Source organism: Suncus etruscus, chromosome 1 (genome assembly GCF_024139225.1).
Source record: "Suncus etruscus isolate mSunEtr1 chromosome 1, mSunEtr1.pri.cur, whole genome shotgun sequence".
Classification (NCBI taxonomy): Eukaryota; Metazoa; Chordata; class Mammalia; order Eulipotyphla; family Soricidae; genus Suncus; species Suncus etruscus.
The window spans coordinates 191,367,902-191,435,606 of NC_064848.1; the positions used below are offsets into that span (position 1 = coordinate 191,367,902).

At 53.1% G+C, this 67,705-nt stretch overlaps 3 protein-coding genes and 3 non-coding genes across 14 annotated transcripts; 2 read left to right on the plus strand and 4 right to left on the minus strand.

The window, feature by feature from the left end:
• The first annotated feature begins 436 nt into the window (after nt 1-436).
• On the plus strand, nt 437-4,886 carry TMUB2 (transmembrane and ubiquitin like domain containing 2). 2 transcript variants are annotated; one of them, XM_049780790.1, is made up of 3 exons: nt 437-495; nt 3,459-4,025; nt 4,211-4,886. In XM_049780790.1, exons 2-3 carry the CDS (start codon nt 3,484-3,486, stop codon nt 4,575-4,577), a joined length of 909 nt encoding a protein of 302 aa, XP_049636747.1. In that variant the 5' UTR covers nt 437-495; nt 3,459-3,483; the 3' UTR covers nt 4,578-4,886. The 2 variants fall into 2 exon arrangements, with proteins under 2 accessions (XP_049636747.1, XP_049636740.1); XM_049780783.1 differs by lacking the exon at nt 437-495 and adding an exon at nt 894-1,155.
• Nucleotides 4,887-6,644: 1,758 nt separating this feature from the next.
• Nucleotides 6,645-12,699, minus strand: ATXN7L3 (ataxin 7 like 3). Of its 5 annotated transcripts, none has more exons than XM_049780549.1 (13): nt 12,566-12,699; nt 11,023-11,133; nt 10,605-10,737; nt 10,315-10,486; nt 10,085-10,182; nt 9,906-9,928; nt 9,559-9,625; nt 9,318-9,403; nt 8,813-8,881; nt 8,514-8,557; nt 8,312-8,383; nt 7,991-8,148; nt 6,645-7,901 (listed from the first exon to the last, which is right to left on the minus strand). In XM_049780549.1, exons 2-13 carry the CDS (start codon nt 11,071-11,073, stop codon nt 7,753-7,755), a joined length of 1,122 nt encoding a protein of 373 aa, XP_049636506.1. In that variant the 5' UTR covers nt 11,074-11,133; nt 12,566-12,699; the 3' UTR covers nt 6,645-7,752. The 5 variants fall into 5 exon arrangements, with proteins under 5 accessions (XP_049636506.1, XP_049636511.1, XP_049636519.1 ...); XM_049780554.1 differs by having other exon boundaries at nt 11,023-11,130; nt 12,566-12,583; XM_049780562.1 differs by lacking the exon at nt 12,566-12,699 and having other exon boundaries at nt 9,318-9,346; nt 11,023-11,513.
• Nucleotides 12,700-22,427: 9,728 nt separating this feature from the next.
• On the minus strand, nt 22,428-35,538 carry UBTF (upstream binding transcription factor). 4 transcript variants are annotated; one of them, XM_049779087.1, is made up of 21 exons: nt 35,414-35,538; nt 32,735-32,877; nt 31,382-31,557; nt 30,788-30,871; nt 30,543-30,698; nt 28,442-28,506; nt 28,058-28,178; nt 27,584-27,694; nt 27,075-27,208; nt 26,841-26,982; nt 26,662-26,703; nt 26,434-26,547; nt 26,187-26,342; nt 25,665-25,820; nt 25,464-25,574; nt 24,811-24,899; nt 24,537-24,726; nt 23,405-23,452; nt 23,255-23,326; nt 23,015-23,158; nt 22,428-22,877 (listed from the first exon to the last, which is right to left on the minus strand). In XM_049779087.1, the coding sequence occupies exons 2-21, from the start codon at nt 32,790-32,792 to the stop codon at nt 22,752-22,754; spliced, it is 2,295 nt and encodes a 764-aa protein (XP_049635044.1). In that variant the 5' UTR covers nt 32,793-32,877; nt 35,414-35,538; the 3' UTR covers nt 22,428-22,751. The 4 variants fall into 4 exon arrangements, with proteins under 4 accessions (XP_049635044.1, XP_049635043.1, XP_049635045.1 ...); XM_049779086.1 differs by lacking the exon at nt 35,414-35,538 and adding an exon at nt 34,053-34,307; XM_049779088.1 differs by lacking the exons at nt 27,584-27,694; nt 35,414-35,538 and adding an exon at nt 34,053-34,307.
• An 18,482-nt stretch (nt 35,539-54,020) lies between these two features.
• LOC126030126 (U7 small nuclear RNA) lies at nt 54,021-54,082 on the plus strand. Its single transcript, XR_007503077.1, has one exon. It is a non-coding gene; the product is annotated as a U7 small nuclear RNA (small nuclear RNA).
• A 3,001-nt stretch (nt 54,083-57,083) lies between these two features.
• Nucleotides 57,084-57,215, minus strand: LOC126031213 (small nucleolar RNA SNORA51). Its single transcript, XR_007503257.1, has one exon. It is a non-coding gene; the product is annotated as a small nucleolar RNA SNORA51 (small nucleolar RNA).
• Nucleotides 57,216-57,408: 193 nt separating this feature from the next.
• LOC126030188 (U7 small nuclear RNA) lies at nt 57,409-57,470 on the minus strand. Its single transcript, XR_007503085.1, has one exon. It is a non-coding gene; the product is annotated as a U7 small nuclear RNA (small nuclear RNA).
• Between the last annotated feature and the right edge of the window lie 10,235 nt (nt 57,471-67,705).

Here is a 67,705-nt window from a genome sequence, read left to right on the forward strand (position 1 = left end):
AAAAAAAAAAAAAAAAAAAACCAACAATCAGTTCCCAGCTGGGAGCAGGGCCGGAAGTACAAGGCTGGGAAAAGGGAAGCGCGCGGCACCCGCAAGGCCCAGCCCTCTGGGGTTTCCACCGAACCAAGCCACGCCCCGACCAAGCCACACCCACCTCCTCTGGACCCCGCCTCCGCTCGGAAGAAGCAAAGACCACGCCCCTTAGTCGGGAAGTTTGCGCCAGCCACGCCCACCGACGGGTGGGCGTGGTCTCAAACCGAAAAGATGAACCATCCCGCCAATAATAACCCCGCCCCTCGTTTCTTTTATTTAAAGCAGAGGCTTTGGCGTCAGCCCGCTTTACGTACGCAGCTTTGCGTACGTCATCAGTGCGGGGCGCGGGGAGGCGGGACTTCCGGCCGCTTGTTCTAACAGCTTCCGGGAGAAGCCGGAAGAGATCCGGACCCGGATAGAAATCGGGGAATCGCCAGCCCCTCCCCTGGCCCCTGTAGCAAGGTGAGTTCCAGAAGCCTTCCAGGCGGAATTAATAAAAAACACTTCTTGGGTTTTTTTTCAGGTAAGGTTCTTTTTCCTGCCGTCTCGAGGCCCAGGGCTAGAGGCGGGCTGGTTCCCGGGGCCTTTGAATTTCCCATGATGCACCGCGCCCAAGCCCCGCCCCTCCCGCCAAGCCCCGCCCCGCGGCTCCCGGGAGGGGGTGTGGATGGTTTGTGACCCCCGCGCCCCGCTCAACTAGCCCCTCGCGGAGGCCGCCCGCGCCCCGGCAGCCTCGCCCAGTGGGGCCCCGGAACCCGTTCCTGCCTTCGTGGCGTCGGGGGCCCTTCCTCACTGCGCAGTGAGACGGACGAGGCCCTCCGCGGCCCACTCTGGGTCCTTGCTGGCCGGTCCCCCAAAACCCGCCCAAGTTCCCCCCCCCACCCCTAGTCTGTTCCCCAATCCTGCTCGCATCTGTTCTCGACTTTCCTTCTGTCCGGCCCGCCTGGGTTCGATGACATTCCCCTTTTTCCCGCCGTGGGGGGTTAGTTGTGAGTGAGAAGAGTCCCGAGTTAAATATCATTGCTGCTATTTGTTTCTTGGATCATCGCAACGTGCCAGGCAGGCGCGCTTAAGCATTTGTATCTCCATGATTTTCAGTCGGCTGCAGAGAAATCTTCTCAGGTAGGTACCGGTTTGATCCCCCAGTGTGTGGATGAGGAAGCTGAAACAAAACAAAACAGAGCAAAACAAAGCAAAAACGGTGCCCAAGGTTAACAGCTGGGGAAAGGCAAACTGGGACTGAACTCACTGGTGGGTTCTCTTCTCTCCCCACTCCAGGCCCATCAATTAAGGATGTCAGGACAGAAGTGCATGTACCCGTGGCAAAGGGCAGGCACCACAATCTATTGGTCGGGACAGAGTGGAAGGGCATGAGGGTTTGTTTTTTCAGGAGGGGGTGGTGATGGGGAGGGATGGGTGGTAGAGAAGTGTCATCAGTACCATGCGCATGAGGATGATGATCTGTCTTCAGGAATTGGAGTTGGGAACTCCAGAGGACAGCAGAGATCCTTCCTGCTAATCCCAGACTGCTGAGGGAGGAGCTACACGGCACTGGGAACCATGGAGGAGTGACAGGGAGCTTCTTTGGAATTGTCTGGGATTAGGCTGCTCCTTCTCACACACTCCTTGGGCACTCTGGAGGGGGTGGTTCTTTCCCCCCACTCCCTGGATTTCAGGAGACCTACATGCCTGCAGTATTTTCTGAGGGTTATACCACTGTTCCTTTGGGGAGGCCTGGCTCTCTATTTTTCTGTTTGTTTTTGAGCCACACCTGGTGATGCGCAGGGGTTACTCCTGGCTACGCGCTCAGAAATCGCCCCTGGCTTGGGGGACCATATGGGACGCTGGGAGATTGAACCAAGGTTCTTCCTAGGTCAGCGCGTGCAAGGCAAACGCCCTACTGCCTGAGTCACCGCTCTGGCCCGCTGGTTCTCTTTTTGATGCTGAGTTTCTTTTTGTTGTTTGTTTTTGCTTATGGGTCACACCTGGCAATGCTCGGGGTAACTCCTGGCTCTGCACTCAGGAATTATTTCTGATGGTGCTCAGGGGACTGACTATGTTGGGAACTGGAGATTGAACCCAGGTTAGATTAGGTCAGTGCTTCTCAATTATTTTTTGTCATGCCCCCCTAGGAAGAAGAAAACATTTTTCGCGCCACCACACCCCCCCGTGTGACTGTAAATAGTATCTTTATTAAAAAACTTTAACCTGGGGTCGGCGTGGTGGCACTAGAGGTAAGGTGTCTGCCTTGCCAGCGCTAGCCTAGGACAGACCGCAGTTTGATCCCCCCGGTGTCCCATATGGTCCCCCAAGCCAGGAGCAACTAACTCTTGAGCGTTACCGGGTGTGGCCCAAAAACCTAAAAACACACCCACACACACACAAAAACTTTAACCTGATGGGGGCTCGAGAGATAACATGGAGGTAAGGCATTTGCCTTTCATGCAGAAGGTCATCGGTTCGAACCAGGCATCCCATATGATTTCTGAGCATAGGCATAGAGCCAGGAGTAATCCTTGAGTGCTGCCAGAGTTGACCCAAAAACAAAAAACAAAAAACAAAAAAAAAACTTTAACCTGCAAAACAAAAATATATGAAATAATTTGAGCTGATTTTTTTTTTTTTTTTTTTTTTGGTGTCGAAACCCGGGATCGAACCTGAGCTGATTTTTTTGTTTGTTTGTTTTGGTTTTGGTTTTTGGTTTTTGGGTCACACCTGGCAGTGCTCAGGGGTTACTCCTGGCTGTCTGCTCAGAAATAGCTCCTGGCAGGCACAGGGGACCATATGGGACACCGGGATTCGAACCAATCACCTTTGGTCCTGGATCGGCTGCTTGCTGTGCTATCTCTCCGGGCCCTGAGCTGACTTTTTAATCAGAGATGATATCTGGATTAATGGCTACAATGAGCACGTTTTGCTTTTCGAAGCAGGCTTTGAAGCAGGACACAGTAACGCTCAGCTGCAGAGACATACAGAGACATAAACATGGGGCTTAGCTTGTTATGACAATGTTTGCCGAGGTCAAATGTGCCCCCCTTTATGGAGCCTCATGCCCCCTTGGGGGGCACACCCCAGTATTTGAGAAGCACTGGCTTAGGTTAACCAGGTTAGGTGCATGCAAGGCAGTCCCCTATGCTGGATTTCTTTTCTTTGGCTCTCATTATCTGGCCCCACATGTGGCCATGTGAGAGCTGGTAGCAGCAGCCACAGGGTCCAAAGGGTGTCCCATTGAGTCAGCGCACTGAGGGTATGGAACTCTAAGAGGAAGCAAGTGGCCCAGGAGGCAAAAGCCACGTCCTCAGCAGTAGATGGGGGTTCAGGTATTGGGAAGGTGCATTTCCCTTTTCACAGGACCACACTCAGCTCCTGTTTTTTCTCAGTGGTGGTAGGCCTTGCTCACACTCTTCCCTCCTTTGTCCCTGCAGTGTGGACTCCGTCAGCAGCCAGGCCATGGAACTGTCTGATGTCACCCTCATCGAGGGTGTGGGGAACGAGGTGACAGTGGTGGCCGGCGTGGTGGTCTTGATCCTAGCCTTGGTCCTGGCCTGGCTCTCTACCTATGTAGCCGACAGTGGCAACAGCCAGCTCCTGGGCACTATTGTGTCAGCAGGCGACAGCTCCGTCCTCCATCTGGGGCACGTGGACCATCTGGTGGCAGGCCAGAGCACCCCTGAGCCAGCCGAACTCTCCCTCCCTTCGGACGGGCATGAGGAGAAAGCTGAAGAAGGGGGTGAAGGTGGGGGAGGCTCCCCAGGGGAGCCTGGTGCCGGGGGTGGGGTGGAGCCCAGTCTGGAGCATCTTCTTGACATCCAAGCTCTGCCCAAAAGACAAGTGGGCCCCGGGAGCAGCGGCCCAGAGCCCTCCTTGAGAGCAGAGGAGAGCGCCTGTGTCCCAGCTAATGCTGGCCTCATCAGCGTGCGGCTCAAATTCCTCAACGACACGGAGGAGCTGGCGGTGGCCAGGCCAGAGGATACTGTGGGTGCACTGAAGAGGTGAGTGGGCTGGAAAGGCGGGTGTTGGGACAGAATAGCCAAGTAGGGGGAGGGCCAATGTTCCCCGAGGGGTGGGAGTGGACCACAGTGGACCACTTTAGGAAGCCAGCCTTACCCTGCAGCCCTGGCCCTGCTAGGTGGCTCACCTCTGCCATCTCATTCCTACTGTCTCCTCACCCTTGCAGTAAGTACTTCCCTGGACAAGAGGGTCAGATGAAACTCATCTACCAGGGCCGTCTGCTGCAGGACCCGGCCCGCACCCTGCGCTCCCTGAACATTACCGACAACTGTGTCATCCACTGCCACCGCTCACCCCCAGGTGCCAGCGTGCCGGGCCCCTCAGCTGCCCTGGCCCCCTCCTCGACCACTGAGCCACCTAGCTTGGGCATCAGCGTGGGCAGCCTCATGGTGCCGGTGTTTGTGGTGTTGTTGGGTGTGGTCTGGTACTTCCGGATCAATTACCGCCAGTTCTTCACTGCACCAGCCACGGTCTCCCTGGTGGGGGTCACTGTCTTCTTCAGCTTCCTAGTGTTCGGAATGTACGGACGATAAGGATGGGAGAAAATGAAAGGCATGGTTTTCCTTCTGCACAGCCACCCCTTTCCTGGCCAGAGCTGGGCCCAAGGGCTGGGAGGGAGGGTTGGAAAGGTAACAGGGTCCTCCCTGCAGGATCAGGAGGCAGGTGGAAGGCCTGTCATGTCCATGAGGGGACAGCCTCCCCCCACCCCCCTGCAAGCACAACCCGGAAGTGGGGATATCTTCTTCCTTCACTTGTAGGGTCCAAAGGGACAGGGATGGGCTAGTAGCCCTGCAGTGTGGGGAGCTGGGTTTTGAGGACCCCTCCTGGCTGTGGCCCTTGCTCTCACTGTTGTCCTGCATGTCCATTTGTTAGCACCTGGGGGTGGGGGGGCAACTCAGCATGATCCATCTGCTCTGATTGGGAGCCTGGAGCAGCGTGCGAGTCTACCAGAAGTCTCCTGAGATATCCCTGAGTCCCATAAACAGGTTCTGCTAGGTCAGGTTCCCCCTTCTGATCCCACCACCACCCTGGACTGGTGGTCTCCCCTTTTTTTTGAAGCACTTTGCTTGTTATTTTTTTGTTCTTTTTTAATAGTCCTTTCTAGAGCTCAGCCCGGGAACTGGGGCACAGTGCCAAGCCCCCAGCACTAGGAGAAGCCTGGCCACAGCTGCTGCTACCCTAGGTCTAGGGCTGTAAGCAAGAGTGCTTGGCCCTCAGCCAAGTGCCCTATCCAGCCTGGCTCCAAGGGCGAGTTTGTATGGAGCTTTGGGCCCTAGGCCCTTGCCTCTGGAACTCCTGGAGGGTCAGTATCCATGGCTCAATAAAATTGGATTTTGTGGCAATGCTGCCTCTTTCTGTGACTTCAGAATGGCTTTGTTCTGTACCTAGCAGAGGCAATGACAGTGGGTAGACCAGGCTACCAACGGGAGATGCAGTTTATTTACACCAGCAGCCATGGGGTTGGGAAGATACACAGCGCTTACAAAGTTAGCTACCTGTACAGGATGTATTACATATGCAAAAATAAAAATCTCAAGACCACAGGACAGCGTGAGCCCCACCCCCTCCCCCAATGACCCCAGCATGCGGTAATGCCAGGCGGGTGGCCCCTGGGCATGCGGGGGGGGAGTGATGCATGGAAGGAAAAGCCACCGGCCATGGAAATTAGTACAGAACCCCCCCCACACACACTCAGACACATGATAGGATACAGGGTGGAGGACACCTAGCCAGGGTGGGGAGGATGGGAACTGAGACCCACAGCCTGCTGTTAGAGGGATGGGAGGGGGGACTCCTAGCCCCAGCTTGACTACACGGTGGTGGTGGGGGCACATTCTCCCCAGAAAGGAAGGGGTTTGCTCCCGCAGGGTTCCTGCCCATTGCTTACTAGAGCCCTAGGCTTACTCAGCCTGGGTAGGGGGCTCTGCCCTGAACTATGGGGAAGTTGATGTGGACAAACCAGTTTTCAAACTGCTTCCCACTACTCCGTTCTCCAATTGGAGAGGGAGAGTAAGACGGGAGGGGAAAAGGTCTACAAGACCCAAGCTGCTTCTCTTCACCTGCACCCCAATCCCGGACTCCTGCAGGGGAGCAGCTGAGCTCCTGGTTTCTCCTGGGAAGAGCCCGGGCCCCACGTTTTTTTCTGAACTCCTGCCAAGTTTGTTTGGCTTTTAAAAAATAATCACAATTCTTGGGCTAAAAAACCAATTTGAAACCAGGTGTCAAATGCAATTAGTAACCACCCATTCCTGCCCCTCTGCTGTTCCCTAAACCCTCTAGGGTCCCTAACCCAAATGAGTCCAGCCAGTCCTGGGTATGTGCTACCCAAACCTGGGATGCTTCCTCCTGGGCCGAGGGCAGGGGACTCACCAGAACATGGTTTAGGGGTGGCCCCATCCCCATGAGTCACCCATGGAAATGGAGGTGGGGTGGTACATCTCTTCCGACGTAGACTAGGCAGGTGAGCACACTGGCACGACAGTCCCAGAGGGCAATGCCAGGGCAGGGCACCACTGCCTTCTCCACTGACAACCCGGAGCAGAGAAAACCCCTTCTCCCCGTCACCCCCCTACTCACTTTCAGCAAAGGGAGAAGAGGTAAAAAAAGACCAGGATTTTCCTCAGAGCCCCAAACCACAAGTACAGAATAAATAACTTAAAAGCGCTAAGGGAGGGGGAAGAGGGCAGGCTTGGGTGGCAGGAGCATCTGAGAGGAACCGAAGCTGGTCGAGGTGGAGGGGGTGGTGGCAAGCAGCAGTTGGGAACTCGGGCTGCCCCAGCAGGGCAGTGGGGCAGGACAGGCAGGAGGAACATTGGGGTGACCCCAGGAGGGTGAGGCTGGACCCCTTCCTGGGGGCAGGGAATGAGGTAAGAAAACATTTCAAATAAAGCAGCACCGTTCCCTCTCCCCTTGGGGCACCTGCTCCTCACCAGCCCGGGTTAGGGAGGAGAGGCGGGGAGTCACTTTGACAAACAGCTCCCTCTGCCTCCCCTCGCCCTTTCCTTGAAGCTGTGGAGGCCAGGGGCTCTTTCCTGGCACCCAGCAACACAAGGACAGCTCCGGCTGCCGAGGAGGACCTTGGGACTGAGGGGAAGGGGCTGCCCCTGGGAGGGGCAGGGATGGCGGTGGCGGCTCTGGACTCGGCCTCAGCAGACAGTTCACTCTGCCTGCCTGCCCGGGGGCTGTGGGCACACACATGCTACAGGACCTGCAGAAACTCGTGCCCACCCCTGCCCTTCAGCTCCAAGCACCGGACCCATTCACATTGCCGAGGACAGCTGGGCACGGCCCCCCTCAGGCTCAGCTCCCACCCACAGCTTCCCGGGAGCCCCCATGCTCCTCGGCAGGTTTTAGTCCAGTTCCTGGGGTGGGGGGCAGGCAGTGCCCTGGCACTGTGCCCAAGTTAGGCCCCGGGCCTTGTTGGACATCCAGTAACTCACAGAATAAATAGGAAAACCGCTTCCCCACCAAACTTATGTCCAAGGCATAATCTGTCCAGGTGTGAGTCCTGCATGCCGAGGGATCATGCACCGCAGCAGAGGACCCTGCCACCCCCCAGGGGTGCATAACTGGATCCTCTGTCAGCTTGGCTCATCAAGCTTCCCGAGCCCAAACCCCCAGCAGCTGTCCATCTGCCAGGCTCTGTGCCACCTGGGCGGGGGGGGCGGGAGGGCTCTGCCCAGCCGAAGGCTATCCCTTGCACCCGAGTCAGTTGATGTCATCGTAGATGCTGGGCGTCGGGGGTGCCGGGGGCTTTGGCTTTTTCTTCTTGTTGGAGCCCAGGCTGGAGGCAGTCCCCACCAGGCTCAGATGGGATTTCTTCTTCTTGGTTTTCCGTGACTCGGAGCTGTTGGTACCTGAGTGAAGGGGCATGTGGGATGAGGGTCAGGGGGTGGCAAGAAAGCAGCACAAGGGACTTCCAGCCAGGCCCAGGAGTGTCACCTACCTAGACCCCAACCCTGATTCTCACTCGTCTTGGAGGAGCCCGAATCGGAGGGGGAGAGGTCGGATGAACCGTCCCACTGGAGCCGGCTGAGCAGGGCCTGGCTGTCAGTCATGTCAAAGCTGTCATTATCCAGGGAACTCTCGACCTCTGGAAGGACACTGGGGAGGGCAGGACCCAAGAAAGGCTGCATGAAGGCTTTGCACGCAGGAGCCCCAGTTGGTTCCACCTTAGGGGCCTCATGGTCCCCTGTGTATCACCAGAACAAAACAAAGGGCTCTGGGGAATCCTTGCACAGCCCCACACTTCCTAGAAGGTACTTACGCTGAGGGTCCGAGGAAATAAATCCTCACAGCTCGCCTCTGCTCATCCGTGTGCTGCGGGCAGCGCAGGGACCTGCAGGGAGAGAATGTATGAGCTCTAAGGTGGCCTCTCCCATGGCTGGAACAGGGAAGAGATGGATGAAGACAGGGGTACACACCCACCCTGAGAGCCCCCTAGCCCCCATTCTCAGTTCTAAGCTCACCTCGTGCACATCTTCTTGGTGTGTTCAGAAATCACCCCACATTGCTGAAAGAGAAAATAAGCTGAAAGGAGGTATGAAGGGGAATCTACTCCAGACATTTTCTTTTGCAAAAATGCTGGATTGCCCAAGCAGAAAGGGCCCCAAGGCATCCAGAGCAGGTAGCCTCAGACCACTACGGTCAGGAAATCTAGTGCTAGAGCAAGAATGACATGACCCAGCAAAAACTACGGCCTCCTCCAGGGCACTGACCACCGTTGGGGGCCCTGGTTCACTCCCAAAGACAGGCCTGGCTTCCTCACCGTGGTGAGCAGGCTCCGAAGCTCCTCTGGCCCCAGGGTCTCATAACTGATCCCAGTGGAGTTGTTATACTGAGGAACAGGGAGAACAGGGTAGAGGTTAAAAGGACTGAGCTTAAGAAGTGGCTACCTCCCCCATCCCACCCCATGTGCACAGAGAAGAGGGATAGGAGTGAGGAAGAGTGAGCATCGAGGGGAGAAGGGAGAGGGAGAGTGAGAGGAGAAGAAGAGAGAGGAGGGAAGAGAGAGGGAGAGGAAGCGAGTCTGGGGTAAGTAAGGGAGAGAAAGAGTAGAGGGACGTAGAGGGGAGAGAATGAGGCAGGAGAGAGAGGGAAGATGCAGGAGAGGGAGAGGGAAGATGCAGGGGAAGGAAAGGGGAATGGAGTGAGGGGGAAAGGGCCAGCTGATGGGACTCCATACACCCAGTGACCTCCTCCCAACCGGCTGAAGTTCTCCCACACCCTGGGACAATGAGAGAGGACTGAAGAGTGGAGCAGCCCAGACTCACCTTAAAAGGGTCCGAATTGCTAAGTTCCCCTGAAGAAGAAAAAAGAAGGGGAAGGGTGTTTGATGCAGAGGTACAGACAGAGAACCCTGAAAATAACCAGAGAGGAAGTGGGGGGTGACAGAAGGATCACAGGCCCTCCCTGATGCCCCTCTCCCCCCAAGCTCCCAGTCTCCACCCTCCCAGGCAGCAACGACCCCAGAAGACAGCCAGAATCACTTCCAGTTGCTCTGGCCCCACTTACCATTTTTGTGTTTTAAAGACTTGGATCTCCGAGGGGAATTAGGGTTCTGGAATGGGAGATACCATAGCTTTGGAGAAAGGGTAACGATAAGGGGGAGCCGAGAACCCAGGGAAGGAAAAAAGATTTGACAAAGAAACATCCTCAAATATGTCCTCCCTACCTCCCCTGCAGTAAGAGGCCTACCTGTCCACAGGCCTCTGCTTCCTCCCTCCACCACACACACTTCACCCCCAGACTGAAGGAGGCACCCAAACAACCCAGACTTGATTCAAGATCAAGGACTCCCTGCCCCAGGGGAAGGACCAGTCCTTTGCCCAAATTTCCCTCAGGTTTGTCCCGGCTCTCACCTTGTCTGACTTCCTCTTCTTAGCTGTGTTGGACAAAAAGGGTAAAAGGGCAAGGTCACTCGAGAGTTCGAGGCTGGTCTCCCTGCCCATCCACCTTCACCACTCTGGTAGGGCACACATCCACTTCCTGCTTGTCCACTTGCCCTCCTGCCCCCAGACTCCCCAGATCCCCCAAACACCTTTCTTCTCTGAGCCATAGGACCAGTCGTTGTCATTGATGTCATCGTTATCCTCTTGGTCACTCTCAGACTTGTTCATATTGTTGCTATTGGCAATCCTGCCAAAGGTGGGAAAGAGAAGGAGGGGTCAACTTCAGGAGGACAGTGCCCTGTTTCCTAGAGGGGCCAGTGGAGAACCCCCCTGGGAGAGGTGGCAGAGCAAGCAGCTCTGGGTGGGGAGATGCCCTCACCGGCGGTTGGCGATTCGGCTGCTGTTCCGACCCATTCCCAGGCACTTCTCCAGATGGGGAGCGAAGCGGGAGGCAGCGATGCTCCGGCTGCAATTGGGGCAAACACACTCCTTGCTCTTCCACTGGTTAAAAACCTGTCCAAAGATGTCCAACCCCGGCTGGTCCACGATCTCTGGGGGCAGGAGCAGCATGGCGGTCAGGGCAGGTGGGACTCACACCTCCTGCTCCCACCCCTGGATCCACGGCATCTTCTCTGTGCCTGAGGTTGGTCTGTCCCCACTGCAGCTCACCAAAATCCTTCATGCTATCAGGGTCCGTGTCGTCCAGGAAGAAGTAGCCACACTTGACAGCCCGATGCACCTCGAAGCAGAATCCCAGACAAGAATCCTCCACCAGGTCAGCATAGATCTCCTGAGCGATGGCCTGGCCCCGGGGGAGAATAGCCACGGTCACGGGGCTGCTGGTCTGAGCGGATCCCAGTAGCCACAGGGCCGGCTGACTCGCCCCAGCCCCACAGAAGCTCTCTTGGCCATTTCCCCCATTTTGGCTTGGTGTTCTTTCTTCCTTCGGGTCTTTGGGTTCCCCCAGCTGGCTCTTCCCTTTAAGGAGCCAGGCGGACCACCCATATCCCTCTTCGGAGTGGACGCCAGGTTCAGTGACGGAGAGTCGACGAGAAAGAGCCAGAGGCACACGTGGGGGAGCCCTCACCTCTAGTTTGCTGTTATCCAGGCCAGACAAAGACATTTCCTCCATTTTCATTTGTAAACTCTTGTGGAGACGGCGCTCTGACTGCTCATAGCACAGCGGGCGGCAACACTGCTGCACATGAGGGGTGGGGGTGCTGGTGTGAGTCCAAGGGACCTCAGAAGCCTGCCACCTCCCCTCCACACCTCACTGCCCAGCGCAAGTCCTACTGGTGGGGCAGGCCTCCCAAGTCTGGAGGGTCCTTGGGGCCCACACCCTGAAGAGGAGGGCCTGGTCCTTCCCGGCTCTGCCACCGGGGCCCGGCTGTCCATGGGCGTCTGGGGCTCCAGGAGACAGCAACTGTCCCCGGCTCCCCCAAACTCAAACCCCTCTTCCATACCCATGGTGCAATGCAGCAGGGGGAGGAGAAGGAACTCTAAGGCCTCAAAGCAAAGCCACAGGGTGTGGCAAAGAGCTGCACAGACTCCTCAATAGCACCCCGGCTTGGCTTTCCCCAGGCTCTGCTCCAGAGTCACCTCTGCTTTCAGCCAGGATGTCCACTTGGGGGGGTACTGCTACCACGAGTCGGAATGGCCCTGGCACCCTACAACCTTCACCCACGCGGCCTTCCCTGCCTGGGAACGAGCTAGTAGCCTAAACTCCAGGAGGGGAGCAGCCCCGCCAAAGGACCGCCGAGGGGGCATCCGCCAGCCACCCTGAGGCAGGGGGGGGCCGGGCAAGGACGGCATGCCAGGAGCGGGCGCTCCCCTTACCTGTTCCTCCTCCAGACACCCCCGCCCTCCCTGGGGGCCAGCCCGGAAGTGTCTGCGAGAGCCCCAAAGTCCAGGAATCCCCAGCAGCAGAGGCTCGGGGAGCCGCCGGCCGGCAGGGGAGGGGTGCGAGTGGACGGGGCCGCCGCCACGGGGCCCGAGCGGGGTGGGGACGGGGTCGGGGACGGCCAGACGCGGCGGGGGCCCGGGGGCGGGCGGGAGGCCGGGCCTCGGTGGTGGTGGTGGCAGCGGCGGCGGCGGCTCTTCCCCGGTCCCTGCGGCACGGCTGCTGCTGCTGCATCATACCGCCGGGGGGTGGGGAGGAGAGTCGAGCCGGAGCCGGAGCCGGCCTGGACCCGGACCCGGACCCGGGACAGCCCGCCCGAGGGGCCCCAAGAGTGGGCAGCGGCGGCGGCGGCGGGACGGGACGAAGCAGCGTCCCGGGCCAGGCGACGGCCACGGCGGGGCAGCCCGTGTGCCTATTGTCCCGGGGGCTGGGGCCTGGCTCCCTAACAAAGGCCCGAACAGGCGCCCCCTCCCCGGCCGGCTGCCCCGCCCAGGGGGGACCCAGGCAGGGGGAGGCAGGGGCCCGGCCGTGCAGGGCGATGCGATGCGATGCGATGCGATGCAACGCCGGGCCGGGCCGGGCAGGGAAGGGAAGGGAAGGGAAGGGAAGCGAGCCGGGCGTTTCCGCGTCGGGGCGCGGCGAGGGGCGCCCGGGGAGGGGAGGGGGCGCCGACCCAGAGCGGGGGTGAGGCCCGGCCCGCCCCGCCCCCAGCCCGCGGCGCCGCACTCACCCCGCCCGGGGGGCCGCGCCGGGGCCCGGCGGCCTCTCAGGGCCGCGTCCTCCGGCGGCGGCGGCGGCGGCGGCTGCTGCTGCTGCTGCTGCTGCTGCTCCGGAGCCCCATGTCCGCGCCGGGCCGGCCGTCCGCCGCGGGTCCCCCCCCCGGGGCCCAGAGCCCGCGGGGCCCGCCGGGGGGTCGGCCGCCCCCCACGCCCGCCTCGCCGCCTCACCGGGCGGCCATGGCCCCTGCCCCGCCGCCTCCGCCTCCGCCCTGCGCGTCCCGTCGCCGCCTCCTCCTCTTCCTCCTCCTCCTCCTCCTCTCACCTCACCCCGCCCGCGCGCACTCCGCGCCGGCCGCGCGCCCGCCCTCCCGCCCCCCGCCCGCCCGGGCGCGGGCCCGGCCCCGTCCCCGTCCGTGCGCGCGCGCGCGCGGGCGAGTGGGAGCGAGAGCCGCGGCCGCACCGACACAGAGGATGGAGGGATGCGGAGCGAGCGGGCGCGCGCGTGCGCGCGCACGCGCCCTCTCACTCTTTCTCCCCCCCTCCCCTGCGCACGCGCCCGCGCCTCCGCGACACCCCGCCCCCGCCTCCCGCTGTTCCTCTTCCTTCTTTCGCTTTCGCGCGCGCTGCCCGGCCCGGCTCGGCTCGTTCGCGCCTGTTCGCTAGCGAGGCCCGAGCGCGTGCCTCTGCCCCGCGGCCGCCGCTCGGCAGCATTGGCTCCGAGGGGGGCGGGGCCCGGCGAGGGGAGGGGGGAGCCTGAGGGGAGGAGGAGGGGCGCCACGCCGCCGTCCAAAGTACCGGCGGATGGGGCGGGGCCCGAGGCGGTGGGCGGGGCCTCCCGGGCGGCGCTCTCGGCCAATCGCCGCCTCGCTCGAGCGCGAGCCGTCCAATGGCGCGGCGGTGGGCGGGGCGGCGTTCAAGGTGAGGTGCGCGGTGCGCCGAGGGGCGGAGACTGCGCTGGGGTGCCGTCCGGCCGGCTCGGCTCGGGCTCTCTGGCTCGGGCTCGGGCTCTGGCTCTGGCTCCGGGGCGGGGCGGGGCGGGTGGCGTCGAAAGAGAGCGCCGGCTCTCCGAGTGGAGCCGAGCCGAGCTGGGACGGCGACGCCTTCCGGCCCAGGCTTCCCCGCCCTTCCCTCGCTCGGGGCGCCCGGCTTTCCCCGGCCGGCCGATCTCCTTCCCTCCCTCCACACGCACGAGCACGCCCGCCCGGGTTCTTCTCTCCTTCCCTCCCCTCACCCCGCGATTACCGCGAAGCGTGCAGCCAGCCGCTTCCGTGGACAGGCCGGGCTGAAGTGGGGCGCGCTTGGCGCTGGAGGGCAGAACCCCGGGGCTCGGCTCGCGTGTGGGATTCTCGGCGCTCCCCGCCCTCCTCCGAATTTAGGTCCCACACCTGCTGGCCTTTTCCTGCTTCCGGATCCCACGCCGGACCCCCCCACCTTGCAGTCGGGCCTCCCGAAGGGGCCCCCCGAATAACGCGCCTATTCGCCGCGCCCTAAACCAGGGAGCAGAGGGCCCAGGGGCGCAGGCACCCACCCCGACTCTTGAGGCTGGACGCTCGCTGCAAGGGGCCCGCAGTTGCCCCAACCCTCACCCCCGTTTTGGGTCGAGAGCGTCCTGCCTTGTGGCACTGGGCGGCCTGTGGTGGGCCCGGGCCTGGCAGGTGAATGGCCTGCCCCTGCCCCTCAGCACCAGCCCGTCAGGATTGCACCTACTTCATTCGTTGCTGGGGTGGGGGGAAGGGGGAGCAGGCATGTCAGTACCTGTGCAACTCTGGCTCAGGGGAAGCTCCTAAGTCAATTTTGGTTCTAACTCCTCGCTATGAAATTTTTAGGGTGCAAAGATATACTCGATGTACGCTGCTTTCTGGGGCTCCCCCCTATCCAGGGATAGTGCAGCGGGTTGCCTTGCACGTGGCCGACCCGAGTTTAATCTCAAGGCATCCTACTGTACGGTTCCAGAGTGTGCCAGGAGTGATTTCTGAGCACAGAGCCAGGAGTAAACCTGGGTGTGGCTCAAACACCAAAACCATAAACAAAAATTCCAAGTAGCCCAACCAGGACTCTGCAGAGGAGTCAGGAGGAAAGATTGTTACGGAAGGCTTCTTCTTTGGGGTAGGGCGTGGGGTGAGTTCATGGTCAGCCAAGAAGGCACTAGGTGTCCCCGACCCCAAGCCAAGTTTCAGAGGGACGGAGGTATTTGGGAATTGGCAGGGAGCAGGCTGACCGTTCAGAACTGGGAGGGTTGGTGTGTCCTTGGTCAGGAGCCTCCTGAGGAACTGCCCCAGAGCAGTCTTTATACACTCTGAGGTATGCAGGTTCTCATGACAGAGGAGGTCCCTGAAGGAAGGTTTACCCAAAGGGCCTTCAGGAGTGACTGTGAGGACTCTAGAGAAAGGGCTCTTTGGGGGTATGCCGTTGTCCCTGTGGAGAGTGTCTAGTTGGTGGAGATTCTCAGCAGGCAGCAAGACTTGGGTCTAGAGCCAGACCTGAGGCTCCCTCACAGATTGGCTCAGGAATTCTCCCCTCTTCTCAGCTGTTTCTTTTCTGAAAATGCTCCGCACATCCCCTGCCCTAAAGTCAATGACCCCCAACCCTCCTTATATCCTCTTGTTTACCTAAACCTTTCCTTGCCTTCCCATTCATATCCCTCCACACTCCAAAAACTTATCAGCTGAGAGATATATAGGCACATGGCCTCAATTGTTCTATGGGCTCTCTCACCTAGTCTCCACAGTTGGCATCAGTCCACACTAAGGACTGTGCCAAGCTCAGCAATGAATTGCAGAGATACATAGACCTTATCAAGGTGGAGCTTAAATCTTAGCAGAGTTTGGAGGGGGCTGGGGAGATGGCGCAGTGGTCGAGCAATTGCCTTGCATGTAGGAAACTTGGGTTTAATTCCTAACATTGTATAGTCCCCCAAGCATTATCAAGGATGAACTCAAACTAAAAGATAATCCCCAGGGGTTGGAGAGATGATAAAGCAGGTAAGGCTTTATGCCTTGCATGTGGACAACCCTGGTACCATCTCCATACCACATATGGTCCCTCAGCATCGCCAGGAGTGATCCTTGAGTACTACCAGGTGCGGCCATGAAAACAAATTAAAAATGAGAAAACGAGGGGCTGGAGAGATAGCATGGAGGTAAGGCATTTGCTTTTCATGCAGAAGGTCATCAGTTTGAATCCTGGCATCCCATATGGTCCCCTGAGCCTGCCAGGAGCGATTTCTGAGCATTGAGCCAAGAGTAGCCCCTGAGTGCTGCCGGGTGTGACCAAAAAAACAAAACAAAACAAACAAAAAATGGGCCAGAGAGATACCATGGAGATAGGGCGTTTGCCTTGCATGCAGAAAGTCGGTGGTTTGAACCCCAGCATCCCATATGGTCCCCTGAGCCTGCCAGGAGAGATTTCTGAGCATAGAGCCAAGAGTAACCCCTGAGTGCTGCCGGGTGTGACCCAAAGCCAAAAACAAAAAAAGAGAGAAATCTGGGGCTGGAGAGATAGCATGGAGGTAAAGCGTTTGCCTTTCATGCAAGAGGTCATCGGTTCGAATCCCAGCGTCCCATATGGTCCCCTGTGCCTGCCAGGAGCAATTTCTGAGCATGGAGCCAGGAGTAACCCCTGAGCACTGCCGGGTGTGACCCAAAAACCACACACACAAAAAAAGAGAGAAATCCCCAAACCTATGAAACTTAATGAAATTAAAAAGAAAAAGAGATAAAGGGCTGTTGAATATCACAAATGATAAGCCTTTTCCCAGAGTGGGAGTAGCCTGCAGGGTATAGAAACTTGAAAAGTGGCCTTTTAGGAGGAATTCTGGATTAAGTAGGTAGAGAGGGGGAGGGAGTTTCTATGTTGGTGGGAGCCTCTCTGCTTTTGCATAATCGAGGGCCCTTGAGGAGAATTGGGGTTCAGTACTCAGAAGGCCTCTCCAGCTGGGCATAGGAGCAGAGGCCAAGAAGGGCCAGCTGCTCTGTCAAGACAACTGGCAGTGTTGGAGCACCCCCCCCCCCCCCAACCACATCACTATCAGATCCTTTGGACCTTGGGGATCATACTCATTCAGCAAATGCCTGGGATTCAAATAGTTTACCAGTGATTTGTGACTCTTGGTTTACAATAATAAGCACACAGGTAAGGGGTCTTCTACTTGTAGGGATAAGACAAGAAACAAGGGCCCGGAGAGATAGCACAGTGGCGTTTGCCTTGCAAGCAGACGATCCAGGACCAAAGGTGGTTGGTTCGAATCCCTGGTGTCCCATATGGTCCCCCATACCTGCCAGGAGCTATTTCTGAGCAGACAGTCAGGAGTAACCCCTGAGCACCGCTGGGTGTGGCCCAAAAAACAAACAAACAAACAAACAAAAAAAGACAAGAAACAAGCAAACGGACTGGAGCGATAGTACAGTGGACTTTTGACTTGCACGCAGCTGACCTGGGTTTGATTCCCAGCATCACGTATGGTTCCCCTTACCCCCTGCCCCGAGCCTGGCAGGAGTGATTCTGAGCACAAAGCCAGGAGTAACTCTGGAACACCACTGGGTTTGCCCCCCCCCCCCAAAAAAAAATGGACCAAACAAAATAAGAAATAAGCAAATGAGCCAGAGCAGTAGCGGAATGGTAAGGTGTTTGCCTTTATTGCACTAACCTAGGACTGACCGAGGTTCCATCCCCTGGCGTTCCATATGGTCCCCCGAGCCAGGAGCAATTTCTGAGCGCATAGCCAGGAGTAACCCCTGAGCGTCACAGGGTGTGGCCCAAACACCAAAAAAAGAAATAAGCAGACATCCATGAACAAGGAAAAGACAGTGGGGCCTTACTGAAGAGAGTCCTCTCTGTTAGGAGACCTAGAACAAATGGATGCGGGAGAGAGTACAGGACATAACTTTTTTGGCAGGGAGTGGGGATACAACTGGTGATGCTCAGGGGTGGCCCAGATTACCCTCGCACTGAAAAACAAAATGGGAGGAGCAGGAGCAGAGCGTAGGTAATTGTGATTAGGGAGAGTGAGGTGAGAAGTGGAAGAAGGGAAGCAGAAGGGCCAGGTCTGTGGGGTCATGGTAAATTGTGGTAGCATGAATTTAGAAGGGACTTGAATACATGTAGGAAGAACAGTCTTAGGCCTCTGCAAAGCTGAGCATGGTGGTGGCATTGATTAGAACTTGGGGGGGCCGGAGAGATAATATGGAGGTAGGGCATTTGCCTCGCATGCAGAAGGACGGTGGTTCGAATCCCGGCATTCCACATGGTCCCCCGAGTCTGCCAGGAGCAATTTCTGAGCGTGGAAGCCAGGAGTAACCCCTGAGTGCTGCCAGTGTGACACTCCCCCCCCCAAAAAAAAAAATACTCGGGATGACAGCAGGGAAGAATAGAAAGGAAATAGAAATGGAAAGCAAAATGGACAGTAATCAAATACATGTAGGAATAAAAGAGGAAGGAGTCAACACTGATACTATGGTTTCTAGATTGAACAGCTACATGGCTAGTGATTGTTAGTGGATTTGAGATATGAAGTGCCTGCAAAATGTCCTAGAGACAGCCTGTAGCTTGGAAGAGCTGTTTCTGTAGCTAACCCTTTTGTAACTATTACTTCTGGTGATAATTACAGCTTTGTGAAATGGCCCGAACCCCTCCTGATAACAGCAGAATGAACAGGGCAGTCTAAGACAGACAAGAATTAATTGCAGGTAATGATGAACAATTTGGTGGACTTAGAGACCCCATAGGGGAAAGATGAGTGGGAGGTGAGGGGATGGGGTTCCATAGTGGGCAATGAGTTTTTCAGGAGTGTAACCAATAGGAATCTGAATTGATAGGGATATGGCCTGGGAGTCCAACCTTTGGTTGCTTCTGAATGTAAAAAAGTTTATTTAGGGCCAGAGGTGGGGCATTTGCCTTGTAATCAGGACGGTGGTTGAATCCCGGCATCCCATATGGTCCTCTGAACCTGCCAGGAGTGATTTCTGAGCGTAGAGCCAGGAGAAACCCGAGCGTCGCCGGGTGTAACCCAAAGACCAAAAAAAAGTTTATTTAGGGACCACTTCTGGTGGACTTGGGGGACCATATTGGATTGGATTTTTTTTGGGGGGGGCCATACCCAGTGGCGCTTAGGGGTGACTCCTTGTTCTGTGTTCAGAAATTACTCCTGGCAGGCTCGGGGGACGATATGGGATGCAAAGGATAGAACCCAGATCAGTTGCTTGCAAGGCAAACACACCTACCCTCTGTGCTATTCATGATTGAATTTGATTAAAATCAAACTGGATTGGCCATGTAGAAGGCAGGCACCCTGTTATTCTATCATGCTGGTTCCTGGCAGTCATTCTGGTGATATTTGGGGTGTTATGGAAGGCCATGTGGTGCTAGGGAATTGAACCCAGATTAGCTATGTGAAAGGTAAGCGTCCTACCTGCTGCCCTACAGTTCGTGCATAAGGTTGTTTTTCATTTTATTGGGCCACACCCAATAGAGCTCATGGGTTACTCCTGGCTCTGGCTCTTCCACTTGGGAATTATTTCTAGCAGGCTCAGGGGATCGTATGGGATACCAGGAATTGAACTGGGGTCTGCAATTTACAAGGCAAGTGCTCTACCTGCCTTGTTAGTGCTGATACTCCTGCCCAAGCGGGCTAATTTGGGGGGGGGGGGGGAGGCAGGGCATAATTTGGCAGCAGTCTGGGGTTACTTCTGGCAGGCTTGGGGGAACCATATGGAATGCCAGGGATCAAATCCCAGGTCTGCCACACTGGTTTCCTGCATGCAAGGCCCTATTAATACACTGTGCTATGACCCTGGCCCCCAAGGCTGTTTTTCTCAAGGGCAGAAAGTGAGTCAGCAGGGCTTGTAGGGATAGCATAGCATAGTGGGTAGGGCATTTACCTTGCAGTCCACCCAGGTTTAATACCCCAAATCCCATAAGATCCCCCTCCCCCTATAGCCTGCCAACAGTAATTTCTGAGCACAGAGACAGGAGTAACCCCTGAGGCCACTGGGCATGACCCAAAACACAAAAACCAAAAGAAAAAAAGTGAGTCAGCTCAGCTGGGCCAGTTTCCCTTCTGAGGATGGGTGGAGCTGAGAGAGAGATTGTTGGGGGCCGGAGAGATAGCATGGAGGTAAGGCATTTGGCTTTCATGCAGGAGGTCATCCGTTCGAATCCCAGCGTCCCATATGGTCCCCTGTGCCTGCCAGGAGCAATTTCTGAGCCTGGAGCCAGGAATAACCCCTGAGCACTGCCAGATGTGACCCAAAAACCACAAAAAAAAAAAAAAAAAAAAAAAAGAGATTGTTGGGGCCGGAGAGAGAGCATGGAGGTAAGGTGTTTGCCTCTCATGCAGGTCATTGGTTCAAATTCCATTCCATATGGTCCCCCCGAGCCTGCCAGGAGCGATTTCTAAGCCTGGAGCCAGGAGTAACTCCTGAGTGCTGCCAGGTGTGACCCAAAAACCAAAAAAAAAAAAAAAAAAAAAAAAAGAGAGATTTGTTAGCCTGGGTGAAGCCAAGGGCTCAAGGTGTGAGGTTAAACTCCTAATGATAGCCCCTCACATGACCAGAGCAAACTCCTTGTCCCTGGAGCCCAATATCCACAATATCCTCTGGGAGTAAAATAATGTATTTGTGGTGTATGGGGCCAGGGTCTCATACATGGACTTGAGCAAAGCCATATCCCTGGCAATCAGTGTTAACTGAGAGAACAACATGGAGTAGGGCTAGGGGTGGTTGATTTGGGTTCAAGTCTCAGCATCCCATATTGTCCCCTGGGCATCACTAGTTGGGATTACTGAGTACAGAGCTAGGAATAAGCCTGCACACACCCCAAATAGCACAGAGCAATGTGAATGCAGATGCCTAGAGAATTTTTAGGGAGAAGGATGGCTCTAGAATGAAACAAGTAAGCTGTTTTTTTTTTTTGGTCATACCCAGCAGTGCTTAGAGGATCATATGGGGATGCCAGTGATTGATCTCGGTAGGCCGTGTGCAAGGCCCTATCCACTATGCAGATCTCTGTCCCCAAAAGGAAACCTGCTGAGTCACCTCTGACCCCCCACCAGCTCCACTGAGCTCAGTGACCAGACAAGTCAAATCTGTTTTTCACTTTATTGTACAAAAAAAAAAAAAAAAAAGGAAAACTTCCACAGTTGGCCTTAAGCTTAAGTAGACACCTTTAGACCACAGCCTCCCACCTCCCATGATACAGGATCAAACTGTGGTTGTTGTGGAAACCTACAAAAGCAAATCTCCTTAAAAGAAAAACAACAAACCTCCCGAAATATTAGAGGGAAAGAAAGTGGAGGGACTCAGGGTGTTCTACACCAGTCATTCCATCCCAGTGCCAAAACGCACTGAGACTAACTTACAGCACCCCCACTCCTATGGCCCTGATTGGACTGCAAAAATTTTTCTATTTTTAGAAAGAAAAAAAGTTGCTTTTAAACAAAAACATTCCACTAAGATATAATGCAGGGGCAGACAGGGAAAATGGGGTTCTTTGTGTGTGTGGGGGGCTCCCAGGAAAACAACTATTAAAGACCCCCTGCACCCAATTCCTGGATGAGACAAGGGAAAGGGGAGATAATGGGGTCAAACCCCAGCACCATCCAGGCCAGTGCAGACAAGATAGAGGGTCTGCCTGCCTCTGGGAGGGAGATCAGCCTTCCCCCATCCCCTGGCTTTCATCCTGAGGGAGGTGGAAAAGCACAAAGCCCAATTAAATAGGTCACTGACATGATTTTAAGAAAGAAAAGGCCAAAATTTAATCAAAAACAAAACAAAACTCACAGCAATGAGGTGGCTTGGCTTATTGAGTCTAGAAAGCGGGATACCCAAAACTGTAAGATGGCTGTTGGTGGTGGGGTATTCGAACACCAGCTGCAGAGACAGCTTGGCAGGCCTTTCCCCTAGCTGGGTTAGGGTTAGGGAGCAGACCTGAGAAATCAAAGGAAAAGGGGAGCCAGGCAGACGCCTGCAAAGAGCTTCCATTTCCTTGAAGCCCAGCCTCTGATCTTGGGGTGGGGTGGAGAGTAAGCAGCTCCTCAGATGAGCTGGGAAGCCTTTCCCACCCTCTAAGTGCCGTTGGAGTCCCCTGGCCGCTGTCCTCCCCACTGTCCTGCTGGGCCCTGGAGGCCAGCAGCTTTGATTCTTGTGGTGACGGGGAAGCCGGGATAGAAGCAGAGGGTGGCCTTGGTACACAACCCAAAACTGAACTTGAAATTAGGCAAAAGCAAGAGGAGGATGTAGAGAAAGGGGTCACCGCACCTGTCCCTACCAGGCCCCACGACTGCATGGCCTCCCGTGACCCTCCATCTGGATTCACACTGCAGAGGGCTCCCCAGCTTCTCACACTCGCACCCGCATGCTCTGCACACGTCCACAGGTGCACACCCACACTATGTACAGGCCACACACACACACACACACACACACACACAGGCGCGCACGCGCACACACGCGCGCACACACACACACACACACACACACACACACACACTCCCATATGCAGCAAGACTGGTTAAAAAAAGTCCCCCAACTACCCCTAAACCCTCCCTCTCCCAGAAATGACAACAGAGACGGCAGCCGAGATCGGTAGGAAACGTCTCGTTGACAGCTCAGAGCTTAAAAAAAAAAATATATACACATATATAAAAAACTCCTGCCCCTCCACCAGCGGGTCCAGGCAGCTCCTTCTGCAGGGCGCAAGGGAGAGGGCTGTGGGGCACACCCGCCTCCGCTCCCTGCGGGCTCCCTGCCTCCAGTTCCAATGTAGGGGTCCAGGCGCACAACCCTGGGGAAAGTAGGGGTACACCCCAAGCTTCCACCCTCCCTTGGGCTGGGCTGCAGGGGTAGAGGGCCTCATGCCTCGCTCTGGGCCCCAGCCCGCTCCTGGGCCCCAGCCGCTCCTGGGCCCGTTGTCCATGCCGAGGAGGGCGGGTCAGGCCGTGGCCGAGGCGGCGGGTCAGTCTCATGGCTGCTCCAGGAGGGAGGCTCCCGAGGCTCCCAGGGCCTCTGGGGCCAAAGTCTCTGAGGCTGTGGAGTCCTGGCCGGGGCGCCGCCAGCCCCTCCCCCCACCGTGTTTTGTTTTTAAAAAAGAAAAAAAAAGAAGGAAAGAAAGTGGGGGTGGGGGTCACGGGGCAGGGGTCAGAACATGGCAGGGAGAAACAAAGGTGGCAAGTTGGGGAGGGGAGCCCCAGACCGGGGCCAAGCCTCAGTTGGAGTCTGAGTCCGAGGAGTCCCCCGAGGAGGAGGAACTGGAGCTGCTGCCCTCAGACTCGTTGTCCTCATCCTCATCGTCGTCCTCGTCGTCGTCCTCGTCATCATCCTCGTCCTCGTTCTGGGGGGCAGGGGGTGCAGAGTCCATCACCTGGGCTGACCTCACAGGGCCTATCTTGTCCCTATCTTGTCCTTGCTCTCACCCTGATTCAGGGCAGACCCTGCGGGACCTGGCTCCCACCCTGCCCGGCTCCCCACCTCGTCTCCATCCTCGCTCTCGTCCTCGCTGCTGGTCTCAGAGGAGTCCCCGCCGTCCTCGGAGGAGTCCCCATTCTCATCATCGTCCTCCTCTTCGTCGTCGTCGTCGTCCTCCTCGTCGTCGTCGTCCTCGTCCTCGGACTCCTGGAGGGGTGAGGCCCTTCAGTGATCACCACCACGTCCCTTCGGCCCCTCCAGAACCCCCCCCCCCCCGCCTCCTTTAGGGAAGGGCCATCTCACCGACTTAGACTGCAGGGCAGTCCGGCTGGATTTAGGGTTCGGACCTCGTAGTTTGGTCGCGCTCTTGCGTTTCTGGAGAGGATGGGAGAGAGAAAGGATCAGCCACGAGGCCCAGGGAGCCCTCCCCAAGCCCCTGGTCCCCATACTCACACTGGAGATGTATTCTCTATATGCTGCTCGGTCCTGTGGAGACAGGCTCTGGAAAGGCAGGAGAGGTGGCGAGGGTTAGCCTGCTACCCCCAAATGCCTGCTGACTGAGCAGTGTCCAGGTGACATGCTGTCACTATCCTTCCTGCTCCATATCACCTGTACCACGGTTTCTCTCTCTCTCCTTTTTTTTGTCACATCCTGCAGTGCTCAGGATTTATTCCTGGTTCTTTGTAGGGTACCAGGGACTGAACCCAGAAGGCGCATGTAAGGCAAGCACCTTACCCACTGGATTACTGCTCTGGCAAACTATACCACAGGTCTCTACAGAGAACCCATGAGCCTAGGATGTGGCACTCTGGCTTCCAACACCCCCATTTTTTAAAACCCCCTCTCCCAAGAGGACAGTTTTTGTTTGTTTTTGCTGTGTGCAAGGCAGAGACGCCCTAAGACTATGCTATCTCTTCAGCCCTAAGAGGGCAGTTTTCATGTTGCTTCTGTTGTCTCCAGGGTCAGGGCCTTCCTGGCATGAAGGGAGCACCCCAGGGCTGGCATTACACCCCGCTCCAACACTGAGCCTCTGACCAGACTGTCCTGGGCTCATCCAACTTCTGAATCCCTAAGCCCTAACCCTGCCATTTCCCTGGGTTCTCAGCCAGGCTGCCTGGGTGGTAGGGAGAACAGAGGTGACTCCATTTTACAGACCTGACTACTCAACCAAGGGCCAAGGCCAGGTGAGGCCTCAGAAGCTGGAGGCCAAGCCAGCACTATTGTCTGGAAGATGTTCTTATTTCCAGCAGGAAGGGAGAAAGGCAGTCTGATTCAGAGGTTCTGACTTCTTAGCTCTGTAGCTTTAGGGAAGGTACTTGACCTCTCTAAATCTTGGCTCCCTGCTCTTTGGTGTAACAATCACCACCCTGGAGAGTAGGTAGGGCATTTGCCTTGCATGTAGCCCACCTGGGTTTGATTCCTGGCATCCCATATAGTCACGAGCCTGCCAAAAATGATTCCCAGGTGCAGAGCGTGGCTGGGTATAGCCCAAAACAAACATAAAACAAAAATCACCATCCTGAAGGGTGGCCAGGATGCAGTCCAAAAGGATGCCCCATTCCCTCCCAGGGCCCACTGCCCTCACCTTCACCCAGATATCCAGGTGCACTTTGTACTGTTTCTGCTGCTCTTCCGCCAGCTTTTTGTAGTGCTCCTTCTGGTTCTGGGAGATCCGCTGCCAGCGGCTGCCAATCTCTACCATGCGCTCCTTCAGTGGCAGGTGGTTCAACTCCCCATTGGAAAGCAGCTCCTGGGAGAACTTCTGGTAACCGTTCCTAGAGGGCACAGGTGGCACAAGGTGTCAGGATACCCAGCAAACAGCCCACCAGACCTGGGTGGCTCCGGTCCCTGATTCTCACATAGGGGGCTTCTTCGGTTCTCCCTGGAACTTCATCTTCTTGGATGAATTTGCAGCAACTGGAGGTGCTCGCATCTCACTCAGCTCTCTCTGTGGGAGAACCAGAAAGTTACTCACCCTTTCTTCTCTCCTTCCCGCCTGCTGCCCCAAGCCATTTCTGCCTGACTGGCTTTTTTGCGTTTCCTTTATTTGGGGGGGGGGGGCACACTCAGTGTGTGCTCAGGGATCACCTCTGGTGATGCCTGGGGACCATATGGGATGCCAGGGATGATTGCAGGTTGGCTCTGTGTAAGGCCAGTACGCTACCTCACTATGCATTCCCACTAGCCCCAGTATGGGCTCTTTTTATGCGCCAGGAATCAAAATCTCAGCACAGTACAGCTGAAATGTCATTTGTTCAGGCCTGGCTGTTTGCTGTTTGGAGATGCTTCCCCTGCAACCATGGGCTACGCAGCAATACTCCTGTTTTTACTGGCATCTAACAGGTCAGGTCAGAGACTGGCTCAGGGTCACACGATCAAACCCAGTCTATCCAGCTGCAGGCCTCATGAAAGGTGTAGAGCCCCTCAAAAACCCGTTCCCCAGCCATAGAAGAGGGCAGTGGCCCCAAACTCCATTCCCCTCAGCTCACCCGGACAGAAAATCCCTTCCCACCTCGTATCGCTTTTGGTCTTCGGCTGCCTTCTTAATCCACATCAATTTCTCTTTCTTTTCCATGTTGTTCCAGGTCATCTCCATGGCTTTCAAGGCCTTCACCCTGTCGTTCTGGGGACAGTGGGGGAACGTCAGCTGTGGAAGGGGTCCCCAGGGATTAGAGACTGTCCAGGTTAAGGAACCACTCCTTTCCCCCACCACCTTGAAGCGGGCCAGGTAGTCGCCGATGACGCTCTGTTGCCAGATCTCTTCGGCTCTCTTGGGCGATTCCGGCAGCTTGGCCCGGTCCTCACGCTCCCCGCCCGGCTTCCTCTCCGACTGGGCTTTCAGTGCAGCTTCCCGGGCCTTGTACTTGGCCTGTATGGAGGGAAGGATGGCCCAGGGTGTGAGTCCTGCAGCCACCTCCAGAGGGCGCGCGCTCCCCGCCCAGCAGTCAAGGCGCGCTCCCCCGCCATAAGGGCGAGCGGAGGCGTGGGCTGGTGCAGATGTCTCCAGCCAGGCTCAGCCCCACCAACCGCGCGGCTCCCCAGGGAGCCAACAGCCTTCAGCTGACAGCTTCCCTCCTTCCGGCCGGCCGGCCTGCCTGCCAGCCTGCCGGGTTCCCAGCCCTGCTGTCTGAGCCCATGCACACGTGTGGCTCACATGGGGCCGGGGTGAGGCAAGGAGGCTCGCCCCTAGCCATCGGCTGGAGCCCGGCAGCCCCTCTGGTGTGGCCAGCCTGACCTTCTTCTTCTCCGACAGGTCATTCCACATGCGAGCCAGCAGGCGGGTGAGCTCGCTCTCGGAAAGCTCCGGCCGTTCTTCCTGCAGCTGCCTCCGCTTCTCTTCCGAGAAGATGAACATGGCTGAGACGGGCCTCTTGGGTTTCTCTGAGCCGCCCTGCAGGTGGGCAAAGGGGTCAGGTGCCATCCCGGGCTGCTGGGGAGCCCTTTACCGGCCCAACCCCGAGAGGTGGCGCCCACAGGCCCACCTTGCCGGCTTCCTGGGAAGGCTTCTTGGAGGCTGGGCTGGTGGCTTGTTTCTTGTTGATGCTCAGCATCTTCTCCTCCCCCAGAACCCGCTGCTGCTCCTCCTCAGGCAGGTTCTGCTCCGGGCAGAAAAAGGGAGCATGGAGGGTTTGTGCACCCGCATCTCAGCCTGCTCCTCGCACCCCCTTCTGTCACACCCTTCTCGCAGGATCCTCCCCAGCAACTCTCACCTGTAGAAATCGGAGCAGCTCCACTTCGTAATCTTTCTTTTTCTGGGAAATGAAGGAGTGAGGTGAGCCCGAGACTGTCTCACTGATGGGCCTGCCTACCTCCATTGGCTTAGACACTGACCCCATTCTGATGTGGGTGCCAAACCCCACAGCCTTCGAAGCCCGACAGTTCCTCTCACCTGGTCACACTTCTTGTGATAGGCGTCTTTCTCCTTCTGCGACAGCAGCTTCCACTGCTGACTGCACAGCACCATGCGCTCTGTGCTGGGCACATCCTTCATGTTGGCCATCAGCTCGGCGCAGTACATCGAGTAACTGTTCCTGTCGGGAGGGTAGGTTCCGTTAGTGACCAGCAGCAGGACAGGGGACTGCTTGCTCACCCCACCCCAAAACCCAACCGGGGGAGTGCTCACGAAGGCGGTTTGGCGGGTCGCCCGTCAAACTTGTCCTTGAGCTGGCGCTCGGCCTTGGTGAGGGTGGACTTGGTGATACCCTCCTCGCTGATGTTCAGCTCCGGGTGCTTCTGGATATAGTCTCGCATGATCTCCTGCAGAGCCAGGGCAGGGGGACGGAGGGCAATGGGGGGCATGGGGTTAGCAGGGGACACAGGGGAGAGGGGAGAGCCGCTGGGGGGAAGGGGAGGCAGGGAGCCAAGCTGGGGGGTGGCCGCATGTCTGCTGTGTCCCCACCGTGAGCTGCGGTGGGTGCCCTGCCCTGCCCTAGCCTGAGATCTCATGGGGGCTAGGGGGATGTGGGAGGCAGGAAGGGGAGGTAGAGAAATGGAGGCAAGGGGCCTAGAAGGCCCCTCCCTCGTGGAGGTAGGTAGGGGAGCGACTGCCTCCAGCGGAGCGCGGAGGCCGCAGAGTCCGAGGGCAGAGGCTCGTGAAGAGCCGGCCGGGGCGGAGCGCAGCGGCAACCTAACCTCGTACTCCTTCTGCTGCTCCAGGGCCTTATGAATCCATTTCAGCCTCTTTTTGTCCGAGAGCTGAGACCACTGCTTCCCCAGGGAGTCCTTCACCTCCTTCGTAGTGGCCTGCAAACCAAAAGCCGTCAGACACACACAAGCAGCCAGGGCTCGGGGAGGGGAGAGGGGAAGGGGGCACAAAGGCCCCCCGCCCCCTCGGGCCATGGGAGGTCACATGCGTGTCCCCCACAGGCCAGGAAGAGAAGGCAGAGAGAGGCGGGGAGGGGCCCCGCCAAGTGCAAGGGGACAGGCTCACACACGCGCACACACACACGCTCGCCAGCTGGCCCAGGCCCTGTCCATGCAGCCCCCCCTGGGGAGGGGCCTCCTCTCCTGCTCCCCTGCACCGAGCCCTGTGCCCAGCCGACCGGATGCGGCTCCCCCCTGGCCTCAGCCGTGTTCCCCGCCACCCCACCCCTGGCGGACACTCACATCTGGCCGCACTTTGAGGTACACTTTCTTCTCATGGGTGTACCACAGCTGCTGGGGGGTTTTGGGTTTCTCAGGGATGTCCGACTTCTTGGCATTCTGGATTAGGTCAGGGTGGTCCTCCCTAGCCAGGGCACGGGGAGCAATCATCAGCAGAGGGACGGGGGCCCAAGCTAGGTGCCACACCCGCCAAAGTAACTTGGGCCTTTGAAGGGGCTTAGCAGGGCCCACTACTGTGGGCACTGCCCACCTGCGAAACCAATGAGGCTCTGCCCAGCCCCCATCCACTTTCCACGCCTCAGATGGTGAGTTCAAGGCTCCAGCCCTGCCAGCCTGTCCTGCCACTCCCAGCACCCAATGGCCCTCCTCTAGGTGCTGCTGCCTTACCTGAACCGGGCCAGGTTTCGCTCGAACTCCTGTTTTTCCCTCTGGAAGTCCTGAATATATTTCATCTGGGGGGAGATGACGGGATCACCCATGACCCAAGGCCTGGGCCGGAAGAGCCACCCTGAATTTTGCAGGTGACTTTACTTCTCACAAGATGACGTGGATGCAAAGGATGGCATGAATAGGCTAGGGACAGTGGCCTTTCAGGGTGACTGGACAACTCGGCTGCGTCCAGACTGCCAGCTTAGGTGCAAACAGGGGAGTTATTCAGGCCTTCCAGAACACATTCTAGGTATCCTACAGGGACACCCTATTTTCCTTGAGGGAAGGTCCCTCTAGAGAGGGACGTGGCATTACCCAGCCAGTGGGCAGTGCCAAGGGACTTCCAGCTCACCCTCCCCCAACCCCCACATTTTAGAGCCCTTGGAGCTGCTACTCAACAGCAGTCGAGTCTAAGGGTGGGAAGGCTGGTGTGTAGACCGAGGAAATTCCTGCAATACACACTCCATCCTGAGGGTGTCTCCCCTAAGAAACGGAACTTCCAGCTCCTGCTCTCGGGACTCAGCGGACATTACATTCCTTCCCATTGGGTATTACCCATCCCCTTTCCTCACCATCCATCACTTCTTGCCTCCTTGACAGGACCCAATCTTGAGGTCCCTCCTGTCCCCTACCCTGCAGTCAGCTCTTCCTCACTTCTCTCAGCAGGCCCCTACTGCCACCATCTCCTTCCCTACTGATTGATTCCCTACCTTGGTGGACTCACTCTTTCCCTCCTCCCCCACCCCCGCACCCTCCCAGTCCAGGCTTTCGCTCAGTGGCCATCTCTCCCTCTCGCCATGCACAGGTCAGGATCGAGCAGGTGCCCTGGCAGATTCCATGGCATCTGTCTGTGGCGGTGTCGGCAGAAGAGCACGTGGTGCCCGATGCCCTGTCCCACCCGGCCCTTCTGGGAGGTGCCCTACAGTTGGGCTCACCCTCCTTAAACACCAGATTGAGAAGTCAATGCCTTGCCTAAGGGGAACTTTCAGACCTGAGGGGAGCCCAGTCTCGTGGCCTCATTCCAGTACCCCAACTCCTCCCTTCCTGGTCTCCCATCCTCTGCCACTTGTTACCCCCTGGGAAAAGCATTGGGCGGTGGGTACCACCAGCTCTGCCACTTCCCTGCCAGGGGGTCTGGCCCCAGCTCCACTTGGGGAGTGGATGCACATGGCAGGCTTTAACTGGCTAACCTTGCACACAACTTTTTTGAGGCACAGAACTTAAGAGTTATGGGCAAGGTGCACACCAGGCAAGGGTTACATAAGCATGTGGTGGCCTGCGGAGTTCTCCTGGAAGCTGATCCCTCCTCTTCATTCCTGAGGTCCCTCACCATCATGCCTGTCTGGCCCACCTGGCTAATATCCCCTTTCTGTGTTCACCCCACCCCATTTTTCTCATGTCCCATCCGCGGGCCTTTCCAGTGTTTCACTGCCCTTCTCCATCTGACCTCCCGTGCTCAGCTGTGACCCCTCCAGTCCCATGTCCCTCGGTTTGAGATGGCATGAGGGACCAGGTCCATTGTTGGGTCAGTGTGCGAGCACAGGGCAGGAAACCCATCTAAAAGATGGATGCTGGTGTGAGCACTTGACAGAGTCCAGACCACTGGGCCCAGGTCCTGCTCTTGCATTGTTTCTCTGTGGCCTGGGAGGTGTGGTCCTGTGCTTTAGCTCTTGGCCCACAGGAATTGGGCAAGCCCTTCTCCCAAGGTGACCTTCTGGAGGATAAGGCATGGCCAATCTCCCCAGAGAATGTCAGAAAACGCCAGAAGTTAAAGAGTCACCCCACGGCACTAACAGGGAGAACCCACGTGTGAGGGGCCTTTGGGAAACGCTGGATCGTCTGTGGTATGAAAGGTATGTTCGAGCGCCTGCTGCAGCCTGGGTGACATTTGTGGCCCAGACCTCTGGTGTGTGTGTGTGGGGGCCTGGAGCAGGGTGGGTGGGTGAGGAGGAGCCAGGTATACTGTCCATGAACCCTGCTCAACTCTGCTGACCTGCCCACTCCCTGAATCTAGTGCCCCACCTCCCTTGTTGATCCCCAGACTTTGCCCTCCCCCCACCTTCTTCTTCTCCGGCAGCTCCTTGTATTTCTTGGACAGAATCTTGGTCAGGTCCAGATTGCTCATCTCAGGGTGCAGTTTGGCATACTTGGCCCGCTTTTCCATGAAGAAGCGAAAATATGGGGTAAGGGGCTTCTTTGGGAAGTCCGGGTGTTTCTGTGTGGAGGAAGGACAGGGTGGAGGTCAGACACTACTCACTCTGCAGACCATCACCCCAACCCCCTCACCTTCCCCTGGAAACTTACCTTGAGCTTTTTGCCCTTGTAAGGGTTTTTGACATGTTCCTGAGCATCAAGAATCAATTCTGTCAAGGTGCGAAACTTCCTCACCTGGAAGAAAAGGGGAGGGAGAGGGTCTCAGAAGAGGGGGAAAAAGGTCACACAGTACCTCCCCCTTTTGGATGGGTCTTCTCTATGTTCCTCTAGACTGAGTTTATCCAAGGAGGAGGGCAGAGGCCAACGGCTACCAGTTGGGCAGCCCCTGAGACCCAGGCAGACACCCAGGCGGGCTGGGCCCACCTAAGGACAGCGACAAGGTGACCACCTGACCTCGATGTGGTTGTCCATGCCAGCACCTCATTCAATCCCCAGAACAGCTCAGGCGAAGGAAGCTCCAAGACGGTAAGTATTCAAGGCCACACAGCTAGAAAGTGGCAGAACTGAGAACTCTAGGCCAGGGCTGTCGACCGTGCCACCCTCCCAAAATGCACCGCGGTGACCACTGAGCACCTCGCCTGGGCTCTTTCCTTCTTTGTTTACAGACTTCTGTTCCAGGGGCCCCCCCACGGAAGGCTGAGGCAGGGGTGGAGGCAAGTGTGTCCGGGGGTGGGATTCAGTTACCTCATTGGAAATCTCCACCCATTTCAGTTTGCACATGTCTCCAGAAAAGTCTTTAAATGCTATTTTTTCCCAGTCCATGTGTGACTCGGTAGTTTTAAACTTAGAGCTGTCATTGGATGGGAGGTTGTTTTTCATTGCTTCCAATAAAGTCAGCATGTCTTCCTGGGACCAGCGGTCTGAAAGGGGAGGAAAGACCATCAAAGTCAGGTTCCTGCTTCCCTCCTGCCCAACTACTCCCCAGTCCCAAGAGCTCTGCTCTTCCTCCCAGGAGTATTTTCACCTCCATCTGGAGGCACAGACACAGTCAGGCCTAACTTGTGGCAAGTGGGGCCACCAGGATTAGAGCAGAGGCCCCAGTCATTCGGGGCCAGGCCTAGAAAGTGGGACCAGAACCTGAGACAGGCTAGTTTCAAACCCAATGACCGTGCTATACACCAATAGCCATAGGTTACTACTGCGGGGCAGGGGGAGAAACAGGGAGCCCCTAAAACTTAGGTAGCATTGAGGCCACAGTGGAACCCTCGGTGGCTGCCCCTATCTACAAGGATGGAGACACGGAGGCAGGCAGTGGAAACAGGTTCCTGGGACTCAAGGAAGACCCAACTAGGGGCTGAGATGGGGCTCAGTGAGAGCATAAGCTTCCCACAGAGGGGTTCAGGGTTCAATCCCTGGCACACACCCCCCAATACAAAACTCAAAGGAAATTTGGGGCAAGTTGAAATGAATAGAAATGGAAAAACAGGGGTGGAGTGAGGGGGAGCTGTGAGTTAAGGAGGCACCTGGTGGTACCCCTTCAGGAAAAACTCAAATTTTGTCTGCTAGACCCATTCCCCACAAAGGCCAAAAAGTAATGGGGGACGGGGGGAGTCTACAGCAATTTTATCTGCAGGAGGGCTCTTGGTTGAAGTGTGGCTGGTATCCTGGGCTGTGTTCCCTGCCTCATTCTTGGGCACTACAGGTGCTTGGTGCTCTCCCCCAGCCCCAGATCTGGATGCCTCCAACCCCAGAACACTTTTTCGCTTTACCTGATGCCCCCTTCTATCTTTCCAACCCCTATAGTCCAGGTGCTCCACCTGGTGGAGGTGCTCCACTTCCACCTACCTGGGCAAGGACCAGAGACCCTACACTCACCTTTAAGGAGGGTGAAATGTACAGGGAACAGGCTCTACGCCAAGTTTTTGGGGCAGAATTAAACCCCACTCCCCGGGATGTGGGCTACTCAACACTTTCTGCCCACCTGCCCCTCCTCTTAAGGGTGGGTTGGACAGTCTGGAGACACGGCCTGGAGTAGGAGGGCCTACAGGATGCCTGGAAGGCCAGGGGGAAACGGAGGCTGGGAACTGGGGCTCCTACCTTGGCCTTTGGGGGCGGCCATTTCCAGGTCTGTGGGGCAGTCAGCCTCTCCGTTCATTGTTCAGCCGTCCAGTCCAGCTACCTCCTCAGTCGGTCTGTGGGTCGCGCTGGCCGGGCACCCCGGGGGTCAGAGCCACCTCACCCTTTGGAGGAAGAATGCAGATTCCAAGTCAGACTAGATGGGAAGCGAGGGACTTTCATTCCCCCTCTCATAGGGGAGGACCCAAGTTGATACTACAGAGGTCCTGTCCGGACCCCAGGAGGCGGCTGCAGGGGTGGCCGGGGTGGGCGCGATGCCCCCTCTTCCTCCTCCCCACCCTCCACCGCCTGGCACCCCAGGCTGGGCGGCGTGCGCCCTCCCCTGCCCACGCGAGAGACTGAGCCCCGCTCCCGCGTGCAGCGAGCGAGCGCCCGCCCTCGGCCTTCGGGGAGAGAGAGTCTCCACCTCCGAGTGCCCGCCCCGGGGAGGCCCCAGGCGGGCGGGCGGGGGAGGAGGAGGAAGGGCGGGTAAAGGGCGCGCGCGGCCACGAGCACGCGCCACAGTCTCCTCCTCCCGCCTCCCCCCGGCCGGTTCCCCCCCCCGCCTCCGCAGCCCGGCGGGGACCCGGACGCAGCGCAGCCGCCGCCAGCCCCGGAGCGCAGCGGCCGCACCGCCCCCGGGGACCGGATCCGGATTCCCGCCGTCCCCGCCCGGCCGGGGCCGAGCAGCCGGAGAGGAGCGGATGGCCCGGCCCGGCCCCCGCCCGCCCGCCCCGGGACACCCACCCACCTGCCCACCCACCCGCCGGGCCGCAGGCGTCGCCGCCGCCGCCGCCACCGCCGCCGCCCCGACGCGTCCGGAGGAGCCCGGCGCAGAAGCGCGACCGCGGCGGGAACCGCCGCCTCCTCCCCCGGGCCTGCGGCCCAGCCCCGCCGGCGCCCCCGCCCCGGCCTCCGGGGAGCCGAGCCAAGGAGAGGGCGGGCGGGAGGGAGGACGGCGGCCGGGAGGCGGGGGCGCCGCGCGCTGATCACCGGCCCGCCGCCCCCTCCGGCGGCTGGCGGGCGGGGAGAAGCGAAGCGCGGGAGGGTGGACGGGCCGGCGGAGAAGCGGCCGCTGGGGCTGGGCCGGGCTCGGCCGGCTCGCTCGGGCCTGGCCTGGCTTCCTGCTCCCCCTCCCCCGGCCCCGCGTCCCTTCCTTCCAAGGTCCCGGCCTTCGCTCGCTCGCTCGCCCGCCCGCCCGCTCGGCTTCCCGGGGGCCTCCGCGGGTCGCCCCGCTTCCCTCCGCGCGTCCGCCGCCCGATCCCGACCCCGGCGCGCGTCCGCGGCCGCCCTCGGTTACCCGGCGCGGCACGGCGCGGCCTCCGGACTCTCCCTGCTCCGGCTCCGCGCCTCACTCCCCGGCTCTGTGCGCGGCGGCGCCCTCCCCCGCTCGGCCGGGCACAGCCGCAGCTCCCTCCCGCGGCGGCAGCGGCCCCGGCTCCTCCTCCGGGCGCTGGGGCGGCGGCTGCTGCTGCTGCTGCTGCCGCCGCCGCTGCCGCCGCTGTGGCTGTGCTGCCTGCGGCTCCTCGCGGCGAAAAGCACAAAGCGCAGCGCCCTCCGCCTGCAGGCAGCCCGCCCGCCCGCCGGCCCCGGCCCCAGCCCCAGCCCCGCTCAGCTCAGCTCGCACACCCCCCGCCGCCGCCGCAGCCTCCGCCGCCGGAGGAGCGGGGAGGAGGGCGAAGGGAGGAGGAGGAGCGGGGGGGCGGGAGAAGCGGGGCAGCGAGCGCGTCCTTCCCCGTAGAGCGCACACCGACCCCCGGGGAGCGAGCGCCAGCCCGCCCGCCCGCCTCGCCGGCTCCGCTCCCTCCCACAGCCTGCCCGGGCGGGCTCGGCGGGGGGCAGCTGGGAGGAGGGGCGGCGCTGGGGGGACCCGGGCGGCCGAGGCGGAGGGAAGGAAGGAGGGGAGGGGGGGTGGCGGTGCTGCTGCTGCTGGTGGCGGCGGCTGCGGCTGCTGCTGCCGTCGCTGCCGCCGCCGGGGAAAGGGGGGCCGGGCCAGGGAGACACGCAGCCGCCCGCCCGCCCGCCCGGATGGCGGCGGGGCTCGGAGCCGAGGCGGGCGGGTGCCGAGAGCGACCTCGCCAGACCCGCGGGGGAACGAGCGTGCTCGGCCGGCGCGGGAGGGCGGGCGCGGGGAGGGCGCCGGGAAGGCCCTGGGGCTGCCCTGGCTCCCGAGCCTTTCCCCCCTCCAGCTGGGGCTTCCACGGCCCGGGTCCACTCGCGCCTCCCGGAGCGGGGCCGCTCGGTCAGCGCCCACCCTACCCTCGTCCCCGGGATGAGCCACCGGCTCGGAGCGCACGCACGCGGGTCGCGGCGGCGCCAAGCTTGGGCGCTTAAACCCCCGCGATCGCCGAACGCATACACACGCGAAACAAAAAAAAAAAAAAGTAAAAACCAGAAAAGCCCTCCCAAATCGGAATCGTACGAAATGCAGTTGCAAATTAAGAAAAATTAAAAAAAAATCCCTCTTTGCACCCGCAAGAGTCGGGGAGAGGACGGCGGGCTGGCTCGGGGAACGAGGGAGCTCCGGCTAGATGGAGCCAGGCAGGCTCGGCATGGCTCCCCAGGCCTGCCCGAGACGCATGGAGATCGGCGGCGCCGCCGATCGTAGCAGCAACCACCCCTCTCCCCCGAAATCCCCGGCGGCGCCGGGCTCCCACTTACCGAGCGTGCAACTGGACGCGGGGCTAGGGGTGCGGCGCGCCCAAGAGCCGAGCCCGCGAGCTCCGCCGCAGCCGCAGCCGCCGCCTCCGGGCCAAGCGAGTCGCCAGACAAAGCCCGAGATGGCGAAGCGGAGCGACGGCTAATGGCGAGCCCCACGCGCCGCGCTCCGCCCGCCCGCCCCGCTCCGCTCCGCCCGCCCGCCCGCCCGCCTCGGCGCAGCAGCGCAGCGCCGCGCCGCGCCGCTCCGAGCGCTCGCCCGTCAGAGCCGCCTCGGCGCCGCCGCCGCCTCCCGGGCCACCCCGGCCTCGCCTCGCCTCGCCTCGCCTCGCCTCGCCCGGCCCCTCCGCCTCCCCGGCCGGCTCAGCCTCACCCCCTTCCTTCCCTCCCTCCCTCCCACCGCGCTGGAGGGAGGCTGCAGGAAAATTGGAGAAAGGAAACAAAATTTAAAAAAAAAAAAAAAAAAGCTTTTTTTTTTTTTTCCCTTTTTTTGCTTTGCTTTTTTGGGGAGCCGGGCGGGCGAGTTGAGACTTTTATTTTTTGATTTTTTTTTTTGCACCCCTCTCTCCCCAGCTCGCACTCACCTGCGGAGCCGCCGGGAGGGCTGGGGCTGGGTGGGGGCGCGCGGGGCCGGGGCTGGGGCTTGGGGCCGGGGCTTGGGGCTGGGGCTTGGGGCTGGAGCCGGCGAGCGCGGCTTGAAAGCTAGCCAAGCTCTGCAGCGCCCGAGCCGGGCGTAGACGCCGCCGCCGCCAGTCCCCGCAGAGAGATGGTCCTCCTACCCCCGCCTCCATCGCTCTGCGTGGCTCTTCCAATCATCAGCCGGTCGCGCGGCGGCTCCTCCATTCTCCTCCTCCGGCCAAGCCCGCTGCCGCCTAGAGCGAGCTTCCACTCCTCCATCTGCTCCTCGCCCGGCTTCGGCGCTCCCCTACCGGGGCCGGCGAGGCGAGGCGCCGCGGGGCTGGAGTGGGGGGGGGATTGGCGAGGCGAAGCAACCTGCCCGCTTCCCTCTCGCTCCCAGGGCTCCCTCCCCGCCTGCCGCTTCTCTCCTGCGTCTTTCCAACAACTCTCCCCTGTCGCCAGTGGGGTGTGTGTGTGTGCGCGCGCGAGGGTTTTTTTTTTTTTATTGCTCTTTGCTTTTGCAACCCAGAAGCCAAAGGGTGGAGGTGGGAAAGGGGGGTGTTTAAAAATAAACAATAAAGGCAAGAAAAAAAAAAACCGTTCTTAGATTTGCAACATTGGAAGTGCATCCCCGTCTCTTCGGAGCTCGGAATCTGCAGCAGTCTTCCGGTTTTTTTTTTTTTTGTTTGTTTGTTTTAGGGCGTCTTTAGTTTCTCCGGGTCCCTCAACCTCCACCGGCGTTAGGATCCGTGGCATCAGAGCCCAGAGTTCTTCTCCCCCTCTGGGCTAGGCGAGGCGGGGGTCTGGGTGGGGATTCGGCTCGGAGCTGCAGCCAGCTTCGGTGTGCAAAGGGCCAGGGTGAGGGTGAAGGGCAGAATCCGGTGAGTTCATGCCCAAGGGTTTCTTTCGGGGCCGGCGCTAGGCGCATCGAATCTCCCCTTCGGTGTCTGCCTTCGGTCCCCAGCCAGCTCCCCCTTTAATTCCCCCCTCCTCCCCACTCTCCTTTAATCTAATTTCTTCCAACTCCACCTTTGTTGTTACCGGCGTCACGCCCGGCCCAGCCAATCCTCGCCACGCGATCGGCTTGTCAAAAAGGCTCGCCCAGCCCTGGGAAAGCAGGCCCCGGGCGCTGGCCCCCTACCCAACCGGGCGGCGGGGAGCCGCGAGGGGAGTCCCGGCACCCTGGCCTCCCCACGAGGCCTCCCGCACCCCCAGAGACCTGCCTGCGGGGTGGAGGGATCGAGAGGCCCAGACGGGCACCTCCATTCACCCTTCCCCACTCCCAATCTCTCTGTCCTCATCTCGCTGCCGCTGCAGAAAGGTCACCCAGACACCCCGAGCCCTGGGACGGCTAGAAGGAAGCGCTCGAGCTGTCTGGGCTGAGGCTGCCCGCCTCCCACCGCCCGCTCGGCCGCTGTCCTCGTCTCTGCCAGCTCGCAAAGGCCCCTCGGCCTCCCTTCTGGCTGGCACACAACCTTCCCCTCCGCGCACGGCGGCTGTAATTCCTCCTGTCTCCGGGGAGAAATGAGATTCCTTTCCCAGGACTTCCCAGCCCACATCTGCCACGTTTCACCGACAGGGAAGAAGGAAAGCCCAGCGCCTAGCTGCTGCGTTTTTGTTTTTTTTTTTTTTTTTGCGTTGGGGTTTTTCAGCACACACACACACACACACACACACACACACACACACACACACACACACACACCCTTAAATCCTCTATCTTCAGTCTGATTCCAATCTGCAATTTGATGAACTTGGGGGCATTCCTTTTTGTTAAAGGGGTTCATATCCCTGCCGCCCCCCCCCCCCCCAGCTAGCTCGGTCTTGGAAACCTTCTCACATTGAAGGGTCACACACAAGCAGTGACTTTCTGGTTTTGCCTGGGAAAGGACAAATTGGGGTGAGATTTCCCAGTTTGCTTACCAGCCTCTCCGCTTCCTTCGTCCTCAGTGGCGTGTGGTGTTTTGGTTTGGTTGGTTGTGTTTTGCGGTACAGAAATGGAACCTAGGGCCTCACATGTAAGGCCACTGCTGCAGCACTGAGCCACTTCCCAGCCCAATTTTGGGCGAGTTTGGTAAAGTCTTTGGCTTTAGGTTACCTCCCATGGTGCTGTGGTTACTTCTGGCCTGCTGGCGAGGAGGTGGTCCACATGCTGTGCCAGAAATGGAACCTGGGCCATACTAGATAGAGCCTTAAACCCTGTCCCAGCTCGTTGGCCCCAACCTGATCTCAGTTTCCCTTCCTGTTCCAATCACCCTCCTAGTTCACTGCAAACAAGATGATGCCTATTAAACCGTCAAATACCCCATAGATGTCAACTGCCACAGTGACAGTGGGAGGAAACTTAGACCTCAGGAAAACTCCAGACCTTACACAGACAGACCTGGAGTCCAGATGTCCTCATTCTGTTTGGTCAAGCCCTGGGGCCTTTCAGTAAAGTGCTTTGGAATAAAACAAAATGAACTTTTTTTTTTTTTGGGGGGGCCTCACCCGTTAGATGCTCAGGGGTTACTCCTGGCTACGCGCTCAGAAATTGCCCCTGGCTTGGGGGGACCATATGGGACACCGGGGGATCGAACCGTGGTCCTTTCCTTGGCTAGCGCTTGTAAGACACCTTACCTCTAGCACCACCTCGCCGGCCCCACAAAATGAACTTTTGTCAGGGGTCCAACATGACAGTAATCAGGCAGGACATGCGTTTTGTGCATGGCCAGCCCCGGTTCAATTCCCAGGATCCATTATGGTCCCGGAGTCAGTCAAAAAGTAAATCCGAGAACCAGAGAGATAGCACAGCGATAGGGCAGCAACCCAGAATGAATGGTATTTTGAATCCCAGTATCCCATATGGTCCCCCGAATCTGGCAGGAGCAATTTCTGATCACAGAGCCAGGAATAACTGCCAGGTATGACCCCAACTGCCCCCCAAAAAGTAAATCTAGACGCCCATAAAACAGAAGAGGGAGGGTGAGAGAGAAAGAGGGAGAAAGAGATTCAGATTTAGTCATAAGAATAATTGTTATTGATTTTTTTATTCCTTGGGCAGCAAAAGTCATGGCTGGCACTTTTCCTACTTGGGAGCCTATTAGCTTTGTTTTACATCCATTGTATCTCTGGTGAGGTCACGTCTAGGACTCGGGCCATGGGCCAGAGCGTGATGGAGTGAATCTGCCCTTGTCCTTTTTTCTTGCCCTCACTTCCATCCAGTTTGCTGCCCGGGAAAACTAGTGCAGAATCTCTGCCTTCTGTACCCCCAGCCTGGACTGGTGAGAGGCCGGAGCCTAGTGTGCAAGCCTCCTCTTGGCTGAACCCTTGCCCGGGTTGGCAGTAGACCAGAGTCCGTGGTTATAAGTCATCGAGCTATCTGGGATGTATAAACCAGAATTGCTGGAGTTACTGGCAAATGTGGACTCCTTTTTATTTGCTGTACATGTGGACAAACCATTTTTAGTGTGTATTGGAATGCTCAATATGTTTTATTTTCTTTATTGTTGTGTTCAAATCTGGAGGTTTTTAGGGTCTACTTCCTTTGCTAGGAGTGAGTGATCCTTGGTGCTGGGAGACCTTGTCAGACCAGAGATTGGAATCTGTCCTTTGCAAAAGCAAAGCAAGCTTGAGCTCTATCCTACTATCTCTGCTTTTAAATGTCCTATTTATTTATTTATTTATTTATTTGGTTTTGGGGCCACACACAGCAGTACTCAGGGATTAGTCTTGGCTCTGTGCTCAGAAATCGCTCCTGGCTGGCACAAGGGACCATATGGGATGCCGGGATTCGAACCATCATCAGTCCTGGTCAGCCGCTAGCAAGGCAAATGGCCTACCGCTGTGCTATCTCTCTGGCCCCCAAATGTTTATTTATTTAAGCTGTGACTTTTTCTGTTATTGTTCCTTATTATTTTTTATATTTTATTTATTGATTTTTTTTTTTTGGCCACATCTGGTGATGCTCAGGACTGACTCCTGACTGTGCTCAGGGAGTCACTCCAAGAAGGGCTCAAAGAAGTATGTACAGTGCCAGGTATCAAAATTAGGTTGGCCCTGTGCAGGGCTACTGCTCTATTTACTGTGCTATCTATCTCCCCTGCCCCTCTTTTTAATCAAAATTTTTTTTTTCTGGGTCATACCCAGTGGTGCTCAGGGGTTACTCCTGGCTCTGTGGTCAGAAATCATTCCTGGCTGGCTGGAATGCCAGGGATCGAACCCAGGTCGGCTATATGCAAAATATTCTACCCTCTGTGTTATCTCCCCAGTCACTCGTTTTTTTTGCTTTAAATGTATTTACTTCGGGGCGGGGGCCATAGCAGAGCGGTAGAGCATTTGCCTTGCACACAGCTGTACAGGACAGACCTGGGTTGGATCCCCGGTACCCCATATGATCCCCTGAGCCAGGAGCGATTTCTGAGTGCATAGCCAGAAGTAACCCCTGAGCCTCATCGGGTGTGGCCCAAACCCCCCCCCCCAAATGTATTTACTTATTTTGGTTTTTAGGCCACACCCTCTCTGCTCATGGCTGATTCCTATCTCTGTCCTCAAGGATCTCTCCTAGAGAGTGAGATATGGAGAACCATATTAGGTGCTGGGGATCGAACCTCGCCCACCACATGCAAGGCAATCACCTTGCCTGTGTACTATCTTTCTGGTTCATCTTTTTTTTTTTTTTTTGGGCCACACCCGTTTGATGCTCAGGGGTTATTCCTGGCTGTGCGCTCAGAAATTGCCCCTGGCTTGGGGGGACCATATGGGACGCTGGGGGATCGAACCGCAGTCCTTCCTTGGCTAGCGCTTGCAAGGCAAACACCTTACCTCTAGTGCCACCTCACCGGCCCCTCTGGTTTATCTTTTTATTTGGGTGGGCAACACCCAGTGATGCTCAGAGGATACTCCAGGCTCTGCCCTCAGGCAGCACTCAGAGGACCATGTAGGATTCTGGGACTCTAACCAGGGTTGGCAGCGTGCAAGGGCAGCACCCTGCTCACTGTACTTTCTGACCTTGGCCCTCTTTAAATTAAGATATAGCCTACACAGGGCTGGATCGATAGCACAGTGGTTGGGCCCTGCACGGGGTCAACCAGGGACGAGCTGGGTTCAGTCCCTGGTATCCCATATGGTCCCGTGAGCCTACCAGGAGAATAGAGCCAGGAGTGAGGCTGTCGTGGTGGCGCTAGAGATAAGTGATAAGTGTCTGCCTTGCCAGCGCTAGCCTAGGACGGACTGCGGTTCGATCTCCCGGGGGCCCATATGGTCCCCCAAGCCAGGAGCAACTTTTCAGCGCATAGCCAGGAGTAAATCCTGAGCGTCACAGGGTGTGGCCCAAAAACCAAAAGAGGAGAGAAAATAGAGCCAGGAGTAATCCCCTGAGTGTCGCTGGGTGTGGCCCATCCCACCCCCACCCCATAAAAGATATAGCATACTGAAGCCAGAGTGAAAGTTTGGAGGTAGGGCATTTGAATCTTGCAAGCAGCCCACCTGGGTAGATCCCTGATATCCCATATGGTCCCCCGAGCCTGCCAGGGGTAATTCCTTCCTTCCTTCCTTCCTTCCTTCCTTCCTTCCTTCCTTCCTTCCTTCCTTCCTTCCTTCCTTCCTTCCTTCCTTCCTTCCTTCCTTCCTTCCTTCCTTCCTTCCTTCCTTCCTTCTCTTTCTCTCTCTTTCTCTCTCTTTCTTTTTTTCTTTTTCTGTCTCCCTCCCTCCCTCCCTCCCTCCCTCCCTCCCTCCCTCCCTCCTTTCTTTCTTTCTTTCTTTCTTTCTTTCTTTCTTTCTTTCTTTCTTTCTTTCTTTCTTTCTTTCTTTCTTTCTTTCTCTTTTCTTTCTTTCTTTCTTTCTTTCTTTCTTTCTTTCTTTCTTTCTTTCTTTCTTTCTTTCTTTCTTTCTTTCTTTCTTTCTTTTTTCTTTCTCTGTCTCCCTCCCTCCCTTCCTTCTCTCTCTCTCTCTCTTTCTTTCTTTCTTTCTTTCTTTCTTTCTTTCTTTCTTTCTTTCTTTCTTTCTTTCTTTCTTTCTTTCTTTCTCTCTCTCTCTCTCTCTCTCTCTCTTTCTTTCTTTCTTTCTTTCTTTCTTTCTTTCTTTTCTTCTCTTTCTTTCATTTTTGTTTTGGTTTTTGGGTCACACGCGGTGGTGCTCAGGGGCTATCTTGGTTCAGTGCTCAGTAATCGCTCCTGGCAGGCACAGGGGGCCATATGGAATGCTGGGATTCGAACCACCATCTGTCCTGGATCGACTCCATGCAAGGCAAACGTCCTACCACTGTGCTATCTCTTCTGCCCCTGCCAGGAATAATTTCTGAGCTCAGTCAGCAGTCAGGAGTAACCCCTGAGTGCTGCCAGGTATGGCCCCCAGACAAAACAAAAACAAAATGTAACATACGGATTGTAACATGCACGTATCTTAAGTATATGGCCTGATGAACTTTAAAGAATATATACATAGTAGCCATGACCTATACATTTATATGCACACGTATCTTCTATATAACTACGACTAAACTCAAAAGACATAGCAGGTAGGGGGTCGGAGCAATAGCGCAAGCCTGAAGGCATCTGCCTTGCGCTTACTAGCCTAGGATAGACCGCGGTTTGATCCCCTGCTGTTCTGTATGGCCTCCCAAGCCAGGAGTGATTTCTGAGCGCAGAGTAAGGAATAACCCCTGAGTATCACCAGGTGTGACCCAAAAACCAAAAAAAAAAAAAAAAAAGACTTAACGGTAGATCAACAGGTTGAGCCACATGATTAGCAGGAAACCTGGGTTTGAGGCCCAATTGAATCCCCCAGGTTCCTCTTGTACCACACAGCTGGGTTCATCCTCCTCCCCCCCCAAAAAAGCAAAAATTATATTTCTAGTCTAGGATCTAGCATTTTTTATTTTTTTTTTGTTTTGTTTTTTTGTTTTTTGTTTTTGGGCCACACCCGGTAACGCTCAGGGGTTACTCCTGGCTATGCACTCAGAAGTTGCTCCTGGCTTGGGGGACCATATGGGACACCGGGGAATCGAACCTCGGTCCGTCCAAGGCTAGTGCAGGCAAGGCAGGCACCTTACCTTTAGCGCCACCGCCCGGCCCCGCATTTTTTATTTTTTTGTGGGTGTGTGTGCATATATAGCTGTGTTCAGGGGTTACTCCTGGCTCTGTGCTCAGAAATGACTCCTTACAGGCTTGGGATGTCATTTGCACCCTCTGGACTCAAGGTGCTTGAAGGTGTTTGAACAGAAGTTGAACTACAGTGACCAGGAAGTCATCAAATGGGTCCACTACATTGTACACAGGGGCATTTATGAGACATTACTGCTAGTTGCCCCGCCATTGCTAGCTAGCTTGCTTCCCCTCTCCACCTTCCACAGGCCCGGCTGCTCCAGGCCAGTCACCACACATCTGTGTATTTTTTTTTTCCCTACTTTGCCGCCTTCCCTTTGCACCAGCCCCTAAGTCTATGTCTGGATCAACCACATTATGAGCAGGACTGGTGGGACAGTCCCCCGGGCTCCCTGGACAGGATGATTTTTTGTGGTTCCAACTTCTTCATTCATAGGTCTCTCTAGTCCATTGCTAAGCTCTGATTTCTGTGACCAAAGGCAGGAATGCCCCCTCACTTCTCCCTACTCTTTCTGGAGTTGAGGAGTTGGCTATCTCTCATTTCAGAACACCCCCCAAAGGCCAGTAATGGCATCCCCAGTCCTGTCTGCTTTGAGATAGCTTGAGCTTCATTTTGTACAAATGTGACTTTGTCCAGCTATGAACCTAATAAACTCTATAGAATGGAGAAAAAAAACTTTGACCCATTTCTCCTGACTGGAATTCTGTTCTCCAAGAAGGTCAATACTTTGATGAAGCAGATGGGATGCAAAACTCAGCATGGCCCATGCAAGGCAAGCTCCCTGCTATGCTATTACTCTAGCACCTCAATATTTGCTTTTGTTTGTTTGTTTTGGGATCACACTTGGCAGTGCTCAGAGCTTAGTCCTGACTCTGTGCTCAGAGATCACTGCTTGTGGGCTCAGGGAGTTGAATCCAGGTTAGTTACCTGGAAAGCAAATGCTTTTACCTGCTGTACAATTTCTCCAGCTCCCAAAGTCAAATTCTCTCCCAAAATATCATCAATGTTCTAAGCTGCTTTTGGAGTGAATATGCATGGAATTACAGAGCATGTACTCTTCCTACATATCTTCTCTCTGTCTGTCTGTCTGTCTGTCCTCTCTTTTTGCTTTTTGGGCCACACCCTGTGACCCTCAGGGGTTACACCTGGCTTGGGGGCTGTCCTAGGTCAGCCTTGTGCAAGGCAGATGCCTTATAACTACGCCATGGGCTCTGGCCCCCATATTTTATCTCTTTTATTCGGTTTCTATCTAGTCTGCATATTGCATATGATGGTCATTCATTCCTTTCCTTTGCTCTGTAGTGTTTCTATCATATAAACATCCCACCATTTATCCTTCTTACTTCTTTTTTTTTTTTTTTGGGTTTTGGGCCACACCGGCAGTACTCAGGGGTTACTCCTGGCTGTCTGCTCAGAAATAGCTCCTGGCAGGCACGGGGGACCATATGGGACAACCCACTTTGGTCCTGGATTGGCTGCTTGCAAGGCAAACACCACTGTGCTATCTCTCCGGGCCCCCTTCTTACTTCCAATAAGTATTTAGGTTGTTTCCATCTTTTGTTGTTATTGTTGTTTTGAAGCCATACCCAGTGTTGCTCAGGGGTTCCTGGCTTTTTGTTTTTGTTTGGTTGTTTGTTTGTTTTTGGGCCACACCCAGTAGTGGTCAGGGGTTACTCCTGGCATCTGCTCAGAAATAGCTCCTAGCAGGACAGGGGGACCATATGGGATGCCGTAAATCGAACCAACCACCTTAGGTCCTGGGTCGGCTGCTTGCAAGGCTAACGCCGCTGTGCTGTCTCTCTGGCCCCCGCTCAGGGGTTCCTGACCTCTGCATTTAGAAATTCTAATGGTGCTCAGGGCCCATTTGGAATGCTAGAGATCGAACCTGGGTTGGCCCGTGTGCAAGGCAAAAATGTCCTACCTATTGTCATAGTGTTCCAATCCCAATTGTTTCCAGCTTCTATTATGAACAAAGCCTCTTCAAATCTACTTGTGAATATATTTTGGGTAAATATTTGCATTCATTTTTTCTGAATATACTTTTGAGAGAGGAATTCCATTCTTTTTTTTTTTTATCTTTTTGCATTTGGGTTACACCTGGCTCTGCTCCTCCTGACAGTGCTCAGGGGAATCATATAGGATGCCAAGGATTGTATCCAGGTTGGCCATGTGCAAGGCAAACACCCGCTGACCCTAAAAATATTTTTGAGGTGGGGGCTGAGAGAAAGTACAGTGGGTAGAACACTTGGCCTTGAGTGCAGCCAACCTGGATTCAATCCCTGGAACCTCCTGAGCCTCACCAGAATAATTCCTGGAATGTAGAGCTATGAATTAGCCTGAGCACTGCCAGGCTTGTCCCCCAATTCAAAACCAAACAACCAAAGAATTACCAACTAACCAAAAATATATGTATTTCCCTTTGGGAGGGGGCACAATCCAGCAAGCACTCAGGAGGTTACAACTGGCTCTGTGCTCAGAAATTGTTCTGGCGGATTCAGGGACTATATGGGATGGCCAGAGATCAAAACAGGGTCAGCTGCATGCAAGGAAATCCCTAACTACTATGCTATTACTCTAGCCCTTCCTATTTCTTTTTGAGAGGTGAGGGTTATATCAGTGAATAGGGCACTTACCTTGCACTCAGTCAATCTAAGTTAGTCCCTGGCATCCACAGGGTCTCCTAAATCCTGCCAGGGAGTGACCACTGAGTGTAGAGTCAGCAGTGAGCATTGCTGGTATGGTGCCCCCAAATTCAAACCAACCAAGCAAATAAACAGAAACCTCAATTACTCTGTAGAAGGTCAGTCTCCTAACCTCCAGCTTTCGGTAGGACTTGACCTTCATGTGGGTTGTGCAGAGGAGCACTGTACTGATGAGGCGGGAAAGCAGATTGGAAGATTGACTTTGTCTCTAGTTGCTGTGTGAACCGTTACGTGTCAGTCCTTCAATGAGCAGCTGGTGTCCTGTGCACACCAGGGCACAGGAAATGAGTGCAGAGCCTCGTAGCATGCATTTGCAGGAGGGCTGCAAAGGAGCTGTACAGGCTGGGAGACAATAGTGCAAAACATACAGTATGAAAAGTTGGGGGGGAGACCCCACACCTCTACTGAGGAAACTTAACTGGGGTTGAAAGAGGAGAAGCAGCCAGTAGGAATGGGAACTGGAGAGGGGAGGAAGAAGAGGGATCCCCAGTATGTGTTTCAGGCAGTGAAGAAAACATGGTACTAGTAATCGGAGTGGTAGCACAGTGGGTAAGGGGTTTACATTGAATGCAGCTGGAGCTGGGCTTCAATCTTCAGCATTCCATATTGAACCCCATCATGCCAAGAATAATTCCAGAGAGCAGAATCAGTAATAAACCCCTGAGCATTGTTGGGTTGCCCCCAAACAAAACAAAAATAAGGCCCCGAAAATTAACCTTGGTAGTGGGTGGTTGAGAGGGTTGACTTGGGAGGTGTAGGAGGAAGGATCCTAGAGGCTGCTTTGGCATTTATGGTCATATACAAGTCTGGACTTTGCTTTAGGCAAGGGTCATCAGAGCTTTTTTTTTTTTTTTTTGTTTTTGTGCCACACCCTGTGACGCTCATGGGGTTACTCCTGGCTATGCGCTCAGAATTTGCTCCTGGCTTCTTGGGGGACCATATGGGACGCCGGGGGGATCGAACCGCGGTCCGTCCTAGGCTAGCGCAGGCAAGGCAGGCACCTTACCTCCAGCGCCACCGCCCGGCCCCCCCATCAGAGCTTTTTTTTTTATTTTTTTTTTTTTCCATCATGAGCTTTTTAAGCATGGAATCATAGATTCAAAGCTGGGGCAGAAGGAGGCTGGAGTAGACTATATAGTGGGTAGGGGCATTTGCCTTGCAAGTGGCCAATGTGGATTTGATCCCTGGCATCCATATGGTTCCCAAGCTTGCCAGAAGTAATTTCTGAGCTCAGAGCCAGGAAGAACTGCTGAGCACTGGTGGGTGGTGGCTCTCAAATACCCACCCACCCCCGAAAAAATAAAGCTGGGGCAGAAGTTATTAATAGTGGGTAAGGTTTTAGCCTTGTATGAGACCAGCTATGGTTTGATTCCAGAATTCATATGGTCCTCTTGATTTCACCAGGAGTGATTCCTGAGCACTGAACTAGGAATAACTCTGAGCTCTGCTAGGTGTGGCCCAAATAAGACAGAAAGTTGGTATTGTAGATTCCTGATGGTGAAAGATAATAAAAACCAAAAGTTGCAGGCTGATATTGCCCTTTATGTTAAAACTGAATCCAGAAAGATAAAACAATTGAGCTGGAATTTGTTCCCAGGCTATGAGGATCCAGAACCTAAGCCAAACGCCAAGATATATTTTTTTGTTTTTGTTTTTTTCGGGCCACACCCGTTTGATGCTCGGGTTACTCCTGGCTAAGCACTCAGAAATTGCCCCTGGCTTGGGGGGACCACATGGAACGCTGGGGGATCGAACCGAGGTCCTCCTTGGCTAGCACTTGCAAGGCAGACACCTTACCTCTAGCGCCACCTCATTGGCCCCACCAAGATTATATATATATATATATATATATATATATTTGTTGTTGTTGTTGTTGTTGTTTTGTTTTAGTTTTTGGGCCACACCCGGCAGTGCTCAGGGTTTACTCCTGGTTATCTGCTCAGAAATAGCTCCTGGCAGGCACGGGGGACCATATGGGACACCGGGATTCGAACCAACCACCTTAAGTCCTGGATCTTCTGCTTGCAAGGCAAACACCGCTGTGCTAATCTCTCCGGCCCCGCCAAGATATATTTTAAGTCAGTAAAAAGTAAATAGAACAAGGAGGGCTCTTGCCTTTCATGCAGCAGACCAGAATTCCATTCCTAGGCACCCATATGGTCACTGAGCCCCACCAGACATGATCCCTAAGTGCAGTCAGGAGTAAGGTCTGAGCACTGCTCAGGTGTGACCCAACAAAAGTTAAAAATACAAAATCAGGAAATAAAAAGGGATGACTACTATTCATGATTTAAAAGAAAAGTGATAAGATTTTTTTTGTTGTTTGTTTTTGGGCCACACCCATTTGATTGCTCAGGGGTACTCCTGGCTATACGCATCAGAAAATCAGGACGCCGGGTGATCGAACCGTAGGACCTTCCTTGGATAGCGCTTGCAAGGCAGACACCTTACCTCTAGCGCCACCTTCCTGCCCCATAAGTGATATGATTTTTAAGTAACAGAATTCAGACTTTTAGTATTCTCTTTGTTTCAGGGCTACACCAGGTAGTGTTTAAGAGTTACCCTTTTTGTTTTTTGTTTTTGTTTTTGTTTTTCCGGGGTTTTTTTTTGGGGGGTCACACCTGGTGGCACTCGGGTTACTCTTGGCTCAGCGCTCCAAAGTCACTCCTGGCAGGTTCTGGGGACCATATGGAATGCCAGGATTCAAATTGGGGTCTGTCCTGTATTGGCCATGTGCAAAAAAATGGCTTACTGCTGTGTTCTATGACTCCAGCCCCTTAGTTTACTCTTGGTTCACACTCAAATATTACTCCCAATGGTACTCAGGGCATCATGTGTGCAAGGATTGAACCTAGGCCTCCTCCATGCAAAGTCTGAACTCCAACCCATTGAGTACTTTCCTGGTCCAAAAATAATTATTTGTCTGTTCTGTCTGTCTGTCTGTCTGTCTGTCTGTCTGTCTGTGTCCTCTCTCTCTCTGTCTATCTATCTATATCTTTCTATTCAATCATCCATCCACCCTTCTTCTATCATCTACTTATCTATCATCCATCTATCTATGTCATTTTGTTTTGTTTTGTTTTTGGCCACACTTGGTAGTACTCAGGAGTTACTCCTGGCTCTGCACACAGAAATTACTCTGGCAGACTCAGGAGACCATGTGGGATGCTGGGAATTGAACCCAGGTCCACCATACCAGATGCAAGGCAAATACACACTGTGTTCTTGCTCTGGGCCTCTATCTCTATATTTTAAACAGGAAAAAAAAAAGGATACATAGAGAATTACAACTTTTCCCCCACATCCGATGTTTGCTGAGGGGTTACTTCTGGCTGACTCAGTGGACTATATGGGTCAGCCGCATGGAAGGCAAAGGTCCTACTTGCTATGCTATTGCTCTGGCTCCTGGAATTACAAACTTTTAATTCCTTTTTTTTTTTTTTTTTGGTGAGGGGCCCCCACACTTAGCAATGTTTGGGTTGTCATGTGATGCTGGAGACCAAACCCAGGTTGGCTGTGTGTAAAACAATATGTGCTATCCACTGTACAATAGCTCTCTGGCCCCCTCACCTCTCATTTTATTTATTTATTTAATTTATTTATTTATTTATTTATTTTATTTATTTTTGTTTTTTGGGCCACACCCGGCCACTGCTCAGGGGCTACTCCTGACTGTCTGCTCAGAAAAAGCTCCTGGCAGCTCAGGGGACCCATATGGGGACACTGGGATTCGAACCGACACCTTTGGTCCTGGATCGGCTGCTTGCAAGGCAAACACCGCTGTGCCATCTCTCCGGGCCCATCATTTATTTTTAGTAATTAAAATTCTTTATTTTTATGTACTGGAGACATAATTACACATGGTAGAGTGCTTTTTTTTCACCCCACAGATTTGCTTCCCAGCACCACATATGGTTCCGTGAGCACCAAACCAGGAGTGGTTCCTGAACAGAGTCAAAAGTAATCCCTGAGTAATCCTACTAGGTGTGGCCCAAAATAACAAAACTAAACCAAGCAAAATTCTTTTGTCTTGATAAATTCCACGTTAGGCCAGAGCACAGCAGTGGAGAGGTAGATCTCTTGCTTGTATGCAACTGACCTGGGTTTGATTCCTAGAACCCCTTATGTCCTGTGAGCACCTCCAGGAATGATTCCTGAGTGTTGGTATATTGTCCCTGATTTATCCACTCACCTATTTAAATTCATCTTAGTTACTTCTAAGTTTTAGCAGTTATGAATAATCTGCCATAAACATTTATATGAAGATTGAAGATGTAGGACCGGAGAGATAGAGATAGCATAGTGGTAGGGTGTTTGCCTTGCAAGCAGTTGACCAGGATTGACAGTGGTTTGAGTCCCCGCATCCCATGTGGTCCCTCATGCCTGCTAGGAGTGATTTTTGAGCACAGAGCCAGGTGTAACCCCTGAGCACCGCTGGGTGAGGCCCAAAAATAAAAACAAAAAATTGAAGATGTAGCCAATGGTAGAAACAACACTTATTCTAAATATTTGAGACCCTGTGTTTGATACCCAGCATTACAGAAACAAAAAAAAATCTGCAGGTTTGTGTGTGAACGTAAGCTTTTCATAAATTTTATGTGTAAGCATTACAGTGCTTGACAACTGTATTTCTTCCTTTTTAACTTACTTTTCACTTTGTTTTTCTACTGCTTTAGCTAATACTTTCTGTACACAGAAAGGCAGCATGAGAAGGGACATTATTGGTTTTGCTCATGACCTTAGTAGAAGACCTATTTTATTTTTTTTTGGCCATACCTGACAAAGCTCAGAGGTTACTTCTGGCTCTGTACTCAGGAATTACTCCTTGTGTGCTTGTAGGACTATAGGGATGCCAGGAATCAAACAAAGGTGTGCCATGGGGGAGGCAAGTGTCCTACCTGCTCTTCCATCACTCTGGCCTGAGACCATCAAGTTTCTAGCCACTCAATGTGACATTAGCAGACTGGAGTGACAGTACAGCAAGTAGGGCACTTGCCTTGCACATGGATGACCTGGGTTTGATCCTCAGTGCCCCTTATGGTCCATGAGCTCTTCAGGAGTGATGCTTGAGTGCAGAGCCAGGAGTAACCCCTGAGAATTGCTGGGTATAGCCCAAAACAAAACAAAACAAAACAAGAAAACAATGTGACATTAGCTAAATAATTTTTGTTTTTGGGCTACACCCGGTGGTGCTCAGGGGTTACTCCTGGCTATCTGCTCAGAAATCGCTCCTGGGAGGTACAGGGGACCACATGGGACGCCGGGATTCGAACCAACCACCTTAGGTCCTGAATCGGCTGCTTGTAAGGCAAACACCATTGTGCTATCTCTCCGGCCCCTAGCTAAATAATTTTTTTTAGCAAGCTGAGGAAGTTCCCCTCTATTCCTCCTATGAATGAATGAATATTGGATATTTTGTATCTAATACTCTATACCCAATAGTACTATTGTATCTATGATTTGACTAATTTTTTTCTTTAATCTGCTCATGTTGTAGATCACATTAATTGATTTTCAAATATTCAACCAGTCTTCTGTACCTGTGATGGATCCTACTTGATTATGGTAGTTAATTCTTTTTTTTTTGTTTTGTTTTGTTTTTTTTTTGGGGGGGGCACACCCATTTGATGCTCAGAGGTTACTCCTGGCTAAGTGCTCAGAAATTGCCCCTGCATCCTTTATGGTTCCCTATGACCTGACTAGAGTGATCTCTGAGCACAGAGCCAGAGTAAGCCCTGGGCACTACCATGTGTGTCCCAAAATAAAAAAAGAAATTGTGAATTCAAAGAGGGATTTTATTGATTTATTGGGAGACCACACCCTGCTGTGCTCAGGGGTTACTCCTGGCTCTGTGCTCAGGGGTCAGTCCTGGCAGTGATGAGGGACTATCTGCGAGGCCGATGCTCGAATTTGGGTTGGCCATGTGCAAGGCAAATGCCCTACCTGTTGTGATATTGCTCCAGCCCTGTGGGGGATTTTATTTATTTATTTTTTAAAATTTTTTTCCTTAGGGATTTTATTTTTTATCTGTGTTGTTTAGAGTACATTGTTAATTTTATTTTAGTATTTTTTGTTTTAGGCAAGTGTCTTACCCTGATCTGGCCCCAGGAGTGCATAGTTTAATTTACAAATTTAGAGGATATAATCTACAAATCTAGAATATTTTCCAGAGTTCTTTCTACTGTTCAATTTATTTTTCTTTTTTTTTGGGGGGGTGGGCTACACCCCGTGATGCTCAGGGGTTACTCCTGGCTACGTGCTCAGAAATCGCTCCTGGCTTGGGGGACCATAGGGGATGCTGGGGGTCGAACCACAGTATGTCCTAGGCTAGCACTGGCAAGGCAGGCACATTACCACTCTGCGCCATCACCCCAGCCCCTCTATTGTTCAATTTCATTGTAGTCTGAAAGCAGACATGGTATGCTTTTTATTGTTAAAAAATTCTTCTTGGGGCCAGCAAGATTGCATGGAGGTAAGGCGTTTTCCTCTTCATGCAGAAGGACGGTGGTTCGAATCCCGGCATCCCATATGGTCCCTTGAGCCTTCCAGGAGCAATTTCTGAACATAAAGCCAGGAGTGACCCCTGAGCGCTGCTGGGTGTGACCCAATTCCCCCCCCCAAAAAAAAAACCCCAAAATTCTTCTTTTGGTAAAGTAAGATAGTTTTTATTGAAACTTACTTAGAAATAAGGGGAAAGAGAAAAGAGGAAGTATATGTTTGTTCAAGGGAGAACACAGGCTTTTTGGAGGTTAGGGGACCATACCTGGCAGTGCTCAGGAATTACTCCTAGTGGGCTCAGGGGACCATGTGTGATGCCAGGGATCAAACTCAGGTGGGTCATGGTTAGGGCAAACACCCTACCTTCTGTATGTCAATTGTGCCTGGAAGACAAACTTGAAAAGCAAGCTTCTATTAAATTTATTAAAGTGTGGGGTCAGAACAATAGCACAGTGATAGGGCATTTGCCTTGTATGGGGCAGACCTGGAATGAGCCTGAGTTAATTTCCAGATGGACCCATCCCATATGGTTTCCCAAGCCTGCCAGGAATGATTTCTGAGCACAGAGCCAGAAGTAAGCACTGAGTGTGACCCAACCCCCCCTCCCAAATTTTTTGTTAAAGTGCATTTTATAACACAGAATGTGGAGTAGCTTAATGAATATTTCATGTGAATTTGAGAGTAATGTGTCATTTGCTCTTGTTAAGAATATTGTTAAACTCGGGCCGGGAAGGTGGCGCTAGAGATAAGGTGTCTGCCTTGTAAGCTCTACCAAGGAACGGACCACGGTTCGATCCCCCGGCGTCCCATATGGTCCCCCCAAGCCAGGGGCGATTTCTGAGCACATAGCCAGGAGTAACCCCTGAGCTTCAAACGGGTGTGGCCCAAAAACCAAAAAAAAAAAAAAAAAAAAAAATATTGTTAAACTCAGTGGTGCTGTTGACTTCAACTATATCCTTGTGCTTTTTTTTTTTTTTTTTTGGTTTTTGGGCCACACCCGTTTGACGCTCAGGGGTTACTCCTGGCTATGCACTCAGAAATCGCCCCTGGCTTGGGGGACCATATGGGACACCGGGGATAGAACCGCTGTCCGTCCTACGCTAACGCTTGCAAGGCAGACACCTTACCTCTAGCGCCACCTTCCCGGCCCCATCCTTGTGCATTTTTTTTTTTTTTTTGGTTTTTCGGGCCACACCCGTTAGATGCTCAGGGGTTACTCCTGGCTACGCGCTCAGAAATTGCCCCTGGCTTGGGGGGACCATATGGGACGCCGGGGGATCGAACCATGGTCCTTTCCTTGGCTAGCGCTTGCAAGGCAGACACCTTACCTCTAGCGCCACCTCGCCGGCCCCCATCCTTGTGCATTTTAGCCTTTTAGTTCCACCCCTTTCTGATAGAGGAGCCTTCAAGTTTATTCATTCCCAGCATTGATCTATTTCTTCTTGCTGTTCTATCGATTTAACCCTGGCATACTTGGATGTGCATATCATTAAGCCCATACACATTAAATATAGTGATGCCAGGGCTTTAGTGATAGTACAGCGGTAAGGCATTTGCCTTGCAAGCGGCCAACACAGGGTGGACCCCGATTCAAATCCCAGCATTCCATATGGTCCCCAAGCCTGCCAGGGGCGACTTCTGAGTGTAGAGCCAGGAGTAGCCCCTGAGTGCCACTGGGTGTGACCCAAAAACTTAAAAAGAAACAAACCAAGTGTTACAGCTCTTTTAGAATTTGTCCAGCAGGCCTTCTGGTCTCCACTGGAAGGCTCCCCTCCCAAAAAAAAAGAAACAAACCAAATATATATATAGTGATGTCTTCTCAAAAGATAGACCCTTTATCATTAAGCAGTGCCCTTCTTTTTTTTTTTTTTTTTTTTTGGTTTTTGGGCCACATCCGGCATTGCTCAGGGGTTACTCCTGGCTCAGAAATAGCTCCTGGCAGGCACGGGGGACCATATGGGACACCCAGATTCGAACCAACCACCTTAGGTTCTGGATCAGCTGCTTGCAAGGCAAACACCGCTGTGCTATCTCTCCGGGCCCAGCAGTGCCCTTCTTTATCTTTTTTTTTTTTTTTTTTTTTTTTTTTTGGTTTTTGGGCCACACCCGGTGACGCTCAGGGGTTACTCCTGGCTATGCGCTCAGAAGTCGCTCCTGGCTTGGGGGACCATATGGGACGCCGGGGGATCGAACCGCGGTCCGTCCGAGGCTAGCGCAGGCAAGGCAGGCACCTTACCTTTAGCGCCACCGCCCCCCAAAAGCCACAACATCTTTTTTTTTTTTTTTTTTTTTTTGGGCCACACCCAGTAATGCTCAGGGGTTACTCCTGGCTATGCGCTCAGAAGTTGCTCCTGGCTTGGGGGACCATATGGGACACCGGGGGATCGAACCGTGGTCCGTCCAAGGCTAGCGCAGGCAAGGCAGGCACCTTACCTTTAGCGCCACCGCCCGGCCCCATCCTTCTTTATCTTTCAGATTTTTTTCTTGCTCTAAAGTCTTCTCTGTCTGAAATTAATGTTTTTTTTTGGGGGGGTGAAATTAATGTGTTTTTTTGAGAATGGCACACTTGGTGGTGCATAGACTTATTCCTCCTCTGCTCAGGAGGAGATCAAACCTAAATGAAAAATCGCAAGTCAAGTGCCCTATTCGCTGCACTATTGCTCTGGCTCTATTAACATGTCTTATTTATTTATTATTATTATTTTTTTTTGGTCACACTGGCAGTGCTCAGGGGTTACTCCTGGATATATGCTCAGAAATTGCTCCTTGCAGGCTTGGGGGACCATATGGGATGCCAGGATTTTAATCACTGTCCTTCTGCATGCAAGGCAAATGCCCTACCTCCACGCTATCTCTCTGGCCCTTTATTTTTCTTTTTGGGCCATACCTTGTGATGCTCAAGGGTTATCCCTGGTTCTGCACTTAGAGTCAATCCTGGCAGTGCTTGGGGGACTATATGGGGTGTTAGGTATTGAATTTGGGTCTTCTGTGTGAAAGGCAAATGCCTACTTACTGTACTGTCTGTCTGACCCCTAATATAGTTAGTGTTATCATGGTATATCTTTGGCTAACACTTCACTCTGAATTCATATGGGAATTTATATATATACACACAGTTTTTTTTTTTTTTTGGTTTTTGGGCCACACCAGTTTGACACTCAGGAGTTACTCCTGACTATGTGCTCAGAAATTGCCCCTGGCTTGTGGGGGACCACGTGGGATGCTGAGGGATCAAACTGTGGTCCATCCTACGCTAGCACTTGCAAGCCAGACTCCTTACCTCTAGCGCCACCTCTCCAGCCCTGGGAATTTATACTTAAAGTAGATTTATTTTACTTATGTATGTATTATATTATTATTTATTTATTTCCTTCCTTTATTTACAGAGTATATAGTTGAGTTTTATTTTCTCACAGAAAAATCTTGTTTTTTGTTTCACTCTGTTAATCATTTTTTTGTTTTTTGGTTTTTGGGCCAGAGACACTCAGAGACTACTTCTGGCTATGCGCTCAAAAATTGCTCCTGGCTTGGGGCACCATATGGGACTCTAGGGGATCGAACTGCAGTCCATCCTAGGCTAGCATGGGCAAGGCAGACGCCTTACTGCTTGCACCACTGCTCTGGCCCCACTCTGATAATTTTTACTTTTTTGGTTGTTGTTTTTTTTTTTTTTGGCCACACCCATCAGCCCTTAGAAATTACTACTGGTTCTGAACTCAGAAATTACTCCTGGTAGGCTCAGGAGATCATATGGGATGCCGGGGATTGAACCTGAGTTGGCTGTGTGCAAAGCAAACATCTTACCCACTGTGTTATCACTTGGGCCCCTCAGTTTTTTACATTTTAATTGATGTGTATTTAGATCATTGATAGTTTAGGTGATTATTGATCTAGTTCAATGATATATGCAGTATGTTACTGTTTTTGTTTTTGTTTTGGTTTTTGGGTCACATCCGGCAGCTCTCAGGGGTTACTCCTGGCTCTATGCTCAGAAAGTGCTCCTGAGGGGCTGGAGCAATAGCACAGCAGTAAGGTATATTTGCCTTGCATGCAGAAAGAAAGTTGTTTGAGTCCCGGCATCCCATATGGTCCCCCGAGCCTGCTGGGGAGATTTCTGAGTGTAGAGCCAGGAGTAGCCCGTGAATGCTGCTGGGTGTGACACAAAAACAAAAACAACAAAAAAGAATTGCTCCTGAAAGGCTTGGGGGACCATATGGGGTGCGGGGATTTGAACAACCATCCTTCTGCATGCAAGGCATGCATGTTATCTCTCCGGCCCCAGTATGTACTGTTTTTTATATGCTGTCCTTGTATTTAATTTTGTTTTTCACACTTTTCCTGCCTTTTAAAAATTTATTTATTTGGGGCCGGCGAGGTGGCGCTAGAGGTAAGGTGTCTGCCTTGCAAGCACTAGCCAAGGAAAGATCGCGACCGCGGTTCGATCCCCCGTCCCATATGGTCCCCCCAAGCCAGGGGTGATTTCTGAGCACTTAGCCAGGAGTAACCAATGAGCATCAAACGGATGTGGCCCGAAAAATCAAAAAAAAATTATGTATTTGGGGCCGGAGAGATAGTATAGCGGTAAGGCGTTTGCCTTGCATGCGGAAGGTCGCTGGTTCGAATCCCAGCATCCCATATGGTCCCCCGAGCCTGCCGGCATAAAGCCAGGAATAACCCCTGAGCATTGCCAGGTGTGACCCAAAAGCCAAATATATATATATATATATATATATATATATATATATATATATATATGTTTATTTATTTAATTTCTTTGTCCCCCAATTCACAATACAGACCAGGCAAAGGGCCTGGTTTGAGGTGTATATGGGGTGCTTTTACTGTATCTCCTCTTTCTATACAGTCAGTGTAAAGAACACAGCCTGTGTAAGCATTGGGAGGCCTTTTCTTTTCCTTTTTTTTTTGATTATATATATATAAACCTTTCACCAGTGCAACATTCCTATCACCAATATCCCAAGTATCCTTCCTCCTCACCCCACACTGGCCTGTACTCTAGACAGACTTTCTACTTCCTCATTCAGTTACATTTTGTTATGATAGTTCTCAGTGTAATTATATCTTTTTTTTAGTAAAGGGGGTTCTTCTGGTGGAGACCAGAGGCCTGCTGGACAAATTCTAAAAGAGCTGTAATACTTCAGTGTAATTATTTCTGTGACTGCACTAAACGATCCCTGTGGTGAGCTTCATGTCAGGAGCTGGACCCTCCAGTGTTCCTCTATTTTGTCTCTGAGAATCATTACACAAATGTTTTTCATTTTTCTCAAAACTCATAGATGAGTGAGACCATTCTGTGTTTATCTCTCTCCCTCTGACTTATTTAACTCAGCATAATAGATTCCATATACATCCACGAATAGGAAAATTTCATGACTTCATCTCTTCTGATGGCTGTTTAATATTCCATTGTGTATATGTACCATAGTTTCTTTAACAATTCTTCTGTTGAGGGGCATCTAGGCTGTTTCCAGAGTCTGGCTATTGTAAACAACGCTACTATGAATATAGGTGTGAGAAAAGGATTTTTGTATTGTATTTTTGTGTTCCTAGGATATATCCGTAGGAGTGGTATAGCTGGATCGTATCAACTTCCAGCTTTTGGAGAAATCTCCATATCGCTTTCCACAAAGGTGGAAAAAGGGGGGAAGAAATGAAAAGACACTTTGATAAAAAAGAAATACAAATGGCAAAAAGGCACATGAAAAAATGCTCCACATCACTAATCATCAGGGAGATGCAAATCAAAACAACTATGAGGTACCACCTCACACCACAGAGATTGGCACACATCAGAAAGAATGAGAACAAGCAGTGCTGGAAGGGATGTAGAGAGGTAAGAACTCTTATTCACTGCTGGTGGGAATGCTGTCTAGTCCAACCTTTGTGGAAAGCGATATGGAGATTATTTATTTATTTATTTATTTATTTTGATTTTTGGATCACACCCAGTGATGCTCAGGGGTTACTCCTGGCTCTGAGCCCAGAAATTGCTCCTGGCAGGCTCGGGATCATATAGGATGATGGAGATCAAACCCCGGTCTGTCCCGGGGTGGCCACATGCAAGGCAAACACATGTGCTATCATTTCGGCCCCACTTTACTTGCCTTTTATAAATTGGGGGGGGGGGGTTGAATCACACCCGGCGGTGCTCAGGGATTACTCCTAGTTCTGTGCTCAGAGGTCACTCCTGGCAGGCTCGGGACCATATGGGATGCTGGGATTTGAACCGGGCTCCGTCCTGTATTGGCCATTCTGTACTGGCTGCTGTGCTATCGCTCTAGCCCCCTGCAGGCCTTATATATATATATATATATATATATATATATATATTTTTTTTTTTTGGTTTTTTGGGTCACACCCAGTGGTGCTCAGGGGTTATTCCTGGCTGTCTGCTCAGAAATAGCTCCTGGCAGGCACGGGGGACCATATGGGGACCATACGGGCTTCGAACCAACCACCTTTGGTCCTGGATCGGCTGCTTGCAAGGCAACAATGCTGTGCTATCTCTCCAGGCCCAAGGCCTTTTATAATTTTAACTTAGTATTATATACCAATGTATGTTCCCTTCTTTTCATGTTGTTTTACTTTTTTCCTACCTTTTCCCTGTGGTTGCTTGAGAGCTTGTAAATATATATTTGTGATGAACTCAAGTCCACTACAAGTAGCACTTCCCCCTCTTCATGAATGATGCCAGTAATTTATAATGAAAATATTTATTATGTGGGCAGAGAGGTACTGATGACCATTCCTCAGACCTCCTAAATTAGAGTCTATAAAATGATTTCTCCTCGGGCCCGGAGAGATAGCACAGCGGCTATGCCTTGCAAGCAGCCAATCCAGGACCAAAGGTGGTTGGTTCGAATCCCGGTGTCCCATATGGTCCCCCGTGCCTGCCAGGAGCTACTTCTGAGCAGACAGCCAGGAGTAACCCCTGAGCACTGCCGGGTGTGGCCCAAAAACCAAAAAAAAAAAAAAAAAAAAAATTTCTCCTCAAGGCAAGCCTTGTGAGGAAGAACAGAATGGGGGGCCGGAGTGATAGCACAGCATTAAGGCATTTGTCTTGCATGTGGCTGACCTGAGACAGACCAGGGTTTGATCCCAGCATCCCATATGGTTCCCTGAGCCTGCCAGGAGCAAGTTCTGAGCGCAGAGCCAGGAGTAACCCCTGAGCACTGCCAGGTGTGGCCCAAAAACAAAAAAAGAAAAGAAAAAGAGAAGAACAGAATGTTCTAGCATGTTTCAAAAATGATTCATCTTCTATTGCCAGAGCGTGTGGGGATTTCCCCAATGGTTACTGTGAGAACCATGTAGTGTTCCCAGATATAACTTTGTAAAAGTCTCCTCTGTTGGGGCCAGAGAGATATTCCAGTGGGTAGGGCATTTACCTTGTACACAGCCAACCCAGGTTCAATCCCCAATACCTCATAAGTGTCAAGCTCCACCAGGAGTCATCCCTGAGCACAGAGCAAGGAGTAAGTCCTGAGTATTGTCTACTGTGGCCCCCCTCAAAAAAAGTCTCCTCTGTTGTGGGATCAGGGCTCCATTTCCCTGGAGGTGATCACTCAGGAAGGTTGAGCTAGGCACTGGGTGCTCGGAGGGGGCATGTTACCTTTCCAGGCTGAGGAGCAGCATTTTACTCTGTGACTTCACTTTTCTCTGTGGTTCCACTTCGCACCTACTTTTTTGTGTGGGGGAGGGCAAGGTACATATATGGTTATGCTCAGAGCTTACTCATGGCTCTGCATTCAGGGATCACTGCTGGCAGTGCTCAGGGGACCATATATGGAATGTAAGAGATCGAACTCAGGTCTGCCATGTGCAAGGCAAGTGCCCTACTTCAGTACTCTCTCCGGGCCTTGCAGGCCTCTTGTTTCTTAGCCTCCTGCTAGCAGACACTTTAGAATTCTGCAGTATGTGTATTTCTATATGTCTATTATTCTGTAAACCCAAAACATTGCATTTCCTGTTTGCTCCCTGCCCTCACCTCCATTCTACTTCCTGTTTCTATTTGATCAGATCTGAAGTACCTTGTGGGAGTGAAATCACACAGAATATGTGTTTTTGTGAGTGGCTTATTTCACTTAGCATGATATCCTCATGGCTGTGTCAGATATGGCATAACTTCCTTCCCTTATATCACTGACCCTTACTCTGTTGTCCTAGTGCAGTGGTGGACTGTTGTGTATGTAAATATTTTGGGGGATTACTATGTTGCTCACCCTAAACTGATTAGGTGATTGTGCCCTACCCTAGGGTGTGACCTGGCATTCTGCCCCCACCCTAGGGTAGGACCTGATTCTGCTTCCACCATTGGTTGGTATCTGATCCCACCATTGGGTGGGACCTGACTCTGGACTATAAGAGCAAGGGTCTGTGGAAGGCGGGGGCCTTTTGCTGGCTGGAACTGAATCTGAGTCTTTGGACTTCAGTTTTGTCCATCCGAATAAAGCAAATATTTCCACGAGCCTGATTGTCTGCGAGCTGTTTACCCACCGTTTCACCTCAGAACCGTGGGCTAGACAGGGTGGCAGACGCGTGCTCCGAGCTGGAAGAAAAGGGCCTCATTCTCCATCCCTCCATCAGTCAACCTCTTCAGGGGCTGACCTGCTACAGTGGACAACCTTTTTTTTCAACTGAGCCAAATCTCACCAAAACCACGATTAAAATTTATTTTTAGAGCCACATTTTTATTTATTTATTTATTTATTTATTTATTTATTTTTTGGTTTTTGGGCCACATCCGGCGATGCTCAGGGGTTACTCTTGGCTGTCTGCTCAGAAATAGCTCCTGGCAGGCACGGGGGACCATATGGGACACCAAGATTCGAGCCAACCACCTTTGGTCCTGGATCGGCTGCTTGCAAGGCAAACGCCACTGTGCTATCTCTCCGGGCCCTCAGGGATCACTCTTAAAAGGGCTCCAGACCATATGTGGTGCTAGGAATGAAATCTTATCCCCTGTACCCATTGTTCTATTTCTTGAGGGGCTCCTCTGATTTTTTTTTTTTTTTTGGTTTTTGGGCCACACCCTGTAACGCTCAGGGGTTACTTCTGGCTATGTGCTCAGAAGTCGCTCCTGGCTTGGGGGACCATATGGGACGCCGGGGGATCGAACTGTGGTCCATCCAAGGCTAGCGCAGGCAAGGCAGGCACCTTACCTCTTGCGCCACCGCCCGGCCCCAAGATCCTCTGATTTTTTTTTTTACCCCTTTTATTATTCCAAAGAATCCTTTCTTTTTCTTGGGGGCCGGGTGGTGGCGCTAAAGGTAAGGTGCCTGCCTTGCCTGCGCTAGCCTTGGATGGACCACAGTTCGATCCCCCGGCGTCCCATATGGTCCCCCAAGCCAGGAGCGACTTCTGAGCGCATAGCCAGGAGTAACCCCTGAGCGTCACCAGGTGTGGCCCAAAAACCAAAAAAAAAAAAAAAAAAGAATCCTTTCTTTTTCTGTCTTTCTTTCTTTCTTTCTTTTTTTCTTTTTTCTTTCTTTCTTTTTTCTTTCTTTCTTTCTTTCTTCTCTTTCTTCTTTTCTTTCTTTCTTTCTTTCTTTCTTCTTTCTTTCTTCTTCTTTCTTCTTTCTTTCTTTCTTTCTCTCTTTTCTCTTTCTTTCTCTCTCTCTCTCTCTCTCTCTCTCTCTCTCTCTGTCTCTCTCTCTCTCTCCCTCCCTCCCTCCCTCCCTCCCTCCCTCCCTCCCTCCCTCCCTTCCTTCCTTCCTTCCTTCCTTCCTTCCTTCCTTCCTTCCTTCCTTCCTTCCTTCTTCCTTCCTTCCTTCTTTCCTTCCTTCCTTCCTTCCTTCCTTCCTTCCTTCCTTCCTTCCTTCCTTCCTTCCTTCCTTCCTTCCTTCCTTCCTTCCTTCCTTCCTTCTTTCCTTCCTCCTCCTTCTCCTCCTTCTTTTTCTTCTTTGCTTTTTTTCCTTTTTTTGCTTTTGGGTCATAACCAGCAGCATTCGGGTTACTCCTGGCTCTGTGCTCAGAATTCGCTCTGGGGATTGAACCTAGAGTGTGTGAAAGGCAAATGCCCTACCCATTGTGCCCTACATGCTCTGACCCTGTGAATCTTAAATTTTTTCTAAGTTGGTTTAAAAAAAAAAAAAAAGAAATATGAGACAGAACACGATGATTCCCCTTCTATGGTCTGTAAAAAAAAGCAGGTGAGAGTCCCTGTCTAGAAGCTATATATATAAATAATAAAATTAAAAGAAGAAAAAAAGAAAAAAAAAGTCTTTCCACTGTAACTTCACCTTGTCCTCTTTCTTTGCATCTTTGTTTTCATAAATAAAATTTAAAAAAAAAGAAGAAAAGGCCCGGAGAGATAGTACAGCGGCGTTTGCCTTGCAAGCAGCCAATCCAGGACCAAAGGTGGTTGGTTCGAATCCCGGTGTCCCATATGGTCCCCCGTGCCTGCCAGGAGCTATTTCTGAGCAGACAGCCAGAGTAACCCCTGAGCATTGCTGGGTGTGGCCCAAAAACCAAAAAAAAAAAAAAAAAAAAAAAAAAAAGAAAAATAAAATAAAAAATAAAATGTGAAAAAAAGGGCTGGATCATGACTCAAGCAGTAGGGTGTTTGCCTTGCACACGCTAACCTAGGACAGATGGTGGTTCAATCCCCCCCACATCCCATATGGTCCCTCAAGATGAGAGCAATTCTGAGCACATAGCCGAGTAACCCCTGAGTGTCACCGAGTATGGCTCAAAAATATAAAAATGTGAAGGGGCCGGGCGGTGGCGCTAAAGGTAAGGTGCCTGCCTTGACTGCGCTAGCCTAGGACTGACCGCGGTTCGATCCCCCAGCGTCCCATATGGTCCCCCAAGCCAGGAGCAACTTCTGAGCGTCAAATGGGTGTGGCCCAAAACCAAAATAAATAAATAAATAAATAAGTGAAAAAAATTATTATTATTTTTGGTTTTTGGATCAGCACTCAGGGATTACTCCTGGCTCTACGCCCAGAAATCGCCCCTGGCAGGCACAAGGGACCATATGGGATGCCAGGCTTCGAACCACCATCCTGCATGCAAGCAAATGCCTTACCTCCATGCTATCTCTCCAGCCCCCAAAAATTATTTCCTAAGTATGCTTATTGGGTTTAATTTTGTGGGGACATTTGGGTCACACCCAACAGTGTTCAAGGATTACTTTTGCGGGGCTCTTTACTGCGGAATCACTTGTGGTGGTTCTTGAGGTATCCGATGGTATGCTGGACTATTTTGGAAACATGATGGCTCAGAAACAAAAAAAAGTGTAGGCGTCAAGGAGATAGTCAAAAACCACAGTGCATGTTACTCATGCTGGAGTCGTGCTATATACAGTCTCCTGAACACTGAGCCAGGAGTAGTCCCTGCCATCCCTGGGCATGCCCCCCCCAAAAAAAATTAGAAAAAGAACAAATTATACCAAAGCAGGAAGAACAAAGGAATTAATAAGTCTGAAATAAATTAATTAAAAAATAGAGGGCTGGGGGCCGGGCGGTGGCGCTGGAGGTAAGGTGCCTGCCTTACCTGCGCTAGCCTAGGAGACGGACCGCGGTTCGATCCCCCGGCGTCCCATATGGTCCCCCAAGCCAGGAGCGACTTCTGAGCGCATAGCCAGGAGTAACCCCTGAGCGTTACCGGGTGTGGCCCAAAATCCAAAAAAAAAAAAAAAAAAAAAAAAAAAAAAAAAAAAAAAAATAGAGGGCTGGAGAGACAGCACAGATAGCACAGTGGTAGGGCACTTGCTTTGTAGGCAGCCAACCCAGGTCAGATGTGGGTTCGATTACCAGTATCCCATATGATCCCCTGAACCTGCCAGGAGTAATTGCTTTTTTGTTTGTTTGGTTTTTGGGGCCATACCCGGTGACGCTCAGGGATTACTACTGGTTATGCGCTCAGAAATAGCTGCTGACTCGGGATCATATGTGATGCCGGAAATCGAACCCAAGCCCACCCTGGGTCAACCTCATGCAAGGCCCTACCTGCTGCACTATTGTTCCAGCCCTGCCAGGAGTGATTTCTGAGCGCAGAGCCAGGAGCAACCCCCGAGCACTTCTGGGTGTGGCCCTAATCCTACCCTCCTCAAAAAAAAAAAAAAAAAAAAAAAAGAGAGAGAGAAAAAAAAAGTCAATGAAACCAAAAGTTAGTTCTTTAAGGTCCAATGAATCAATAAATTGAGGCTGGAGAGATAATATAAGGATTAAGGCAAACACACATACACAAACACATACATGCGCACATGAAAGTGCTGAGCATAGGTTTTGCATGTGGTAGATCCAGGTTCCATCTCCAGTAGCATTTCCATCTCAAGTAGCAAGCCAGGAGTATCCAGCAAACAACTTCTAGTTTGCCTTTGGGACCACATTGGTGGATACTCCTGGTTTGGTGCATGTGGTCTGGGGGATAAACCTGGACATGTGGGCCCAGAGAGATAGCACAGTGGTGTTTGCCTTGCAAGCAGCCGATCTAGGACCAAAGGTGGTTGGTTCAAATCCCGGTGTCCCATATGGTCCCCCGTGCCTGCCAGGAGCGATTTCTGAGCAGACAGCTAGGAGTAACCTCTGAGCACAGCCGGGTGTGACCCAAAAACCAAAAACCAAAAAAAAAAAAAAAAAAAAAAAAAACCTGGACATGTAAATCCTGTGCCCAATCTATGTGTGTGCATGAGATACAAAATAATTTTTATTGAAGGAAATTTAAAGATATGTGAGGAGGGAGAGAGAGAGGGGGAGTATTCAAGAGAAAACATAGGGAGAGGGACCAGGGAGATTGTACAGTGTGTAAAGCACTTGCCTTGCACAAAGTAGACTAGGGTTTGATTCTCGGCATCCCATATGGTCCCCTGAGAACCTTCAGGAATGATCACCAAGTACAGAGCAAGGAAAAATTCCTGAATACTGCTGGGTGTGGGTCTTCTTTCTAAAATATAAAAAATAAAGAGAGAAAGAGAAAGAACAAGGGCTTGTAAAAGCAAACAAGCCTCGTGATCAGCCATTTGCACTCTCTCTGATTCCCCCTTTTACCCCTTGATTCACTCACTGCTCCCACCCTCATTCTCATTTCCTTTATTTTTATTTATTTATTTGTTTTTTTTATTTTTATTTATTTAGGTCCATATCTGACAACACAGGCTCAGGGGTTACTTCTGGCTCTGAACTCAGGAATCACTCCTGGCAAGCTCAGGAGAAGCATATGGGATTGAACCCAGACTGACCATGTGGAAGGCAAATGCTTTCTCTACCAGCTGTATTATCGCTTCGGCCCTCCTTTAGTTATTGATTTCTTTTTTTGGGGGGCCATATCCAGTAGTACTCAGGGGTTACTCCTGGCTCTGCACTCAGACATTGCTCCTGGCAGCTTCGGGATACCATATGGGATACCAGGGATCAAACCCAGGTCAGTCCCAGGTTGGCCGCGTGCAAGGCAAACGTCCTACTACTGTGATATGGCTCTGGCCCTTGTTATTGATTTCTAATCTCACTTTGTCATGGATATAGATGACACAGTCTATAATTTCAACTGTATGGCATTTAGTAAAAGTTGTTTTATAGCTCGGAGTATATTCCATTTGATGAATGATTTGTGTGCTGTTGAAGCAATGTGTATTTTGTTCTTGTGGGTTGGAATGTTCTAAAACTAAATTAGGTCAAGGAGGTTGATCTTTCAGCTCAGGTATTCTATAGCCTTCATGATGTTCTGACAACTTGTTCTGTGGCTTTAGATGGTAGTTGTAGTTTAGTACTGTAATTGTAATTTATTTTTGTCTCTTTTCAGCTCCCACAGTTTGGGCTTCAGATATGGAGTGCTGCAAACAAATGTTACATGCTATATTAAAAACATATGTGTAGGGGCCGGAGAGATAGCATGGAGGTAAGGTGTTTGCCTTTCATGCAGAAGGTCATCGGTTCGAATCCCGGCGTCCCATATGGTCCCCTGTGCCTGCCAGGAGCAATTTCTGAGCATGGAGCCAGGAGTAACCCCTGAGCACTGCCGGGTGTGACCCAAAAACCACACACAAAAAAAAAACATATGTGTAGAGGCAGGAGAGATAATATGGGGGATGGGGCCACAGAGATAGCACAGCGGTAGGATGTTTGCCATTCATGCGGCTGACCTGGGAGTGACCCGGTTTGATTCCCAGCATCCCATATGGTCCCCCAGCCTGCCAGGGGTGATTTCTGAGTGCAGAGCCAGGAATAACTCCTGAGCACCACTGGATGTAGCCCAACAACCAACCAACCAAACAATCAATAAAGTTTAAAAAATATGAAGATTCATTCATGTGCTTGTCTTGTAGGCTGAAGAAATAGTGTAGAGGGTAGGAAACTTGCCTTCCACTAAACTGACCTGGGTTCAATCTGTGGCATTCCATATGATCCCCAGAGCATTGCCAGGAGTAATTCCTGAGTGCAGAAACAGGAGTAATCCCTGAGCATCACTGGGGGTGTGACCCCTCCCCAAAGTGCTTGTGATGCATGCAACAAAGCCCAGCTTGAATCCTGATAGCATTTAGTCTCCTGAGCACTTTCAGGAATGATCACAGGGCTAGGAGTAAGCCCTGAGCACAGTTGGTTGTAGTCCAAACTCTCCCCCACAAAAAAGATTAAATGTAGAGGCCAGAGAGATGGTTCAATAGGTCAATGTATAGACTTCACTTGCGGGAGGTCTGGGATCAATCCTATCACTGCATGGTCATCCAGCATCATTAATGTGAGCCCTGAGCATTGAGCCAAGGGAAACCTTCCTAGTGTAAAAAAATAAAAATAAAAGAAGAGCCCCTGAATATGAGTGTGGTCCCACAAAAAAAAAAACAAAAAAACAAAACAAAAAAAAAAAACACAAGCATACCAAGCATACTGTGTGTGTGTGTGTGTGTGTGTGTGTGTGTGTGTGTGTGTGTGTGTGTGTGTAAGTATTACTAATCACATAAAGTCCAGAGGAGTATAATCTGGACAGGAGAACTACTGAAAGCCTTTAGTCTCTACACAGTTCTTTTTTGGGGGGAGGGGATTTGGGCCACATCAGGCAGCACTTAGGAGTTACTCCTGGCTCTACACTTAGAAACTACTCTAGGGCCAGAGAGATAGGCGGTAGGGCGTTTGCCTTGCACATAGCCAACTCAGGACAGATGGTAATTCTAATCCTGGCATCCCATATGGTTCCCCCGAGCCTGCCAGGGAGGATTTCTGAGCGCAGAGCCAGGAGTAACCCCTGAACACTGGTGGGTAAGACCCAAAAACCAAAAAAAAAAAAAAAAAGAAAAAGAAAAAGAAACTACTCCTGGCAGGCTTGGGGGACCATATGAGATGCCGGGAAATGAACCCAGGTAGGCTGCAGGCACATGTCCTCCCCGTTGTGCTATCGCTTCAGCCCCTCTACACAGTTCTGTAGCTTAAGACCTTCAGCA

What these genes read in the sequence shown, in the direction of transcription:
- TMUB2 (XM_049780783.1), top strand. Translation starts at nt 1,121, where the DNA reads ATGATTTTCAGTCGGCTGCAGAGAAATCTTCTCAG. An exon ending in CTGCAGAGAAATCTTCTCAG is followed by an intron (nt 1,156 to 3,458) that starts GTAGGTACCGGT and finishes TTGTCCCTGCAG; the next exon opens with TGTGGACTCCGTCAGCAGCC. An exon ending in ACTGTGGGTGCACTGAAGAG is followed by an intron (nt 4,026 to 4,210) that starts GTGAGTGGGCTG and finishes TCACCCTTGCAG; the next exon opens with TAAGTACTTCCCTGGACAAG.
- ATXN7L3 (XM_049780549.1), bottom strand. Translation starts at nt 11,073, where the DNA reads ATGAAAATGGAGGAAATGTCTTTGTCTGGCCTGGATAACAGCAAACTA. An exon ending in TGGATAACAGCAAACTAGAG is followed by an intron (nt 10,738 to 11,022) that starts GTGAGGGCTCCC and finishes CCCCGGGGCCAG; the next exon opens with GCCATCGCTCAGGAGATCTA. An exon ending in TGATAGCATGAAGGATTTTG is followed by an intron (nt 10,487 to 10,604) that starts GTGAGCTGCAGT and finishes TCCTGCCCCCAG; the next exon opens with AGATCGTGGACCAGCCGGGG.
- UBTF (XM_049779087.1), bottom strand. Translation starts at nt 32,792, where the DNA reads ATGAACGGAGAGGCTGACTGCCCCACAGACCTGGAAATGGCCGCCCCC. An exon ending in AAGACCAAAAGCGATACGAG is followed by an intron (nt 24,900 to 25,463) that starts GTGGGAAGGGAT and finishes GTTCTCCCACAG; the next exon opens with AGAGAGCTGAGTGAGATGCG. An exon ending in AGAGCGAGGATGGAGACGAG is followed by an intron (nt 22,878 to 23,014) that starts GTGGGGAGCCGG and finishes CCTGCCCCCCAG; the next exon opens with AACGAGGACGAGGATGATGA.